Consider the following 60,948-nt stretch of genomic DNA (forward strand, 5'->3'; position numbering starts at 1 on the left):
CAGGGAAAATGTGCCACATACACAAACCAAACCACCAGCAGGCATCGCTTCTGCTAGAAAAAATCAGGGCAAATCACACCCATTTTCACCGTGCCCAGCTCTGTAGATGCCCCTATATACATGTTTTTGTAGGCAGTTGGGATGGTTTCACAGTGTGGGTCACGTACTCACAGAATTTAGGGTGGAAGGCACTTTAAGAGGTCACTTGTTCCCATGTTTCTCCCCTGTTTTAGCCAGTGATGCAGTGCTGATGATAGATGGATTTTGCCCATCTTTTGGTCTAGATACTGTTGAATTAGGAGGACAGAAGCAAGGGGATCAAGGGAAGTTATCATACCCTCTGCTCAGTCTTGGTGACGCCACAGCTGGAAACATCCAGTCTAGGATCTGTGGGTCAAGAGGGAAAAGGGGTCTGGGGCATGTCCAGAGAGAGGTGAGGTGAGGGGAGCTGAGCTTGTTTAGTCTGTCAAAGAGGACTAAGGGGGGATCTAATGCTGCTTACAGCTAACTGGAGGTGGTTAGAAAGACAACAGAGCCAAAATATTTCTCAGCAGTGCCAAACAATGTAACATGGAGCAATATCCACAAATTGTGGCTTGGGAGGTTCATGTTGGAGAGCAGGAAACAATTAAATCTCATGCAGGTGGTGCAGAACTGGGACAGGACACCAGAGGTGGGGGATCTCCATCCTTGGAGGTGTTCAAGACCTGGCTAGACACAGACATGGCCAGCCTGACCCGGCACTGGCAACAGCCCTGCCCTGGATAGAAGGTTGGGCTGGAGACCCCAGAGGTGCCCCAGCACCACCCCAGGATGGCACTAATTGTCCCCTTCTCACGGTCAGGCCTGGCGTGGCCACCTGCAGTGTGGTGCCAGATGCCCTACTGCAAACAGCTGGGGATCCTCAGCAATCCTGTGGGACCTGGGGATAGGGAGAGATGGGAAGGGGATTGTGTCGCAACTCTAAATCCTCTTTGTAATGCCTTACTGGTCAGGCACACCTATGAAATCCTTACCTAATCCATTCCCCTGGACACCAATAAGGTGCTTGAGGACCCTCTGCAGATCCCATGGTGTCTATTATATGCATGCACTCCTCCATCAGCCTACAGCTGCAAGCCCCCCCACCCTCCCAGCTAATGAACTGTTTGAGAGTGAGTGGTAAAATGAAACCTTTGTATCCCACGTGTAGTGATTGGAAAATAGCAATGGGAAAATAAAAGCCAAGGCAAAACTCTTCAGAGCAGGCAGTAGGAGAGAAATTAAAATGCTATTATTGTTCTTTCACACGAGAAGAGTGACAAAGAAAGACCCCTCTCCCCACCCTTCCAGGTGCTGCCTAGATTTTCCAGCAAGGTCGCAGTAATAAGCAATCAGCTGATTGAAATGCTGCATTCCAGCCAACCAGGAGAATAAGCGGACTTTCTATCAGGATTCTCCACAACAGAGCACTCGTGATAAATGAACTGGAGAACAAGACAAATGAATATAACCTACTACTGTGCATGGATTCATCAACTCAGAGAAAGTTTCTGACAGAGAGAGAGGGAAGGAAAAGACACTGCACAGGGAGCTTTGGTAGGAGGGGGCACACAGGAAGGTTGCACTGAGCTCCTAGGAAGCACATGGGTTGAAGAGGAGACCTCTGCTAAGTGTCCGTGCAGAGGTCACCACAAGGTTATGGGGGCAAAGTAGGAGTCTGTTGAGCTGTGGCCACTCAGAACTTGTGTTGGACAGAAGGGAACAGCACCACTTATATGACAGCTCCTTGGTGTCTAATCTTGACTCCCTGATGTGTGCAAATTGATCAGACCAGCCACGACAGGGTTGTTCTTGAAAAGGCATAAACATAGGAAAAACCCAAGCAAATTTCCTGTATGATCCTTCTGTTCTCCAAGGGGAGCTCTGGGACGACAGGACTTTCACCCATGGATATACCCTTCCTGCTTCCCACGTGCCATAGACAGGGTCACAGTCTGTGGTTCCTTCACCTGGTTTAAAGCATTTTTTAATCCAGAAGACAAAGACATAACAACATCCAGGACTGGCAGCTGAAGTCAGCAAGGTTCAAACCAGTAAGAGCATGCAAATCACTAGCAGTCAGGGTAATTAGCCATTGAAATGGGTTACTAAGAGCTGGAAGGAGTTCTCCATCACTCACCTTCTTCATCACTGACAGTCAGGAAATCAGGAGTGGAGGCTTTCTAAAAGATACAGCCAAGCTTGGCCAACAAATGCTGGGAGAGGTTCAGGAAGGAGGGGGAAACCTTTTTTATGGGGTGACCCTAGAAAATTGCAGCAGGCCTTGCTGGCTCTTTAGATGTAATGCTGGTGACTCCCATTATGCCATTCTGCAGTTTCCAGCCAACAAATGAAGCTAGCAAGGAGTCAGATTCAACAGGAGAGTATGAGAAGCCCTTGAACTCGCCTCTACTTCCAGGACTAAACTTTTGTCTGATATCTGTGTTTTACAAAGAAATTTAAATTCATATAATTGTAATTCTTAGGGTGATTTTTTTCCCCCTCCTTACAATGTAAAAATAGCCTGCAATGAGACTTTGTTTAAAGCCATGGAGTTAATTTTCTATAATAATTGTTAACAGTTGGAGTTTTTCCTTCTTCAAGCTCAAGGGAGAAGCATGGACAGATTTATTAATGGTGTCCCCCTATGTGATTGATGGGCTGTCGAACAGGGAAACTTCACACCTGAAAAAACTTGAAACAAGAACACTTATACCAAAAATAACGTCTGTGCCTGGTACCTCTGCAAGTCTCTCTGTAGTGACTTGTGGCTGAGCCTTCCCAGGGGCTTCTCTACCCCAGTAGCTCCTCTGTCGGTTCAGTGCTGTGCTCTGTTCTTCTGTTGCTACAGAGCTAGATAAGCTCATGGCGTCACAAATATAGTGATGGATGATGTGAGAGAATAGAGATCGTCTCTCCAAAAGAGTGAGCAGGCACAGATGAGATTCCCTCTTAGGATAATTGTCTTAGAGTTCCTCCAGCACAGAGCAAACGGGACTCACACACGTGTTTTCCACACATACACAGTGATGCATGAGTAAATCTTAACTCTTAGGTACATCCCTTTCACCATCATTGGTAACAGGTAGCACCTGATATCAGCCACACTGAGATTTTCCAGTCTCTAGAACAGATTACACATCTTTGCTCCAGAAAGCACCAGCAGCTCTGAGGTCAGGTTGGGCAAGTAAGAGTATGATAGCCCTTGTCTTTGTTACCTGGTGGCCACCAGCTCTCTATCCTGAAAGCATCTGCTGTTTCATTCATTTCCCAAGTCCTGTGGGTACTGGGTGTGAGCATCAGGAAGTCCAAGGCAGGCACTGGTGGCTACAAGATCACTCCAGCAAGTTCAGCTAGATCAAAACCTTCTTACAAAAGGGATCTGCAGATGTTCTGGCAGGGTGACTGTGTGGTTCTCAATTCATGTATAAATACCAGCCCTCGTGTAGTCCAGAGAAATACACCTCTGATGTGCTGTTGCGTTGATGAGTTCATGGGCCTATATCCTTCTGTGCTGGTTTTGGCTGGGATAGAGTTAATTTTCTTCATAGGAGCTAGGATGGGGCTATGTTTTGGATTTGTGCTGGAAACAGTGTTGATAATACAGGGATGTTTTGGTTACTGCTGAGCAGTGCTGACACAGAGTCAAGGCCTTTTCTGCTTCTCACACCACCCCACCGGCGAGTAGGCTGGGGGCGCACAAGAAGTTGGGAGGAGACACAGCTGGGACAGCTGACCCCAACTGACCAAAGGGATATTCCACATCATATGATGTCAAGCTCAGCATATAAAGCTCGGGGAAGAAGGAAGGAGGGGACGTTCAGAGTGATGCCGTTCGTCTTCCCAAGTAACCATTATGCGTGATGGAGCCCTGCTTTCCTGGAGATGGCTGAACACCTGCCTGCCCGTGGGAAGTAGTGAATGAATTCCTTGTTTTGCTTTGCTTGTGTACGCGGCTTTTGCTTTACCTATTAAACTGTCTTCATCTCAACCCACAAGTTTTCTCACTTTTACTCTTCCAATTCTCTCCCCCATCCCACCGGTGGGGAGTGAGCGAGCGGCTGTGTGGTGCTTAGTTGCCGGCTGGGGTTAAACCACGACACCTTCCCACTGCAAAGGAAACCAGGCAGCAGCAGGAACAGGAGGGAAACTTGTCCAACTGGAGCAGGTCAACAGAAAAAAGGGTTTGATCCCTTCCCTTATAGAGACTGCACACACATGGACAGACAAACCAGGTTATTCGCTGTGCCTCTGCCTCCTATCCAAACAGCCATACAGCAATGCGTAGAAGACAACATGACCAGAGTCCCCGAGAAACACCTTGGTCTCAATTTCTGCCATTTATTTGAGCTCTTCTTTCTGCAGACATTTGCTTCACTGGTATATTCCTTCCCTGAAATACGAGGCAAGCACTTTCTCGACACAGTTGGGATGATTTTTTCACAATGCTACTCTACTGCCTTGGTCAACAAGGTCTTATGGAACACCAGCACACCCCCAAGCACCAGGAGAGCCAGGAGTGTCTCTAGGGGCACCCAGGGTAACTACTGAAAGGCACAAGACCTTGTGAGCCCTCATAAGTGAAATGAAAAAGCACTGGGAACTATCTCAACATGTGATAGGAGTGAGGAAAAGCTCAAGCCTTACCCACTGATCACAACTTCTGCTCCAACAGCAAAAATAATCTGTTTTAATAATCTTAATAATCTTTCTCTAGTATCCTTTGTCCATATGGCTGGTAATCTGGCTGCTTAGGAATGAATTATAAAAAAATCCTCAAATAGGGATCTGATGGCTTAGCTCAGAGAATCAAAGAAATCAGAGGCAGAGAAGCCCTATCAGGCCACTTAGTCTTCCTTACTCTCCAGGCCTCCTTCCATCAGGGTCCTGCTGGGCTGGAGTGACAGTGTCAGATCAGACCCCCAAGTGGAAACCATGTCCTCTTCCCAGCTCTTCCCCAGCCTCTCATCACTGCGGGCACTTCTCTCACTGCCTCATTTCTCCTCCCACTTATTAAGACTACATTTTCTTCAGGACAGTGACTGTCCCCTACGATGAGTTTACACACTGCCCAGCAAACAGAGACCACGATCAGGGGCAGACCCTTCCCATGCTGTGCCAACAGTGACAACAAAGTACAAAATCCTCCTGCAGGCTCTTCCAGGGCTTACCAAGGTCTTAGGGGGGAGCCCACAAATGTTTCTTCTCATCTTTGCCTTTAGCATAGGATGTGGGCAAGGAGGGAGCTGACCCAGTTGCCCTCTGGTGCAAATCAGCACAGCCCACTGACTTTGCTGACATGACCCTGGTCTGACAAGAGGATCTGGCTGAGGCCAGAGGTGTTGCTGGAAGGAGGAAGCTTATATCTCATCTGTTTTTATTTGTGAAGATTCATCTTGACCAAACCAGAGTCACCCTGGCGGTATTGACACACAGAAAACAATACCAGAGTGCAAACGGGACCTTGTGCAGAAAGCAGGGGCTGCGGGACCCTGGCCTGCTGGTGGTCTGCAATGGGCTTTTAATTTATTTAACCACTGGTAAACAGATGTAATCAACATAACCTTCCTCATCTCCTTTGGCACCACATCAGAGCCACAGGCAAGCTCCGCTGGGGACCAGCCGTCACATTGGGATGAGACTGTGAAGCCTTGAGGTTATGAGACCACTGCTGTGAGTTTTGCCCAAATCTTTACATGCCCAGTTGGTCTCAGCAAGACACCATTAACTTACAGAGGAAGAAGAAAGGAGCCCCATCTGGAGCTTAGAAAGCACAAATCTGCCATTCTCTCTTCGCAGGCTGGGGCCGTCTGAACAGAAGGTAAAGGTTGCAGGGAGATGCTTTCATAGAGAACAATGCATGGGAAACACAGAGACAATACGCTTTTCTCTTTCCACCCCCCTAACTATTTCTCTGCAAGAGCAGGTACCTAAAATCGAAAGCAAAGAAAACTGCAAGTTAGGAACATCAATTCTGCTTTCAACAATTCTTCCCACGCTCTTCTCTGAGCTAATAAATATTTTGCAGTATTGCACCAGTGCAGTATTACCAAGTCCTCTGATATTGAGGAAAACAAAATCTACCCACACACTGATTTTATATTGCAGCAGCCAAAACCATAAAACACACATCGGCAACAGTCAGCGCAGGTAGTGAATTACATAGTCTTACTCTTAGGGGAGATCCAGGTGCAGGATTTTAAAGGATTTTAAAGAAGTAGACTGTCAGAAATGCTGAAATCTGAGTGTTTTCTTTCCCTTACAGAAGCTCTCCAAATTGACAATAGAGCTGTTTGTCTGCTCTGAATAAATCAGCAAATGAAGTTATTTTCCTCTTTTTTTCTTTGGCCTATTTGCAAATCTCTGCATTCTGTACTTATTTTTGAAGCATGAAAATTTGCCAGTCAGTTTGGAAAGCAAATCAGGTGCTACAAGTCCTTTTTCTCCCGCTCGGCATGTCCAAGGGATGGGTGCCCAAGATGCGTACAGCTGCTTTAATTCCAAATAGGAGAGAAAAATTTCCTGGCCAGAAGAAGATGCCCTGATTTCCTCAGTTGCTCTAAATCTGGGAGGCCCAGCCACTCCTTGGACTGGCTTAAGAAGTTTCTGCCGCTCCATCCCCCCATGCTGATCAGCCAATTGATCCGGGCTAAAATCTGTCCTCAAAACAAAATGCAAAGGAGGAGGGCATTTTTAAGCTTCATTGTTTTGGTCACTGAGATAACAGCAGTGCCGCAGCACTCAACAGGGCAGGCAGAGACAGGAGGGTAGGCAGGGAGGAAGATGACTGCTTCCCAAGCCAACATGGTGCTGGAGAAGAGGTTTCGTTAAACAATGATATGTAACTGATGGTGCTTGGGTTTCTGCAGGTCTCCTCCATTATGTGTGGTTGATTATTCCCTCCAAATATTTCCCTTTCAATTGTAGGAGTTACCATATCCTGGCTTGCATCTCTGATCCCAGCCAGGAACCAGCACCAGCAACTTTAGCAGAAGGTGCAATAACACTGCTTGACGGCAAATGGTCCATGACTACATGGAAATATCCTAGCACCTGGAGATCAGTTTAAACCCTGAAGCATGAGGTCTCATATCCCTTGCAAATCATTTGGAACCACTAGCTGTGGACACTGAAGCTAACCACGTAAATGTCTAGGTATCAGCACCAGAGACATATGAAGCTCTTCCTTTTAATAACACATTGCATAGGGGGAAAAAACCCTACTACTTATTCTTAATTTTTTCCAACTTTTGACATATCCTTCATTGTAATTATAATTAATGTTACCCAGTTAAAACCTCACCCAATGCTTTCGAGACATGTATTGCTATTCAGACTTTACAGCATGGGAAAACTGAGGTGAAAGACAACCGCTAACTTCCACACAGCCAGCAAGCACATCAGCAGAATAATGCACTGAATAGTGAGCTGTATTGCTTCTCTCTCCCATAAATAAACCCCAGGAAGTCCAACATAACAGTAAATAAAAGCTGGACTGCTGTGTGCTATAATTCACCAGAAGAACAGAGGAATTCAGTGATGATGCAGAAAAAAAATATGGAAAGTCCAGTTGCGCATCCAGGAGGGGAGAGAGACCAAAGGGGAAGGGATAATCAGATGGAAGAAAAATCTGAAAGCAAATGCTTTTTAATTATCATCATTTCATGACGACCACATGGTCCCTCATGGTTGTAGAGAAAGACCCAGGTCAGGGCAGAGGGCAAATCCAGGGTCAGATTCTTATTGAAAGTGAAAATTGTTCTTATTGTGCTTAACATCAGCTTTAGGAATATTAAAGAACAATTTGGGTTTTGTCAGTTAATACACTGTGGCCTGTGGTTAATGTGGCACTAAGATAGATTTTTTTTTTTTTTAAAGGCTATTAATCTAGCAAGATTTTAAAGAGCTCAGCAAATATAATGTGACTCTAACATACTCCATCTAGAAATTACCACCAGCCTCGTTCGCTGGTGCAAACATAATGGTTCTGATCGACAGGTCGTGTTCACTGACCGCAGAGAGGTTACAAAGACGCGAGGCAGATCAGCTACCAGTCTCCTATTTATTTAAAGGCATTCTTTTTTTTTCACTTTTACACCACTGGAAGATGCCCAAGGGATCTTTGAAAGCCTCCAGCCCTCAACCTCGCTCGTGTCTACGCTCATCATCCTGACCATTTTTCTGACAATAGCAGATGGCCTTATCAAAGGTGCTGTCTCTCCTTAGAAAGCCTGCCCCCTTGTCCAGGACAGTAATTTTCCCACTAAATATAGTCCCGTCACATGCCACTAAAAAGCGCTGTTAGATGGGTGGGTGAGGTCGTGAACAAACTCATGACCTCACAATTGCGTTTTGGTGGAAGTTCTGGTACAAGATTCCTGGACACGAACCACATTGGTTTAGTCTCCAGGAGCAGACCACACAGCTTTGCTTCCCTATGAAAAAACCCAGCAACCCAGCATAACAGTGAAGGAAATCCCTCTGAAACAGGGCCAGATCATTAAAAGGGTACATTAACAGAGGTTTCGGCTTGAAATTTTACCAAACTGTCAGTTCTCAGGAGAGAGGTACTATCAGAGGCTGATCTCAACAAGGGAATCCTCCTGGGACTTCTGTGCAACCCAGCCCAGCGTTGATTCAGTTTGTAAAAACATGAAAACCAGACCACGGGGAAGCACGAAGGGCTGCAGCGAGTCCCACCTGTGCGCAATGTGCTGGAGACTCATGTCCTGTGGTGGGAAAGGTGCCCATCCCTCAGCTGTTCCAGCGCAAATTCCCACCTCCTGCCTTAAATGCTCATGAAGGGAGAGAAGCGGAGCTGCCAGAGGGTTAAGAGGAAAGGGGATTTGTCTGCAGAGATTTAATTCCGAGATTTCCTCCAGTGGCACATTCCTGGCTTCTCCCTGACCCTATGGAGGCAACTCACACTCCCAAGATGGGAAGGTTCCCCAGGGTGCTTGAAAGCCTGGAAAAGACTTTATGCTATGAAGTGAGAAACAGAGAAAAGCCTGGAGGGATCAGCTCCAGCCCCTCTCCCCACTTACGTGGCATTTGTGCTCCGTTTTTTTTCTCTCCTAACGTTTAATTTCTCCTCTCTTTCTAGTAGCACCCAAACCCTACATATAAACTCCCCGGCCCCATCCTCAGCTGGGGGAACACACTGAAATTAGATGGTCGGCATTACTGAGAACATCGATCCCTTTTTCCTTCCCATCTGGCTATACTGCCAGATTTTTATTGCTACTGCTTTTTGCTGGGGACACACATCTCCTTATGGCACATCCGAATGGCCTTAGAAATAAAGGAATGAGACCTTTCAGCCAGAAAAAAACTGTAAATAAACAGTTTGGGCTGGCAATCAATGGGCAATCTCTCTAAGCCCTGGGATTGTTCAGTTAGATTAAGCCTTTCTAATGAATTCCTCATTGAGCCACTGAACAGAAATGAAGCCTTGTTAGCTCATTATCTTTCTAATTAACCCATTCTAAACCTGCTCCTTCCTCACCAGGAGGTAGCTGTGCTGTTTGGGTTTCACACTGAGGTTTATCAATGACCCCCTGAGAGCCTTTTGTATCAGTAACTGAGATTTATTTGAAATGACTGAGGAAGGCAGCTTCCAGTTTATTCCCTGTGCCAGATGAAGGTCCGAATACTATGTTATCCTCAGGCTACAATTTCCCAAGGACAAGCCATGTGTTGTGAGCATCTCCAAGCCCTTTTCTGCAGTGATGAATGCTCCCCCCCCTCCCCGCCCTTGTTTGCATGCAGATCGCTGGGCTCGTTAAACTGATGAAGGGGCCTGCCCTCCCTAATGGGGGCATGGGGCTGCACTGTGTCTGCCTGCAGATAGCAAGAGTATTTCACCACTGGCATTGGCTGCTCTCGGCTGTTTTTGTGTTTATAAGCAGGGTCCATTTCCAGGCAAACACAGCAACATGTCTAATAGATGGAAAGCCCTCTTCCCAAAGGAAGACTGCAGCAACCCCATTATTTGGGCCATTTTGAAGGAGACAGGCCATACAGTAACACACAGTAGAGATCAGTCCTGTGTCAGGAGAAGGATGGAGCGATCAGCCTGATCGGTTCAAGCTTGGTGGCCCCACAGCCCACATGACAGCAATCTCTGCTTCTTGGTTTCTTTCTGGAAAGCCCCAGCACGGAGCAGCTTATGGGATCGTGTGCTCAGATGCCCCGGGATCGAGCCTGTCCTTGCACTCAGACACAGAGTCGCATCCCACTGCTGTCAATGCTGTCCCAGGTGTTTGCCACCTTTTGTCACCTCTCTCCCTAAGTAGCTGGTGGGGTTTTCTCCCCTTTCTCCCTCCCATTCAACAGCACCTCTCCCTTTTGGGCTCTCCCTTGGCCTTGCTCCCACTGGGTTCAGGACCTGGCTGACAACCTTTCCTGCTGGGTACCTGAGCTGAGAGCACCCTTTTTCATCCCAGACCAAATGACTCAGCACCCAAGGCAGCCCACATCCACCATCAGCATCCCTTGAAGGAGCAAGAGAGGCAGAAGGATGCCTCCTCTCTCTGAATCCCTTTCTGTATCTCCACAACACACACAGGACCTGCTCAGAATCCTGTGTCCAGGCACATCCCACTGCATTCAGCCTTCAGCCCAGCTTGGGAGGGACAACCCAAGCCATGAGCTTCCCTGAGCATCACCAGTCTGCAGCTCAGGGACCAGCATTGCCACCCCTTCCTCCCACACCATCACTTTTTCCACCCTTGCCTGGATCGTCTGCCAAATGGCTCTGGCTGATGAGCCACAAGCACCGAAATATGGATTTTAGTCACAGATCAAAGCCTGGCACAGTTTGAAGTGCCCAATGCAGGTTTTGTCAGTAGAACAATACCAGTCTACAAACTGCCCTTAGGATGGCTTTGGAAACCTTTGCGAAGCAAATAAAAAATTAAATTCTTCGGATTTCCATTTCTTTTGTTATTTTCAATTCTGGTTTCTCCCCTTACCTTCCTCTTCCAACCCCTACCCAGCCCAGGGGGAGCCGCGACCCCAATCCACCCTGCAAGATTCATTCAGATTCTGCCTCCAAGAGCAACATTTTAATAACCCGACCAGCCAGGGATCTCTAAATCTCTCCGAGGAAAGGAGGCAGTGAGGATATAAACAAAAATATGCTTTGCCTAATTGTTTCTTACGTCGTCACGAGCAATTGAAAACGGCTCCTAGGGCGATATCCATTACATTTTATAACAAAGGACTCTAAATGAAGGAAGCCCAGGCGGAACAGCAGTCAGAGCTAGAGACAAGCCTGGCATATAAATCTGTGCCAATCTGCCCCCACCGCCACCCGAAATGCTCCCACAAGACCTGGAAACTGGCACCGCAAGAAAGAAATTCCAGCACGTGCTGTGCCGGGATCTCTGTTCCTTGGGATACCCAGCAGCTGGAGGAACCCCCTCCCCTCGGGGAAGACGGCACAGCCACCCACCCACCCGTTCAGCCTACCACTCTGCGGCATTCACATCCCACAGCTTCCTAATGGGCTTTTGCCAGGGCCCCCATCCCTCCTTAGGGCTGCGGGCTGGTTCTCAAGGCGGGAGCTGATGTAGAGGGCCACGAGTCAGCAGGGACATAACTGAGGAGGGTAATGCTAAGCTGAGATAGCAACCGCTCTGTTTGGCTATTAAAAAAAAAAGCAATTTAGACTGCACGGTATACCAGATCACTGCCTGGGTCTCTGAAATTATTTTGTTCTGTATTTAGTGTAAAATTCACTTTGTATATATTAGTCCATCCTACCATCAGCATGTCTCCATAGAGGGCTGACGCAAGACTCTGTTTATACTCCTGGTGTATTCTATTCTATTCTATATATTGGGTATAGCATCAGCTGGACTTTAAGCAATCCATTAAGATAGGTACTTTTTTTTAATATTGAAGCAGAGTGAAAACTGCAGCTATGAGCTCTTCTACTGAACAACTTTGTGGAGTAACAGGGAGAAGACAACACAGTGATGTTGGGTGGGCAGACAGAGAATATCAAGCACATTTTCTGATTGAGATAATTAATTTTTTGAAGGGAGTTTCTGAGGTTTAGACTGGTTTTTCCTTCTGTTTCACTTACAAGGAGTCCAACTTTGTGGTTTGAAGACAATATCCCTGCATTGTTGGCTGGTGGTTGGTTCCTGCATGCAGCAGTCTTTACCTTTCAGAAGCTGCTTCTAGAGGCAGCTGCCCAATTCCAGACACAAGCAGGCTATTGCAAAGCAAAGTGATTTTCATGCTTTTGTGTGCTCTCTCCACCATGGGAACTCAGCATTTTTTTCCTTGGAAGGACTCTGCTGTGATGAAAAATCTCTGCTGTGAACTCTCATGATTTGAATCCCTGGCTCTGGTGTCTTCAAACCTCAGCTCCTGCGAGAGCTCCAGGCAATTCAGCTTGCTTGGGGTCTACCCCTTCCCTGTCCCTTCTCCTTCTCCTTCCCCTTCCCTTTCCTCTTTGTTTTACCCATGGCTGTCAAAAAGCATTGCAAACATGACACGCACACAGGACAGAGCCTCAGAAGTCAGATGACAAGGCAAAAGAGACGTTACCACACATCATTTTTATAATCTCAAGATTCATTTTATGACAACTTCATGTCATCATCATCATCAGCTTTTTCACAAGGTGTTAATACTAGAAGCGAATACAAATGTTAAACTCTAAAATTGCTCTTTGTGCATGGAAAAATCCATCAAAACCTCCTAGATCTGCCTTAATATTTTCACTCCCAGACATTTTAAGTCCCATCGATGTCATGAGAGTGATTTCACGGAATTCTTTCATTCTTTACATGTGGGCTTAGAAGAACAAGGAGATGATCCTGAACCTTCAAAATCTGGAGGAGCTTAGCTCTCCATGGGCTCCTCCATCTGCTTTTCTACCATCCCCTGTGGGTACTCTAGGGTGGGTACAAACAGCATTAAGGCACATTTTTTGATGTCCATCTATTTTTTGGAGACATACTGCTCCACCCTCTTGCAAAGGAAAACGCCCAGGCCAGCTAGGCTCTTCATGTAACCAAGACAGTGTGTATTGTTATCTCTGTGCAAGGAATGGGGCAAAATTAACATAATGCAGCACCATACCCAAATGCTGAGACAGCCCAAAGAAATCAGCACCGTGCTCACTCTGATGGCACTTACCTCCCTTCTCGTCTTCCCCCACTCCCTTCTCTGCCTGCAGCTCCCCCCGTCCAGCCCCTCCAGACACGTCCAAGGGGATCTTTAAAACTCTATAAAAAACATAAGAAGCTGTTTTCGACTATTAAGAGAGACTGTTGATAACACAGTTCCAATAAAAAAAAGTCTATATATGTGCTTTCTACAGCTTCCCTTGGAAAATAATTCATTTCTCCCTGCATTATATTTCATGGTAACCTAGAGACTCAATATGTTCTGGATTACTGCATCCATTTCTGTTTCTGCTCTAATGGCCCACCGGAGTATGAACCTTCCAACCAGAGTCCCCTAAATCTGGTGACTGGGGAGCTAGTTGTACTTTCTTGTTTTCCACTTGATAACTAGCCCCTTCCAGCATTGCTTTTATGGCAGTAATCTTCCTAGGCTGGTTGCAGATTGCTTGTCCTGGGGTTTTTTTTCTTGCTTGCTTTTTTTTTTTTCTCTTGTCCTCCAGCCACTGGAGCCAATGGTCACTGCGGACTATCCATCACGTTGTTTTTTATGTCAAGCTGGAGTTCCCCAGGTCTGCTTACTCCTTTCCCCCCCACATCCCCATCCAAATGCCACTGCAGTCTGGCAATTGCTTGTGTCAATGAACTGCCCCTTCCATTTAGGGGAAAGGATCTGCGATTGCCAATGCCTGTCAGTAGGCTAGAGATATCCTGGGTTTAATTTTATGGCTTCCTGTTACAAATGATGGGGCAAACAGAGGAGGCTAAGCAAACACCTCTCTCCCCTTACTCCTTTGGAGAGTAAAGGACATTAGAAATAGCATGAAAGGTATGGAGGAAATAAATCAAGCCAAGTCCTGGCTGCCCTTCGGTACAGCCTTGCTCAGTACCGGGAGCCCAGCCCTGTTCACAAGTCCCGACTGTGTCATGGAGTCTGGGTGTTGTCCACCGGACAGCCTCCGTCCTGCCCTATTTGCATTTGCACATAAGTGGTCTGAGATCCAGGCATGTATACAATCATTTAGTTCATTTTCTTTTTCTTATTGCTCTGAAAAAGAGATCAGATGGAAAACTTCAGTGCTGTGGAGGGGAGTAAATTAGACTTCAGGAAACAAGCCTGAGTGAAAAGTAAGGGCTAAACCTTCATTTATCCCTTCAAGCTCAAACCTGAATACATACTTACATTTAAAATTTATAGGTAAAACACTTTGTCCCCAAATATGGGATAAAAGAATCTCTAAACTTTTCAGAAAATTAACCCAAAAGGATGGAGCTTAGGATCTTTTCTCAAAGCCATTTCTAGGAGAATAAGAACTATTTCTTCTACAGCTCTTTTTAACCCACAGGTCTCACAACCCTTTGTCAATCACCACACACACACACACTGTATTTGCTCCACTTTTCCTTTTCAGTAATATTCAGATCTGCATTAGTTTTACTCAGTCTTAAGATCACTTCTAGGGCTTGGCTTCTCCAGTCTCCTAGTGCTGGTGCTTTTCCTCCTCAGGACACTTGCACTGGAAGTGTTTTCTCTGCCTAGCTGCCATTTAATTATGCCTCTCAGAGAGTGGCAGAGAATCAGCTGAACTTTTCATAGCCTTGCTCATCTGTCTGCAGATTTGCCTTCAGGTCCTGCCGAGTTAAAGGTGTGACAAAGCCCATTGTGCAGCTCTTCCCAAGGCCAATTCCTAGGGTTAGGCTGATCTTAGCATATGTACCATGTTTACAACTTCCATTTTCTAGAACAGGTTGAGTTCATTGGCATTAAAAACTCTCTATAGTGCATCAGTCTTAATCCAATTTTTAAAGGCAAGGCCAGCAACTGTGTTAAAGGGATTAACTCTTATTAAATATAGTGTATTTGAGTAAGCCCTAAGGGAAGGACTCTAGTTGCTCCTGTTTGCATGGATGGAGGCAGTCATACCAAGTTACATCCTAGGGACCTGGCAGTAAGCTCAAACTATAAATTACATCATATTACAGGAAAATAATTTTTAAAGTGTGGAGGTAATTGGAAAGCAGTGTCCTCGCCAGGCTTTATAAACATTAAGGTGCAAACTCTTCATCTCCTGTAAATCCACATGGGACGAAAAATGCAGGTGAGAAGTTAACCTGTCATGGCAGAGGAAGCTGCTATCCAGGTCTCACGGCAGAATGTGGACAGCAGGTGTAACATTAGACTGTTGAAGGCAATGGAAAGGGGTGGACCTGGGTCCTCCAAACTTTGGACATAGTCAGCTAACAACTGAAAAAAAGTGTTATCCAAAGCAAATGGATTCCAACCCTGAAAGGAATACACCAAGATTTCCCTCCTACCTCCCCATAAGGGATTGTCTTTAGCTCCAGGGAAACTTGAAGCAAGAGGACCAGGAAGGCTGAGCCAAAGCCAGCTGTCCCCAGGTCTCGGTGACTCCTTCCAGTCCATTTGCCATTTACTGCAGGGGCACAAACCTCCCGATCAGGAGGTTCACCTGAGCTGCCCGACCTTGGCCCCACAAGCTGCCCCATCTGCCTGCAGGTGCCTTTAAGGATGCAGGCAGGGACCAGTCTGCACAGAGGCTGTTTTCAGTTCACAACCTGGTGCTAAGGAAGCATTAGTAGCCTGGAAAGTTTTGTTTCATTGCTCCTACAGACCAAACTGACACTCTCCTGGTATGTCCAAGTCCAGGGATGGGAAACAAATTATGTTGATTTAAAGGCAGCCTAACATTGACTAAGAAAAATTGACTTGGCAAGCTTGAATGTGTGAAAGCCCCTCTTATCCACCCCACGTGGTGCAAGCAGTACATGGGAACAATACTTAGTACCTCTAAAACAATGGTGAATTTAAGCCTAACTAACAAATCCCTGCTTATTTATTCCTAACAGGAGCAACAGAAGATATACGGATTTGTAAATATTTTAACCTAGCTAACAACTGCTGCCAGGGAGTTTCCAAAATCAAGGCCTTGGAGAATGACCTTAATTCTGATTCAAAAAAAGATTGCAGATTAAAGAGGAACTTGTCATCAGCTATTCCCTGTAATTAGTTTAATATGATCAGCTCTCCATGATAATGAGAGACAGCATCAGAGCTGTCCAGAGAGAAACTTCCAGTGGATAATAAATACTGACAGATTTCAACCAGATGGCTTTACCAGACTGCAACTTTGCAAGTGATTTTGAAGCTCAAACATTAGTGCTTATTACTTAGGATCAGCCAATAGCCGAGAGATCTGCAAACAGTTCCAGCTGGGGTTTAAAGGCAACTAAAACATATGGATAAAGACTTTGATTAAGGGGTAAAAGATCATTTTTGAAAATTACTTTCACTGAGCACCCAAAGCCTTGGGAGTACGACACTTCACTTCTACGGATGGGCTGTTAACTGAGCGTCCCGGTTGGCTGCCAAACCCAGCACGGGCGAGACAGCGCCCAGCAGCCACAGGGCTGGCATCAGGAAGCGCCAGGGTGTCACTTCTAAGCATCTTTCCCAGACTGCTTGGGGTTGTCTTCAACCCTGAGGAGGACACTAGGAAGGGGTGGGCAGAGGAGGGGATGTCTCCGAGATCCTCTTAGGGCAGAGGTGCAGGGGGGAGCCACACAGTCTCCACAGTGATGCCCTTCGCCTTTGTCCCCACAAGGCTGGACATCCATAAGGACAGTCCTGTATTGCCTTAGGGTTGCTCCAAGGACAGGGTCACCATCAGAAACAGTCTGCAGGTTTGCTGTCAGCAGCAGAAAAAAGGAGTATAAGTCCCTGACTCCAAAATCTGGGGTACGAGATCAGTCACATTTGCCAGACACAACTGCTGAGGGCTTAGTGAGGTTGATCCAAGCTGTAGGGCAGGAGACAAGTCCACCTGGACCACTGGGGAGCTGGAGACCCTGGAAGACCCACACTTAAGAGGACAACAGATCCCTCTCCCCTAGCTCAACCTCAATTTAAAACAAACCTCCAACGTTTAAGCCCATAAGGTGTCACAGCCTGCTGGGACAGGCACCGGTGACACTGGTTGCTGGCCGGGGAAGTCCAGCTGCTTTCCTTCCATAGGAACCTTTGGAAATGCATGTTGCTGGTGACCAGAGTGAGGTTTGCAGCCATGGGACACCTGCACAACCCATACAATAAAAAAGGCCGAAGGCATCCCCCACTGCATCCTACCAATGCACCTCGAGGCCAGGTGAAGGATATAGATCCCCCCACAAGAGGAGCACCAGCTAGCACCAAGCCAGCATCCTCCCTTCCTAACCTCCTCGCGGGGGACAGCCCCGAGCCACCGGGCACACGTGCCACCAGCACCCACTGTGCCCATGCGGCGAGATGAATGCGGGGAGGAGGAGGGACACTGCCACAAACTATTTTTCCCTGCCCGAGTTCAAAGATACATTTCAGCTGTCTACTTACTGCTCCAATCGGGTGAAAGCTCCCGGTGTCTGAAGGGGCTTTCTTGCTTCTCTTGGTATTATGGCCAAAATATCATTAAGACTCCTGTAGCTGGAACTGAGCTGTCAGTAAGAGAGAGAACTTGACTGAAGGCATTTTTGCAACCAAGGGATTTTAATTTTTCCCCCTTCTTCTGCCTTATCCAAGAGAAAGAAATATAACAAAAAACCAAGACAGGGATTTTTCAGCTAAATTTATTTCTTCCAGCATTTGCTGCAATGGGGACATGTTTGGGTTTGCTGCTTGCCTGCTGTTTGCAGGGGGTTTTATGAGCTATTCACTTCAAATGTTAAGATAAGCAATAGAGAGTAGTAAAGGCTGATGAAGAGAGCTGGATGCTCTGGGCTCCAGACTCAAAACTGGGGCTGAAACTCTGTTCCCAGTCGCTTCGTTAGGGTGAAAAATAGAAGTGATATCACAGTAGTAGCAATACAGTGAACTCCACAGATTTCAGCCAGGTTCATATAGACAACAAAGGAGTGGATTTTACAATCTTACAAAATATCTCAGCATGCTGAATAATTGCATTAAGCCTCAAAATGTTCCCACCAGGTTGTTCAGTGCCTTTGTCCATAGCTCAGACTTTTAAGTCAGGAGATAAGAAAGAAAAATAAAGCAGAATGTCTCACATTTTCTTTCTGGTTTTCAGACTTTTAAAATGATACATAGGTCCCTTTCTGCAGCTTGATTAAAAGTCGAAGTGGAGAGTCTGGCACCATCACATGGCTCCTGGACCTGGAGATTTAAAGGTGGAGGACAAATGGGATTGTCGGCTGGGCTGCAGGCTTTTGCAACTTATTTTTCAGTGAACAGGTTGATTACCAGCAATGAGCTCAAACCAGGTATTCCCACATCCCACCACTTCTCTCTGAACAGGAAAAAAATATAGATTCAAATCCAAATCAAGGGACAAACCCCTCCCACTCCCAGTCGCTACCCAACTTTTGAAAACAGAGGAGATGCCCTCAGTCCACCAGATGCTTTTTGGGATAAGCTTTACCCAAAGAAATGTCTTTTTTTTTTTTAAATACAGATCAAACCCCTAAGACAGAGCCCCAGTGCAAATTCCCTGATGCTTGTTTGACTTCATTAGCACAAAAGCAAATGAAGGCGCTTTCCCCATTGTCCCGCTCCAGTGGAAGAGCACGGAAAAGGCAAAGTACCAGTGACCTGTGGAAACTCTCCCAGGCTGCTCTGTCAGAGGGACAGAAAACATCCCATTACCTCCACAACTCTCAGCCGAGCTCTTTCAAGCCCCTTTTACCTGCTAACTTCCCGCGGCTGTTTTGGGAAAGGCAGAGCCCACAGCCTCAGGGCTGCATCCCCCAGGGCATGTGACAATCACAGCTTTCCCAAAGGCCAATGGGAAGGAGAAGCAGAATGGAAAAAAAATCCAGTTTTTGCCTTTCAAAAGCTTCGTCCCACCTGACACTTGATCTCCTGGACCTGATCATGGGCAGCTAGCCCTGACCCACTGGCTCATCCCTGTCCTGCAGTGTGGGGCTGGGACAGGGGAGTGTACGTTTGCTCTGGGGATGCTCTGGGGTTCAAAATGTTAAAGTTTCCTACTGATCATCCTTCTCCTCCACTGGGGTTTGCCTATTCCAAGTCTGGTGCTGAATACACAACAAAATCAGCAGGTGACACGAAATGCTGTAAAATCAATCCATTGCCAAGTGGTCCAATGTCGTCATGGCCAAACCAAAGGCTGCTTCTGAAAAATCCCAGCCCTGTGACACGACATTTCTGTAGGGTCATCGTTACCTGGTGGAAAACCACCATTGCCTGGGTCTGCAGAGAAAAAAACAGGTCCATCAAAGGCACGAGCCAGGATGGGGGCTCCACTCAGCACCTGCCATCTCTGCTGCCTCCCCTTCCCCTCCGCAGCGGCACGGCTGCTCTCAAGGGCATCATTAAAAGATCCCACCTCGCTTTGGGAGGAAGAAAAGAAAACGGCTTAGCTGTGGAGGGAAAGACAGCTACTATTTGCTATTCAAATCAGGAGTCACTTCTGGGCACAGGTCAATGAGAAAGGGAAACTTTCAAGCTGAAAGGATATGGACTTTGGAGATTTTCATCCAGAAATGGTGTTTACCAGTTTCATGTGCCCTCCGTGGGCAAACACACCCCACGACACTGGGCAGACTTCAAAAGGGCCCTTTCAGCGTGGCTGAGCAGAGGGAAGCCGGGGGTCTTGGGGGAGCTTAGCCAAAGATTATACACGTCTCTCTGGTCGAGAACAACGCTCCCGCACCCAGGCAGCTGGGGGCCACAGGGAAACATGCTCCTTCTCACCGATGCACAGTGGGTCAAGTGTGGCCGGTGGGTGCAATGCCAACACAGGGTATCACCATGTAGAGCATCTTGGAGGTCATCAGTGGGTTTCCTCAAAGGTGAAATGGGGTCCATGGCTGTTGGTGCAGGCTGGGATGAGCAGCAGCAGGGAGGGGTTTGGGGCATCCCTCATGAGCTGGGTCCATGGGGGATACTCTGAACGCTTCAGGCAGAACCGCTCCCCATCTGGCTGTGATCAGCCAACACGTGGCGAAAACATGTCTCGCTCGACAACCTTTCATAATGGGAAAACATCCAAAGAATGTGCCCAGACTCTCTCAGCGCACTGAGCATCAAAAGTGCTTCATTTCAGCAAGTTTCCACTTGGGGGGGAGTTTCCTCACTTTATTTAACTTCTAGTTTTATGTTATGTCAAGATATTCCCGCAGCTTCAGTTTTATTTAATACCCTGTTCGTGCCGTATTCGGTATTTACTCACGTCCTTTGACGTCACGACGCCAAAATTATCCACACATAATTTTGACTTCCCAGTGAGATTTGCACCAAACCACATTTCAAAGTTCTGGAATTCCTCTGGGGACAGAAACACTTTTTTGGTTTTTTGCTGCTCCCTAGCCAGCTTGAAGGAAGGATCTGTGATGAGAAAAGGTCCCATCCCTGCTCTGGGGCAGAGTCACAGCATGGGAGTGGACGGGTGGGCACCCCTGTCCATCTCTTCCTCCCTGCCCAGGTGCACTGAGGGGGCAAAGCCATGGTAATGCCCCCCTCCTCACATCCGCAAGGTGTTCAGGCTGTATCGGACGTGACGGAAAAATGTGGGTGCAGATTTCTCCTGCTCCCCCGGAGCAAAGCACGAGTAAGGATGAAACCATGATGCTGTAACAACCCCACTATTCATCCTCCTTATCCTCCAGGGAGACTGATAGCTGCCAGACTAGACACTAAAGGAAACCCGAAAAGTTCCACCCTGCCAAGTGTAGAGATATAAACCAGAAGAAGAAATCAATGGGTTTACCTGGGTTCCTGCAGCACCCAAGGAGAGATGAGATGGACACCTGCTCACTGCTGAGACCCAAACCAGCGGGGTCCCCAGGGGACCACAGTGGTTCCCCATGACTCCCCTGAGCCCAGTGTTTTCCCACATCTGAAGCCAAGCAGCGCTAAACCACACACACACTTAAAGCCCCAAGCCAAACTGTAACACTTCTACTTTCCGCAAGAAAGAAAATTTAAAAAAGGAAGAAAAAGTCAAGATTTGGTTCAGGTTTGGAGTGAAAGCTGGCCTGACTGTTTAAAAGCTCAATTACTCCTCGCTACCATACTTACACACACCCATCCTTAAATTAATAAAGAACTACCTTTAATGCAAAGTGGCTTCAGATGTGAGTCACTTCAACAGCCCATTATCAGCATCGTGTTTGTTTTTCCATATTGACTGTGTGTGTAATATAATCCTTGTTTATGATAATTGATTTTCCTTGGACTGCCTTCCTGGGAATAATATGCACACTTTTTAACTCTCTTTTTAAAGATCAAATGGCATTTAGGCCTGGTGATTTGAATCTGAGTTGGTCAGAGCATTTAATACAATAAGAGTGAGCTTAAAGGAAAGCAGTTAAACCCTGGATATTTTTCTTATTGCATAGCCTGAAAACCCTTGAATTGAGAGGGAAGTTTGCATCTATTTTCTTGTCGTCTATTTTAAAAGCTGTCAGAGTTGGTTAGTCTCTCTTAAAATTAGTCCTTTGGATCATCTTCTTACTAAAAACAAAATCTGAGCTTTTTTTTTTTTAAAGCGATAGCGGATTAGGGCAAGAAGCTTTGTTTAGCTAAAGCGAGGGATTAGAGGAGATTTGCCCCCATAAAGTTGTGGTTTGATGGTGCTTTTATCCCTGGATGTTGCTAAAGCTGTGTTGCTTCAGGATTAGGAGCATACAAAGAGTCTCCTTGTGCTGTTTCACAGCCAAGAGAAAGACGGGGGGGAGAGGGAGAGACAGGGGAACACATGCAACAGAATTGGGAATTCCTTGGTCACACAAATCTAAAGTTTAAACCCCCTGACACAAACTTTGCTGGACACGTTGTGAATGCGAGATGGCCAGACCTCTAGTGGGAACGGTGGATGGTGGAGTGGAGGGGGTGAGACCGCCTGAACCACCACCTCCCAGCCTCCCACTGGTGACTTTCCTCCAAAATGAGCGAAATTCGGCTGGGGTGGCCAAAAGAAAGGCGAAGGGAAGGCAAGACCTCGGCATAGCTTGGGCAACATTTCTCCCGGGTGAAACTTGGGCCGTCAGCAGCAAACCCTGATGAAATGAAGCCACAGCGTTGTTCCAGACATGCTGGTGTTCAGCATCGGGAGATGAGGGCATCTAATTTATTCAAACACCAGCCAGCCGTGCAAGGGGCTGGCGGTCCTCAGCCTTCCCACCTTTGGGAAATGCTTAAATCTTCGCATGTGCCGATGAGATGTCCCCATGGGCCAGAGCCAGGTCCTGGGCCAGCTCTGCCATGAGTCTGAGATGATACAGAAAAAGTGGAAAAGCCCCACGTAACGATATCCTTGCAAAACAGCTTTAAATAGAAAGAAATCAAGACCAGGCACCAAGTGGTGCTGGCACGTCATTTCCCCTGCCCACAGACCTTTCAAGCATTAGTGGACAGCCTGGTTTATTTGGCAGGAGGTGGAGAACCTCCAAAAACCTGAGGTTTTATACATATAGGAGATTTACCCCTACCCAAATCAAAACACAAAGGGGCTTTGCACTTGCCAAGCCCTCCCGCATGACAAGATCGTTTCAAAAGCAGGAACAAGTGGCAGGGAAAAAAAAAAAACTCCTCAAATCCAACAAAACTCCTGACAGGCAACTTATTTCCATCCTGTGGCAATTTATGTACATCCCCCTGCTTTTTATTTATTCTGGGGGACACAGGGTCGTGCCTTGATACCCACAGCCCTTGTAGCAAAGCTGTGAGAATACACGTGAGGCACCACATTGGGCTGTGGGGTCTGGGGGCTCCTCGCCCTGTGAACCCCCATGTGTATGAGCCTGCGTAGCTGTGCCAGAAAGAAGCAGCATCCTTGCTTATAGGGAGTGAGGGAAACAGGCTCTTCTCTTCAAAACAGGGAATTAGATTTAATTAAGAGGTAATACCTATTAAAAAGAAACCTAAAAATCCCTCTTGTCAGTAGCAGACTATTATATCAGATTTTTCTGGAAAATCAATTGAGTCTGTGACTTTATCAAAAGACATTCCAAATGATAAATAATATAATCTGGAGAGTGTAGGTTATACACATGCACTTGTGCATGTATTTGAACATCTACTCGCTCTGGTGAGACCCCACCTGGAGTACTGCGTCCAGCTCTGGAGTCCTCAGCACAGAAGAGACACGGACCTGTTGGAGCAGGTATAGAAGAGGGCCACGAAAATGATCAGGGGGCTGGAACACCTCTCCTATGAAGAAAGGCTGAGAGAGCTGGAGTTGTTTAACCTGGAGAAGAGAAAGCTCCAGGGAGACCTTATTGTGGCCTTTCAATACTTAAAGGGGGCTTATAAGAAAGATGAGGGACAGACTTTTCGGTAGGGCCTGTAGCGATAGGACAAGGGGTAATGGTTTTAAACTTAAAGGGGGTAGATTTAGACTAGATTTTTTACAAAATATTCTATGATTCTATGAAATATGTGCATATGTATGTCTTTAAGCAAACACCTTTGCTCTCTTGACTTGATACCTAATAGATGGTTGAGAAGTTTTGTTAAAACCAAAGGGATACTGAGCCCATGCAGGAAAAATAACCATGATAGCATATTAGCCAAATGACCTTTGTTTAAACCATTACGACTAACGGATACAGTCAACATTTGAGAAAAAAAACCCGAAGAACAATATGAAAGTGGTGTTATATGAATAAAGCAAGATTTCTCCAAGCCAGGGGAGATGCACCATGGGCTCTCACTAGCCAGGCTCCATCCGACTGGACACCGATGCTGAGCCAAGGTCTGTCAACCGCCGGTCTGCTCCAGCCACGCTCAGCCCTGCTGTGAGCCTGCCCCCTTACACAGCCGCGTTTTCATCTTCCTAACTCCTCAGATGGCCCCCTCACCATTTCATCTCTCAGGCTTGAAATCAGAAATAACAACAGCAGTTTGAGCCAAGTGAGATTCATAACACCTCTCCGAGGGAAATCCAGCTGTTTTGACACTTTTTCAGTCCAAAATAGAGATAAGGAAACCGGAGATTTCATGTTTCTTGTGGAATAACAAGAAGTGGAAGAAGTACACTTGGAAACATCAAAGCATTTAATTTTTTAGGGGAAAAGAATAACATTTCAGTGTTCTGAAAATCTGTTCTGTTTTGGTTTTTCCTTTGCTTTGTCATAAGAAAATCAAACATGAAGTTCCATGTCTCTCTGATTCACTTAGGGCTTTACAGCCCAGTTTACCTCTTCTGCAGCTCCTGCTTTCTAGCCAAGCTGCATTTCCAGTGCTGGACCGCAGGTCAGGCAGGTTCCCTTGATGCACCAAAAAAGTCAACTAGACGTAGGTACAATGCCTTCTGGGAGGTGTAGTCTCCCAGAAACACCAAACCAGTGTGGGCCCACATGGCAGAAATACAGCTCTCTGACAACGATGTTCTGTTGGGAAATACAATTTAATTTTCTTTTTCTTGACTTGTAAGTACATGTTTTGCAACCATTAAAAAAAATCCCAAATATTCAAATTCAAAGTGGACCAACCCAAAAACTGGACCCACCTCTGTTTCTGTTTTTTTTTTTCCAGTGGTGATATTTTAGTGTACATTTTCCCCCTGGAAGGCGGTGCATTCAGGGGGCAGACACGAAAATTATTCATCAGTTCTCATAGCAAGCCCTCCTGCTCCTTTTCTCTCCCTTCAGATGTGCAAACTGGCAAGATGCCCAAGGCTTTTCCATCCTTTTGGGGTGAAACACAGGTACAAGGTCTCAGCAGCAGCTCACAAACCAGGAGATGCAGATAATACCCTACGGACTTGGAAGCTCCTTAAAGCTGGCATCCCGCTCCTGCTGCTGGAAGAGAGCATGAGGTGAGGACGGGACCCTGGGTGGGCTGGCTGACCCCAAAGCGACCATGTTACGGGGTGTCGTTGGACCAGCAGTTTGCAGAGTGGCTAGAGGTGGTGGGATGGGTGGGAAGTGCATCCCAGGGTGGGCAAAAGATGCTTGAAGAGCTGTTCCTCTGGAGGAAGGTTTTTCCTCCTCGTGCTTGCCGGTGCCCGGCCGCTCTTCTCCACCTCTGCATGGGGGAATGCCCGTCTCCTCAGGTCACATGAGGGTGAGTAAAACCTCAGGCTGATGTGGGATACAGATGTCATCTGTTTCTGCCCACTTGTGCATCTGAAGGCTGAATTTTCCTTTCCTTGCGGGGCACTCGCCAGCAGCAGAGCGCTGTGACTTAAGGACAAACCTCCCCAAACAACAAGCATTTTCTCTCCGACATCTTTGCATCATATGACCTTCAAAACAAATCAGAAAGTAAAATAAACACATAAAAGCAGCCAGGGTATTTGGCCTGACTGAACTCCATCAGGGCTGCGGAGCTGGAGGAATGCATTATCTGTTCCCAGCAATTTTTGATTTTTCCCCAGTGTGGGACTGCAGAAGTGGCCTTATTGAAAGGCCAGAATCTGCTTCTATTTCAACCACTGACAGGTACATTTATATTACGTTGATTCCCCCTTGAAATTACCCAAGTTTAAAGAATTATCTGTCTGCAAGGGAAAAAAAAAAAAAAAGAAAACCCTGCACCAGCAGTGGCTGTTCAGGATGATGTTCCGGGTTTGGAAATTACCTATTTAAGTCAATAAATGGGTTAGGAGGGGGAGAAGGAATAGAAGGTAGAGTTTGTGATTCTTAATCATAGTTTCGCAGGGTTTAGCTGCTCTCCTGCTGTTGAAAAATGTTTCAAAAAGCAAAATAAATGATCTTCTAGTTACTAAAGTATTGATTTTGCCTACATCCAGTAATAAAGAGCAAGTCACCTGTAGGTAAAACTCTTGTAAAATATATTTGATACTATAATAGTCTGGAGATAGAGTTACATGCAGCTGAGAGAGGCAGAGGGATGACAAATCATTTCTAATAAGGTGTTTACCTAACATATTTCATGTCATGTGTTACCCAAAACTAAGCGGGGCTCGTTTTCCTTTCCCCTCCTTTGTCCCCACCTTGGAGAAACCCACCGCAGCGGTGGGGTGGCACAGGAGATGGCATTGTGGTGGGTCAGCTTGGCTGGTGCCTGCAGCCAACGCATCCCCACAATGGGGACCAGTGCAGGGAAATTGGGTTGAAACGCTTCCTCTGGGTGCTCAAAATGCAACGCGAGGGCTGGAGCCACTATTGCACAAGTGTCAGTGGAGGTGGCCACTGGGCCACACTCCTGATCTGGGAGGAAGAGTTGGTTTTCCCCAGCCCTCTTGTGTCCTTGAAATTTCTCCTGCGGAAAACACAGCTAGCCCGGCTTTGTGCCTGGGAGATGGATTTTATCCCCCAGGAAACATATCTATCATTTTGCTCAGAGGTAGGTACAAAATAAATGCAGTCATGCATTTGAGCATCCGTTACTGAAGGACCAAACTTAGTGCTAAATGATGTAAATCTAGATAAATATCATCGCTTTTGAATAAATTACTTTGGATTTACACTAGCGAAACAGAGCTGAACTGTGTCCAGCCTCTCTGCCAGGACAGGCAGAGCTTGCGCTGATGTCTACGAGACCAATATCTGGACTTCTTTCTGAAAAGATGGTTGGGGAGATCCAGTTCTGGGTCTGATGTGTTAGGTAAGGGCCAAATCTTTAGTCCTGATGGCAAAGCTCCTCAGTGATGGGATGTTGACATAATCCAACTCTCAATATACATTGGGCCTGGGTCCACACTTAGATGCAACCAAGCTGCAAGAGTAATCTCTCTCCCAAGGATAAGCAGAATCAGTGCTCTAAAGGATAAACCACAGCTAGACGGCGATGTTGGATTCAGAGCATCCCACGGTGCAGAGTTAGACCTCAGCTAAGGAAATGGAGGGCTATTACAGCGGCTTAAGGGTTCAGGAAAATCAGGGTCAGAAACTCTTTCGTTTCCTCAAACTTCTTACATTACCTGTACCCACACAGGAAGGTTCATCGTGTCATTCCCAGAGAAAGCAAATCCTCTTATGGACTTACCTTGTGCTCTTAAAAACAAACAAAAAATCCCCAAAGCTAATGGCAGCTGCCTCAATCACAGGGCGCTGCAAAGGCAAGCAAAGCAGAGACTGAGTTTCCTCTGCTACTCGCGTGGGATGGGGCTCTCTCTAGAAGAAACAGAGTCTCTCCATGCCAAGCCCATAGGCAGGACCTGAATTTAAGCAACTTTCTGGAGTTTCTGTTCTGCTTGGATAACATTTCCAGCACTCCAGGAGCTGGAGAACCGGCTCCAGGAGCTGTAACATCCCTGTCACAGCCTCCCTCCACACCCACACCCCACTTTCCACGAGTCCCATCAGGGTGTAAATAACAAACCAGAGCACAGCGGCCACGTGGAGAGCTCCCCACCTCTCAAAGAAGCAAGGAAAGGCATTTTCTGGCGAGGAAATGCCTGTCAGAGGAGAGGCAGCTTCCTACCATGCGTCCGACAAGCATGGAGAATATTAAAATCACAGGCAGACCTGGGCCATAAAGGATGTCTGTGAAGATGGGTGGGTGGATTTGTTCACACCGGGTTTTGGTATGACCATTGTAAAGCCCCAAAAGATTATTTCCCCCTAAATTAATCCATGGGAGAGACGGCCACAAAAAACCCCCAAACACTACATTGCCTACCCTTCACAAAGGGACTGGGCAGATCAAGCTTCCCGGGTTCCTCCTCTGGCAGCAGGAGATGGGCTGAACCTTCAGCCTGTGTTCAAGCCTTCCTGACTGTGGGCCTGACTGAACAGTGGGGCATTTTCAGGTGTTTCATCGTATTTTTTCTGTAAAAAAGATTCTCAGCAAAATACAACAGCAAAGGGTTTGGAATGACATTAAATTGTCATTACTCGAGCCTTATGGGGGAAGAAGAACATTTTTCTCAGAAGATCTCAAAACCAAGGAGCTACCAGAGGTCTTTTTGGCCATGTGGTGGTTGACGGTCCAACCTCCCATTCACGCTATCTCCCCCACATGACCTGCGAGATGTCGTCTGCCACAGCGCTCCATCCTCAGAGGAGAAAGGAGATGTCTCGTACCCAAGCTACAACTGCAACGCATGGCAGCAGCAGAGTTGAATCAGAACCGCCCTCATTTCTACCCTGGTTGGCTTTTTTTTCCAGGCTATTTAGTTATTTTGAGGGTGGCTTCAAATTCCTGATCAAAATCCAAATCTTCTGTAAGGGGGATGTTTTTTTAAACCAACGTCACTCATTTAGATAACCTTTTTTTAAGCAAATGATAACATTTCCCCTGGCTTTAGACTGATGGATAAAAATTGGATGAGGACAAGGAGTAGCTTGGGCACTGGATGGTCCCAGACCAGAGGAAAGCCACGGATAAAGGGCTCTGAATCCCAGGTGTTAACACACAGGGAATTTTTGGTGCATCAAGTCAGAAAAGAAAATTAATAACATTTTAAATCAAATAGGAACATTTCTGGTATATTATTGCAAAATTTCTGTTTTGCTGATTCTTTCTAGGCAGCCTGTGAAAAGAAAGGAAGAAAACCACCTGTGCCTTTGCGACAGAGCAGTCCAGGCATGGAGGGTCCCCATGGGAAGCCAGACCCCGAAGGCCATCGCTCCCAGGAGGGCAGGGACACGGCCGAGCGAGGCCTCTCTTCCCAGCTCTGCCCCTGGCGCTGGAGGTGGTGCTGGGCACTTCATCCCTCTACTTATTTGCCTTTTCTTCTCACCTTTCCCGCTGAATCTCTTTTTGCCCTGGATGCCCTCCTGTTTCTCGCTTCATCTGCAGCTCCTGAGCTAGAAAAGGCCCCCAGTTTGGCAGGAGTCTCTGAACACAGCTGGGATTCACTGAATAAATAAATAAGTAGATCTGCCCGTCATAACTATACTTTAAATTCCCTGCACGGGAGAGACTTCCCCTTTACATTCTCTCAGCTAACACTTTTACCAGGAACCAGAGGCTGAAAAAATTGATCTCTTTGGCTGTTTTCACCTAATACTCTTGGTAGATTTGATTCCTTACAGGTATTTTTTTAAAAATAGGCTAAACTAAAGAATAGCTTATTACAGTTACAAACTGCAGTTAATAGCAAAAAAAAAAAGAAATTCCCTTGGCTGCTTTTGAGAGAAGGATGAGGCCAATGAGGGAATATGAAACATTTTTACTCAAACACATAGAACTAGTTATTATCACAATTAAGGAAGAGTGGAAATGGGAGGAGGAGCTGAGCTTGCTCTGTATTTTGTGATATTCAGCTCACTTTCTCCTCGAGGGGCAAAATTATAACCCCACATGCCTCTGCAATCAAGGTTTAAACTTTAGGTCTAAGATGGACGAGATCTCTAACTCTTGTCAGAGGAATGAAAGGCTAGATGAAGAATTGGAGGAAGGGTAAGAAAGCAAGCGGGAGAGAGAAGGTGTTGGGTTCCCTTTAAAGCAGGTACCTAAATCTGAGGATTTTTTTTAAACCCTCTTTAAGATGAAGGCTCTGCTAATAACATGTCCAGAAGATGGCTCCTGGCAAATTGCTTTGTTATTCTTGTCAAAAAAAAAAGTCCCTTGGAAGCAGTCAATTTTAAACCATATATCAAAATGATTAATTGCCCTTAAATGAGCAGATGTTGAAGTACCCTTGAATGGGGCTAACGCCTTTTTGGATTGCAAACATAATGTATTCATGGACTTGGAAAAATATCATTAGGGCTATTAATTAGCTATAAGCACCAAAAGCTTTGGTGACTCCAAGGTGTTCACTTTCTTTTTTTTCTTCTTCTTTTTAAGACTTAAGGGGGAACAACTGGTTTTGCTGGAATAAGGTTAGCAGGTATTTTTTTAATGCTGTGCAGAAAACCTTGCCAAGTAGCTCAAATTGGAAAAGCTGTAAGAAATACTGGCTGACCTCTAAATATGGGTAGGAACTAGCCACAACAGCCAGGACTTAAGGAGAGCGCACAAGTGTAGTGGGGCAAAGAAAGAGTAGGGAGGGAATAAAAGAAAGAAACCTGACATTGCAGGAGGCTGCTTAGGATATAATTCTGCTCTCAGCCAAGGGAAAATGTGCTAAACCGCAAACGTTGCATGGAGGTTTGAGTCGATTTTGGGGGGAAAAGGTGCTTTGTGTCCTCCTAACTTGGGGAGAAAGGAACTTTTATTGCATAGTTGACCCCGGAGGAAAAAAATATAAATTCCTCTTCCCACTAAGCTCGCTTTCCTCCAAACCTCCAAGAGCAAAAGGAGAAATGTAGCAAGCTGTGACTTGAGACTTTTTAGTAACAGAAAATCCTTAAAAGTGAGCCTGTTTTGGTCTCTTTTCAAATACTGCATCAAATATATTTTCAATGAATTCGTGGAAAAAAAGGAGGCAGGGAAGAGGGAAAAAAAAACTTTTAAATCTGTTTAAGTTTATAAACAAGATTAAAGAAACAATGTCAAGGGTCTTATGGAAATGGTGATAGTGCCCCTTTAAATAAGAGCAAGTGGAGATTTTCTATATCACTGTGCAGTTTAAATCTTTCTTGATGGACCGGACACTAGTCCTCCTTAAATCCTTCAGAAAGCTGCTTTAAGGAAAAAGGCTGCGAGGAATTTCTTCTCGCTTTAATTGCTTAAGAAACGGTTCCCACAATGAGCTGTGGCCTAGATTTGCCTCTCATTTAAGTTCTGATTTTTAAAAGTTCACAAGTTAATCCCCTTTCGGTCTCACACGAATGCGGTTGGCGTCGGGGACAAAGTACTGGACAATGTCTGGGACATTTCAAACCCGCAAAAGATGCCCCATACCAAAAAAAAAAAAAAACAACCCAACCCAAAACAAAACCAAGCAAAGTGGCCTTGATTTAGTTAAGTAGCTGTTTTAAGACCTTGTTGCCATTATAATTTGAGGCAAGTAGAAATGGTCTTGCACTGTATCTGCCGTAGATCCAGGGTAAGGAGGTTTGCCAGTGTTTGCATTTTCTTCCTTGTCCATCTTCCAAGGATGGAGCTTTATTTCTCTTTATTCAACATAAAATTAAACGTCCGCATCTCTAGCACAGTTTACTGTCCTGGCAAGAGGTGTGATAAAATTCACAAAAAACAAAGAGGGAGAGAAGGAGGGAGTTAATGCATTAGCTGTTTAAAACATAACCAGCTTGGCTTTGATTTTAGTTGTTCTGAAGGAAACAGCCACGATTTCTGTGCAAATGCAGACACACAATTCTGTGTGTACGGGGATGGGGTGTGGGTGTGGGGTGGGGTGTGGGTGCGTGTGTGTGTGTGGATGTGTGTGTAAAATACCCGAGATAGGGAAATTACATGTGTTTCTAAATAAAATGAGGAAAGCACAATTTTCTTCCAACATTATGCCCTGATCGTCCCACTGATTTTTTTTTTTTTCCAAAAAGCAGTTTTCAAATGAAAAGTAGCAGCTGTCCTTCCCGTCATGCAGGTGAGGGTGCTTAGAGCCTTCACGGAAACCTGGAATTCCCGGTTCACTTAGGAAAGACATAAAAAATGGTCTTTGAAGTGGATTTTCTGGTACATGTATAGACCCACCCAGTTAGCCAAAATATTATCGTTAATATCACGGAAACTTAAAATGTGCTTTCTACTTGGTGAACAAACAAATTCCCCCCACCCCGTCTTGTCGTGCAGGATGAAGTCGGGGTGGCAGATTCATGTATTTTCATATTTCATTTTGTTCCGCCATGCAAAACTTACACACAAAAAATTGCCCGATTGCTGCCTCCTTCTCCCCGTTTTTTTTTTTAAACTATTGTTATTGTTATTGTTGTTGTTATTTTATTGGCAGGGGTGGAAATCGCCATTTCTCGCCCAGCCAAGCCGAGGTTTGGTGTCGGACCCGGTGCCGGCCGCAAGTTTGCGGAGCCCCGGGGAGGGCGGGGCGGCTCGGGAGGGAGCGGGACCGGGGCCGGGGGTCGTGGGGGACACCCCCCCCCCCGCTGCAAACCGCCCCTCGACGGGGCCGCCTTCCCTCCTGCTCAGCCCGCATCCCTCCCTCGGTTCCCCGCGTTTGGGAGAAGAAACCCCTGTAATCCCGACACAACTGGTGCCGATTTCCTGACGCTTTGCCCACATCGATACCTCGGGGCGGGGGGTAAATGTGATAAATCAGTTGTGCGGACAAACTGGGGTTAGTTTTCCGAGCTGCGCTAAATGCACTATTTACTCGTTTCTGCGAAGAAGCGCTGAATTAAACGCAATTACTTATTTATAGGGGCTGGTTAAACAGCAGAAATCCCGTTGCTGGAGAGCGCGGAAAGATTTTCTGAAGACGGAGGGAAACTCTTATTAATTCTTCGGGGGGAAAGGGGGGAATTAAAACTAAGGGGTTTTCATCGAAGCAATCACAAAATCTCCCGTGCTTAATAGCTCGGCGAGCAGAAAGGCAAGACAATGGTGAAATAGCGGTCGGAGGGGCTGGGATTTTGTGCCTGGGCTGCAAGCGACAATTCAGAAACCAGAGAGGAGACGCGCTGCCCCCACCCCGACGGGCACGGCCCCCCGCCCCCGGCACACGGGGAGACCCTTCCCCGCTGCATTAAACGGAGGAGCCCTGCAAAGTTTGCCGGTCACTTGAGCGGATTTTTGCACCCCGCGGTTGCAGTTTGTGCCCCAGATCCTGCGAGCTACAGGTCCGCGGGGCTGCTCCCAGCCAGGCTTTGGGGGGCGAGGGGGGGCTTCCAGGGGCGTCGCTGAATTTTGGGAAGCATCGCCTGGCTGCCCCCCGCCGTCCCCCGTTTCAACTCGTTGTGATTAGCGGAGTAGGGAAGGTGCAGGTTGCAAACTCGGGGTGTGGGGGGATGCCTTTGCAGAGTCACCCCAAAAAAGCAAAGACGGCGATTCCCCGTGGGCTTTGCGGGGTGGCGCCCAGGCCAGCCAGGGCACGGCGCCCCGAAAAACGCCCCCGAAAAGCGATAACGGCAATCAAAGCGCCGAGTTTCGCCCAATCGGTTTCCTGACCAAAAGCCGGTGGTTATTAATTAGAGGTGCAGGGGAAGGGCAGCGCGAGGGGCTCCCCTCGTTCCTGGGGAGCAAGCGGGACTTCGGCGGAGCGAGGGCTGGAATAGATCGAAATAGATAAATAGATTCACCCCCTCCTTCTCTTTCCCGGGACATTCACCTGGTACCCCATAACCTCTGGGAAAAAACAAAACAAAACAAAAAAAAAAAAAAACAAACACAACCAAGAAAGTGACACTTGGAGCCTTCTGGTGTCCTGAGCCAGACCGACCCTGGGGTTTTTTTTTTTTTGGTCAGAATTTGTACAAAATATCAAGCTCAAATTAAAAGGTCCTCTCCCCCCCTCTTATTCTTTCTTGTTCCCTTAATTCCTGTCTAAACGGTTTTGCTCTGGGAGAAGAAATCTTTTCTATAGGAGGGAGAGAGGGAAAAAAAAACCTTCAAGAAGAGAAGGGTATTATTGTTTTAATCCTCTTACCCGCAGTCATTTTAAAACAGGGTGTTTTGGAGCCTGAAATGGCGTCTCGTCTCCCAATCCCATCCTAAATCCTCCTGGGCTGGGAGAGAATCTAAAGGCAAGAAGCTGGCATCTATTAGCAATCTCTCTAAAGGCTTTAAACTGCTCTTTCTCCTGCGAAGGCATGGCAAAGCTGAAAAGCAAACACAACCACCGCTCCAGTTAGTGAGCTCTGCCAAATAACCAGCCCGACCGCTGGACGGGAAGGTACCTGCGAAAATCCCGCAGAGAAAGAGAAAGAAAGAAAGAAAAGGAAAAGCTGGTTTTCCTCTTTTTACATCCCGAAAAAAAATATTTCGGGGGAGCGTATAAAAAAGAAAATTAAAGAGCGGGAGGATGCGTTAACTGGTCGTTCCCTCTCCGCTGAAGCCCCGTGGCCTCCCCTCCTTGCCCGCTTTCCCTCCCTTTGCCTTCCCTGTGTCCCCCCCCCGGCACTGGCAGAGCCGTCCGTGTGCTCCCGGCTGCCGGAGCGGAGCTTTCCCGACGGGGCGGGCTGCGGACCCACCGCCCCCAGCCCTCTGGGCTCCTTCCATTACTCCTCATTTTATCGCCGTATGCCGTGTCCCTGTCCGTCGTCGTCCCGTCCCCCCCGCCCCGTTTTAAAGAGCAGCCGAGGGGTACAGCAGGCTAAGCTGGGACGGCGAGGGGGCCAGGAGGAGGGTGGGGGGCCGCGGCGGCTCTGTGATTAACGCTGGGAGATTATCCCCCTCCAGCACCACCACACAGGGGCCATCGGGGGAGAGGGAAACTTCAGGGTCTGCTCCAGCGTGGTGCTAAGCAGGGGGCGGGGGGGGAAGTCATGGCTTCCCTTCCCTATGCCTTACGGACCCCATCACACCCACACACACCCCCCCCCCCCGGCCCTGGGTCTAGCCCTCCTCCCTCCACCGGCATCCCATCCGCTCCCAGGGATTTAATTAGGCGTTTACACCTCGGCTTGGAGTAAATGACTGGTAAGAAGCGTTGGGGGGGGGGGGGGGGAGTCGGGGGGGGGGGTGTATCAGCAGCTCCGTTTTGATTGACAGGGTGGAGGACCATTGAAAATCTTGCTGGGTCGCTCCCGGGTCGCTATGAAGCTCCTTTTAAAAATCCTTCTTCAATGCAGCCTCCCGGTAGATGGCAGCTCCGCCGGGCGCGGAGGCAGCGCGCAGGCAGCGCGGGCGGATGGAGTAGGGCGGGCCGGGGCGCAGCGCCGCGCCCGTTCCCCGCGCGGGCCGCGCTCCCACGCGTGTCACCGCTCCCACGGCGGGCAGAGAGGCTGCGCCGCCGCCTCAGGTAAGAACCCCACGCACCCCCGGGCGGCGCGGCTCCGGGTGGGTTGGGGATGCGGGGGGAAATAAGGGGAGTTTGGGGCTTGTTTGCGAGGAGGGGGAATCTCTCCGTGGGGGGCTCCGCGCCCGGCGGAGGAGCCGCTGGCAGGGATGCGTGCACCGCGGAGGAGGGGAAGCCCAGCCCGGGCTCCAGCGCAAATCCCATCCGCTCCTGTCCCTCGGTTTTGCTTTATTTGGAGTATACCACGCTTTCTCAAAAAAAAAAAAAAAAGGAAAGAAAAAAAAAGGCAAAACCCCAACTACCAGTTCAGGGCCTCGCTCGCACGAAACGCGGCGTGGGCTGGGGCCGTGGGCCCGCTCTGGTGTGGGTTTAGGCAGCTGGCGGGGAAGAGCGGGGTGCAACCCGGCTCAGGGGAAAGTGAGGGACGGGCATCCCTCCGTCTGCCGGGCTCCGCGGGGGGGGGGGGGGACGACGACACAGCGCAACTTTCCCCCCCATTTACATGATGATGTTTTAATAAGCCGCGCAGCCCGGTGAGAGCTCGCCGGGGGCAGAAACCACCCCGAGCGGGGCCGGGAGAGGGGGAGGCCGGGCGACGGCCCCGCTTGGGGGGCGGCTCTGGGGTTGTGTTTTTTGTTTGTTTTTTTTTTTTCTGATACGGCTGGAAGTTGAGTGCGGAAGGGATGGCAAGGGAGGGCAAGACTCCGGCAGCGCTAGGAAACCTTTCTAGGGAAAAATCACACTCCACACCACCTCTTTAAGAGGTTAGACGGCAAAACGGACGGGGACCCGCCTGCAAGGAGCTGGGGGACCGGTCTTTGCCGGCCCCCCCTCCCTGCTCTCACTCTAAGAGGTATATAAATCCCGGACCTGCGCTGTCAGGCTCGCTTGACAAATTAAGGGCTTCGCAGTCGAAACCTATTTACACCTCTATTATAGGGCTAACCAAATGGGGATCAGCATGCATATTTTTACCGCAAGAGATCTCATACATCTCCGCCAGAGTCGCCCCTCAGGCCATGGGATAACAGATAGGGAAGCGGGGGGAGGCTCCGCCGCAGCCAGCACTTGAGCGGAAAAAAGTCCATGTCCCCGCTCGGTGCCGGCTGCCCGGGGCACCGTGGGACCCGTCCTCCTTGCAGGGGGCAAGGAGAGGGCGAGGGTGACCTCCCCGGGAGGGGGGTCCCGCCTTGGTGGAGGGGACGGGCTCCTCTAGCTCAAAGCAAGGCCCTCGGGGAAGTTCCTTCTCCGAGGGAGATGGGGTTTGTCTGCGAGACCTGCCGTGGTCTCTAAACAAACCTCCCTTTTGTTTAGGGAGAAGGGGCAAGAAACGCCCCGCACGGAGCCCTCCGGTTCCCGGCTGCTCTTTTCCTTTTTTTCTAGGCGGGGACCTCGGCCGGCTGGGTGTGTGGGGGGGGGGGGGGGCAGGGGTCAGGGCATCCTGGGCCGAGTCCTCGGTGTCCCCGAGGGTCTCCTCGGCGAGCCCGGCAGCAGAAAGGAGGGAGGGGGCAACATCCCCCGTTTCCCGGTGGGACGCGCGCACCGAGCGCTGCCCGATCCCTTTCGAAACGAAACGTCGGCGGAGCGAAGCGGCACCAAAGCCTGGGACCCGGGGAGGGCTCGGCCCAAAACCCCCGTCCCCGGGCGGGGGGGCTTTGCGGGATTCCCCCCGCGCCCGCTGCTCCAGCCGGCCGGGCTCCGGCTGTGTCCCGCGCTCCGGCTCGGCTTCCAGCGCCGGGGAAAAAGAAATCTCCCCTCTCCGCCCCATCCCGTCCCCTCCGGCGGCCCCCTCCAGTTCCACTTGGTTAGCTCAAGTTTTCCATGTAAATGACAGTAATAAATATCTAATCATGTCCCGCAGCTATCGGCGGCTCGCCGAGCAGCCGGCATTAATGAGACGTCCAGGGGAAGTGGGGGAAAGGAGAGGAAAAAAAAAATTAAAAAGAAAGAAAGTTTTTCCGCTCTCCCCAAAGCGGGGCCCGGCCGCGGTGGCGAGGGGCTGCGGGGCGCGGAGCCCCCCGCTTCCTCCGGAGCGATCGCACCTGTGGGTCGCCCTCGGGTTCAAACCCGTCCGCTCTCATTTAACCCCCTCCCCAAAACCATAGCAATTCCCCCTCGGCGGGGGGGGGTGGGGGCGGGGGCGCGGGCAAGCGGCGGGCCCGGTCGCATCCCCGGCCCGGGGGCTGCCCTCCCGAAAGCCCCGCGGAGCTGCGTGTGCCCATCCCCGCCGCGATTCCCAAACAATTAATGGGCTGCAAAGAGCTTTTAATGCTGATGGGGGGTCGGGGGGGCTAAGGCTGAAATTAAACCATGAGAGTTGGATTTGTTCGCCTAACGCTAAACAAATGGAGTGATTACCTTCTTTCCAAACGCATCAGTCATACTACATTAAGTAGCAGAGAGCTAATTATCCCAATTAGGAGGCTGATTTATAATTAATGGCTTGGACCAAGTGATAATTGGATGTTAATGGATAACAGTTTTGTCTGAAGTAGCCTCCCGCTTCCCTAAAGGCAGCGCTGGAGGGTTTTTTTTCTCTCTCCCTCCTCTCTCACCTCTGCACGGAGCACAAAGCAAATGAGGAGCGAAATCTGCTCTTAGCTGGCTCGGTGGGGACCGTCCTCCGGCTGGAGCGGGGGCCGGGAGGTCCCGGGGACGGAGGGAGCCGCCGGCCGCTTCCCAACCTGGCCGGGGTTCAGGGAGGTGGGCTGCGGGGGTAACCTCCAGCACCCCCTTCCCCAGCTTTTCAAGCAATCCCTGCTGCTTTTTCCCTCCGCTCTCTGAATTTCCAAGCCGTGGACACCTGACCCGAAGCAGCCGGGTTGTCCCACGTTCCCAGTGGGTGCTGGGTTCCTCACCCACCCATGGGGCATGAGCTGTGTCCTCGATGGGGGGCAAAGGCTGAGCCCCAAGGGGTGCCCCAGCGCAGACGAGGCTGTACCCCTGCCCTGCCTGTCCTAGGGAGAGCAGGATGGGGCGCACCTTGAGGAGGAGAGGTTTTACACCTTCCCCGGTCCACGTTCCCTGGGCTGCTCAGGGCGGTGGGGGGCACGGGGTGAATCTGCAGTTTCTCACTGCTCCATGTTTCTCTTAACCGCATCTCAGAACTGGCAATTTGACTGTTGAGCTTTTCCTTGCCGTGCTCACTTTTCACCCATGAGTAAGTCGATACAAGCCAATCCCGGTTCCCCATTTGCCCCAGCCGGAGAGACTTGGACCTACAACCCTTTGGCTTTCAGATCACGTTTCTAAGTTCAGTTTTTCCGTTCTAACTAAGAAGCATAAGGGCAGAAAATTCCTAAAAGGGTAAGAGTGACTTCAACTCTGAGTTACCCCATGGCTGATGAGAGGTTCTATTAAATTACACTAATGTACTCAATGCAAAAATATGTCCGAAATCGTACCATCAGTACACAGAAAGCCAATTTAGATTGGCTTTCTAGCTTTCCCTGCTAATTTAAAGAGATGTTGGTGTCTCAATGGGACATTCTCCTCGTGCTCACACATATCAGCAGGCTCCTGCAGTGATCTTACTGCTGTCTTAGAAGACGCAGGTCTGTTTCACAGAGCTAGTGCAGATGTTGCTTCCCCTTAGTGCCGGGGTCGTTACCTGCATCAAAGAAACAGAAACATCGAAGGGCAGGCTGGCCAGGCAAGTTTTGCACAATATAGTCATAGGGGGAGTGACTGCAGTGGGTTTTGTTCCCAGTGTCTTTATCCTTTAAAAGAACGCTTTGCTGAGAAACAGGGGAATCGATGAAAAGAAGCCAGAGTGAACAGAGTTTCTCTCCCCGCCTGTCATCACAACCAGCCCTGCCAAAACAAAGGTGCTGCAGAGAAGGTCCAGGACCAAGCTCTTCTGATGTGGCTACCTACTGGTTTTGCTGGTGAAGCTATGGGTAAACCCTTTAGCTAGAAGTAGCCCATGTTTTCTAAGACACCAGTTATTCTTTCAGTGATTTTTCAGGGGCATCCCAAAATTCAGCTCATCAAGTTGGAAATGCTTCTGCTGAGGCACTGAGGAATGTCAGTCAGGACTGAACCCTTTCAAAAGGTTCGGTGCTGATTTCCACTGCTCATGTCCGAACAGAAATGTTTATAGCTACCTCGCTTCATTTGGCAAAAACACAGAAGTAGGGAAAATGCTGAAGAACATGAATTCAATAAAGCCCAAATTTTCCAATGCTATGCAGCTACTGATAAACTAACCTACTTCGGGGCAACATCCATCAAAATATGCTTGTTGCAAAGAGGGTGGAGAATTCTGAAATGCAGCTAAATATCCAGGAATTAATTCACGGTGCACGGGGGTTAGCTAAACCCTGGGTCTTTTTCTGCCAGTCCAAAAGCTGCTGAAATCGAATTTTATTTTTTTTCCTTTTGACTTCATCAGGTTTTGGATCAGGCCCTTTATGATTTCTAAAGCACGTCTGGTACAGATATAGCTCCTGGGAAGGAGAGAGGCTCTGAGGGAGGGCTGGGAGCAGGGCTGGGACCGGGAGGGACCAGCAGGGACCAGCAGGTCTCCAAATGGTGGCAAACAGGTGTTTACAGCCAGGAGTTGTGGGTGGACCACAATACAAATGTGATTTCTTCCTGGTAGCTGCTGGCATAACTCTTTTAGGACCAACTACAGCCTCTGTGTGGCCAGAGCAAACATTGATTTGAGAAATGCTGCTTTAAACTGTCCAGATGCTAGAACTTGGGCTAGAAGTATGGGCGGTGTGTGGGGGGTGATGCTTGGGAACTCCACTAGGATCCTCCAAAAAAGAGAAACAGTTGGGCTGGGGGAGGCGAGCTGATGAATCTCAGGGGGTAGAAAATGCTCCTGCCAAGGGAGCTGCAGAAACCTCATGTCTTCGGCCGTTTGACACCAACTGTACTGAGCGCCGGGGGGAGCGAGCAGGCAGCAGCTCTGCCTGCTCTTGGTGTGTGTCAGCCCAAGCTGGGTAAAAGCGCTTCTGCTGGAGGACTGCACATCTCCCCGCAAAACCCAGTGGACATTTAGCTGCTCTGCCTCTTTTACAGCACACAGCTCTTTAAAGCTCAGATCACCTGCTGGTGGCCAAAATATATTGCTTACCTTGGCAACTGCACTTGATTCGGTGTACGGATCCAAATGCTTACGGGAAAGGAAGCATTACGTGCACCCGCGGTGCTCCCCAGCCCCTGGCGCCTCTGCTGCTAACTCCGGTTCGTGGCCCTGTTTTAAGGTGGCACAAGTCTTCCCCCCACCTCAGCCCCTCCTTGTAAAAGCCATTGAACTCAAATAGCTTTTTTAGTGGTAGGAAGAAAATTAGTGTTATCACTTGTAAAGAAGGAAAAATTAAAACTTCTAGTTTATTCTTTTAAGGTATTAAAAGTGCACCACAATTGCATGGCTTGCTGGAGCTGCCTTCCAGGATTTAGGTTTTTTTTCTTTTTGACTAAGGTAGGACTTGTCTGTCGTTTTGCCTTATAGCTGATCTTAGTCTGAGCAGAAGCAATTACCACCATGTGTTTTGTGACTGTAGTTTTGAGTGCTATAAGCACCATCTGCAGGGCCAGACCCAGGGTCCAGCTGTACTTGCAGAAACATCCTGGGTTCAGGCTCTCAGCTTCTGTCTTCTTCAAAATTTGCTTGTTCTTTAGATCTCTCCAAAATCAGCTTCAAGGAAAATTGCACTTGGTTTCACAGCCTTGCAGCTTTTCAGCTAACCAGCTTGAAAGAGCACCTAGGAAAGTAATTTTGTGCCAACTGGGTTAAATTCCAATGATGCGGCACAAACCACTGCATTTCACAAAGACGCGTTGCTCTCTCCTCCTCTTGTACGTATCTAACTGCTCTCAGTTTAACACCCAGCTTACATTTATTTCATGAATAGTCATGTTGGATGGAGAAATTGCCCTCCCTCCGTGCCTCATCCCAGTTGCTGCCCCTGGAGCCCAGCATCTCGGCTGAGGCATCGCACTGGGAACGCCCGGAGCAAGCACGCGTTCCAGCTGGCAGCACCTGAGAGCAGCAGGAGAGGAACTGGGAATGTCTTTAACTGCCTCAGCAAATCTTTACAAAGCTTATCTGTCAGGGCCGTCTTCTGCCAGCGCTTCTTGCAGCGACTGATCTCCCTTGTTAGGGCTCAGGGCTAGACTGTAAGATCAGTGTCGTGGTTGTGGTGCTCAGGACAGACAGAGGTCCCGGTCACTAAATGTCGCAGGCTTAAAAACATACTTCGACACAGAACTGTAGATCCTTGTCTTGTTAACGAGACCATGTCATGGGCAAAATCCTCCAGGACACTGCTCCATCTTCCAGGGACAGTGGAGATTCCTGAACCCCCACCAGCAGCCCCAAGGAGCTGCCTTCAAGACAGTCAGTTTGCTCATGCAAGTGACCTGCAGTCAAATACACCACAGGCAAAACTGTTTTTGGGGCAGAGAGCAAGCAGTGAGCTGCCCCTCGTGCTGCCAGCAGCCCTGAAGAAGGGCAGAATTTGGGAAGTCTGGACCTCTCCCATTGTCCGGTTTGGAAAATTCCTTTTGCCAGCCTTAAGGCAAACGAAATGATGCTTCTCAAGCAAAGCCATTTTCACAAAAGTGAGAGGAAAGGCTGAGCCAGACAAACTGCGTGCAAGTACAACTAAGCCAGAAACACACTTGTTGTGGAACAGGTGAAAGTACTGGGTTTTTTGGTTTTGGGTTGGGGGTTTTTTGCATATAAACACCCAAGTTAAACACTTTAAGCTGCCTGTGAACTCAGTAGCTTGATTGCACAGCGTTTTAAGGTTACTCCAAGTCCTGAAGTCAGGGCCAGTCCGGAGGCAGAGATGCCGTCAGGTCTCGAGACGTGAGAACAGACGGGCAGCGCAGGTCTGTTCAGCAGGAGCCTGGCTGCAGCGGGATGCTGCTGTGTTTCACATCCACGAACGTGGAGTGGGCAGCAGCAACGCTGGCAGAGCCGGGGCTGTAGGTACTCAAACTCCTTGGGTCGGCCTGGGCTGAAGAGTTCAGTTTCTGTTGCGATATTAATCATGTGAAATCTAAAATGCATTTTTTTTTTTTTGCTGTTGGCTGAGCTGGAAGCAGAATGAGATCCTGAAACTAGAGCCAAAGTGATGTTCATATTAAGAGCTTTTCTTATTTACCTCGGAAAATGCTTCTGCTTCAGTATAGATTACAAGAGCTTTTACTGAGGGTTGAGCGCTGCTCCGAAGGGGAGAAGGGAGGTGCATTTATACTGATTTGATCTGTAAGCACTGATTGTCATATGTAAATTATGGCAAGCAAGAGATTTAGCACCACAGTGATGTTTAGTGATCCCAATCCTGGCTCTACACTGCAAATTGCTGGGCTCCAAGCCTTAAAACTTATGCCCGGCTCAAAAGCAGAGACTTTGAGGGTGTCTTTATTTCATTTCAGACCTTGCAAGCCTGCCCTTTGAAGCATGCCTCTGCAAACAGAGGCACTGGAAAGTCTTTTGCTGGGAACTGTCTAATCAATCACTCGGTTCTGTTATCTGGGGCTTTGAGGGGAGGAAAAAAAATGATTTCACAAAAGCCTTAAATAAAAATCACAGCAACTGATGAGAGTTACCTCTGTCAGCCTAGGCCTGTTATCTCAGCCGCTTGCAACCTGGTGTCTGAGTTTGTAGAGCCCTGCAATAAAACGTCCCCATCTCAGCAGGATGCTCTGAGGTTTGTTTTATAAAACTCATGAACCCTCTCACATCCTATTATGCTTCTGCTACAAATAAATGAGCATTACGAATACAGTTGCTGTGCTCTTCAGCAACACAGCCCCAACAGAGGCAATTACTTGACAAGGTCTACCCAAAAACTGTGACACTGTCCCTAACTGGAAGTATTTCCAAATTTCAGCTGCCAGCAAACCTTCTGGCTTTCAGAAAAAGATCTTTTTCATTTACACTAAGGTCAGTAGTAATAGCTGAACGTGAACTGCAAGAATTGATGTAATCGGTCAGATTTTGCTTTCAGTGGGTTGCAACTTGCTCAACTAGACGAGGTCTAATTAAGATCTCACTCTGCACTAAGAACTTAACTGCATTTAAATCCAGGGATTTACACAGGTGTAAAAATATTGCAGGAAGATTAGAAATGGGAAATCTTGATTTTTTTGAGAGCTGTTCTCAACACATTTATTTCGGTTATAAGAAAAGTCCTTTGGAAGCCTGTTTTTATGGTGCATGTTGCTCTCGCATTTTGACGTTTGAATGAGAAAATATGATGTGTTGCAGTATTTCAAATTATTTATATTTTATCCACTACAAAGGTGAGATTATTTCCTTAGACATTCAGCAATCTCACGTGAGGAACAAAACTGATTTATAACATGCTGGTTATTATCTTACGTGATTTTGGACCTTTATATATCCTAAAGATTTAGGGATATAAAAAAAAAATTGAAGAAAACCTCTTGCAAGGATCATTTATTCAGAACCCCCCAGGTATGTAATTCATTTAGTACCAAATACATATAAACCCGATGTCTGTATATAGAGTGAGCCTATTTTCCTAGGCTGTCAGATAAATAATGAATCTCTGTCTCTGCTTACCTTGCTGATTTAAAGTGTTTCTGAATAAGGACTCAAAGCATAAAATCATAAAGCAGAACAGCTCCAGGAGGGGGGAATATTTTGTTGCGATTTTATTTTCAATGATGTTTATTGCCAGCGGTAATAAGGGGGACGTTGTTAGCACAAACCGTTTGCTGTTATTCCCCGTTAGTAATGAACAACGGGTTCCTGTGCTTTGCATAAACAGGAGTAGCGATTTGTACTGCCCGAGCAGGCACTCGGGCTGGAGGACCGCAACTGTTCTTTTTACCTGACAGGGCAGCTCCTATTTTTTTCTGTCACCTACAGGACCCCGAACACCAGACAAGAGCATCAGACTTTTTTTTTGCGAGGTTTTTTTTTTTCCTGATGCTTTTCGCATGTTCGAGCTGTGTCTTGCATCCGAGCGCAGTGCCGAGCTTTTCCAAACTTCAGATGCATCTCTGGCAAATCTCTCTTCATCAGTAATGAATTATGGTGTTGAAATTCACTTCTACCAATGAGTTGCCAAAGTCCAGATGTAACTGTTTTAGTACAGCTTATTTCCCACATAAAGAAGGCCTCGTACACCCCCTCACCATCACAACCCTCCCAATTTCTGGACAGATTTAATGAAATGATAACATAATACCCAATGGTGCCCACCAGTCAAAAGCAGGCTCTGGTATCCTCTTCTTGACTTCTCTAGGAAAAATTTAGTCTTTTTAACTCATAGGTTTTATTACCCCATTCTTCATGATGGCACCTGAGCATCTTGTGTAGGTCAATGAATTTAGTCTCAGTACTTTTTTCAGTTTGGGATGGCTCAGTATTTGGAGGGACCAACTGAAGGGTAAAGAGAAAATGGTCCAAAGCCCCTGCAAAGCTTTGAGTCCTACATCCAGCCTCAAACTCACCTCGCTCAACGGTGTTTGCTTGAGAAGGTCAGATGTCTTGTCCTAGGCATTTTTTTACTTCTACCTGGGAAAACTGGCCAGAATAAGCTATTGAAGAAAATTCCTCCATCTTGACTCAGTTTAGATTTGGGGGGGTGTTACTCCAGAATAATGGACTTGAGCAAAACCACTGTCTTGGTTTAAAATTCTTTCCTCCAAAGCAGTGTTGGCACAGGGAGCTGCCGTGGATGTGCTTATTCAGGACAACTCGGCACGGGGACAAGTTCTCCAGTGTTGACAGGAGCTCTGTGGCCAGCACAAGTAACATTTGAGTTTCCAGGCTGCAGGGATCGATACTTTTCTCCCCTAATGAGTTTTGTCGGTTCTGTGTTTTTCTTAAAGGCCTTGTGTGTGGCTGGCAGGTGAAGCCAGGTACAGACTGAAGACGTTTTGGTGGGGAGAGTAAGGGGCTGAAATGAGGAGAGGAGCGAGCAGAATATGTCCCTGATCTCAAATTCTTGGGTGCAGTTAATATAGTTCAAGGGTAGGGTTTGTGGGTTTGGTTTTTTTGTTTGTTGGTTTTTTTTTCCCCCGATAGAAGGGAAAATGTGGGTGTTTTGTTCCAAGCTACTTTTCAGAAAACTTCAATATCTCGTTTTTAAAAGATGTTTTATTGTCCCCAGATCTGTTCACACAATTCCACACATACACAAACACTGGCTGCTAGGAACAGAAGTTTTCACCTGGCGAGGAAATGCATGGTTCTCTCCTCTTCACACCTTGTCTCAGGACAGAGTTATGTGCCTGGATACAGAATTAGTTACAGTTAAATAGGGAAACTTAAAGCCTTTTACAAAAGTTTAGAAGGCAGAGCTGATAATATTAAAGCCCCGGGCCAAATTTCCCCTATATGCTACACTATTAAGTGGTGTACAATAAATTGTACCACTCTTGTGCTAGATGACTTTATAGGAACCTGAGGTTTTCGAGGCCAGTGTTGGGAAGGGGCGGATGGGAGCCACGTTGAGGCTGGAGCAATGCAGCTCCGTTCCAGGATAACGGGGTTCCCATTCCTGGCTGGTAAATGTGCAAATTGTTCTGCATCAGATTGAACAGCAGCAGCTGAATAAAGAGTGGTCTGCTCTCTGGATTAGGCTGGGATGGGCAGAGACCTACATCCCCCAGCCTCTAAGCAATACAGACGATGGAGAAATCTGGGTTTCTCATAGCCAGCAGCAGTTAAAGCTAAGGGGAACCCTTCACCTTCTCTGTGAGGCCGGATCCTGGCAGGACACAGCCCCCGCAGCCTGAGGGGTCTGCAGGCTTGGGAAGAAAAATGGGCATAGCATCCATGAGACTTCCATGGTGAAAACTTAAGTGAGAGGTAAAAGCCACAGGAGAGTTTTTGGGACTGAGGTGGTAATGCCAGGATTGCGAAGGCGGAAGGAGCGGGAACCCTGGCAGGGTCCAGCACAGGGCATGGCGTGGAGACCTCACAGCCTGGTGCTGCGAAACGTGGGTAGCTGGGAGAGAGCAAGTCTTTTGATGCCGGGGATGGGAGAGTCACAGATGTGGTCCTGAGGGGCCATGCAGAAGGGAATCGCCAGCCCCAGGCACTGCACGGAGGCATCCATCCCCCTGTGCTGAGCAAATGTTGCAGCATCAGCTGGCAGGCTCTCGGCAGGGGCAAACTTAGGCTAGCCTCACCCTATAGAGAGATTTTTCCTCTCACCTATTGTTTTCCTGCACCTTTCCTCAGCTCCCACCTCCTTTCTCCACCACTCCCAACTCTTCAACTATCTGATGCACAAAATCAGGGTGAGGCATCCCCTTTCTTTCAGGACAGATCCTATGTTACCTGTATTGACATCCGCTCAAGCCCATATCCTTCCACAAAGCAGGAGCTCAAACTTTGCTCTCATCCTCCTCCTGGCTGCGGCTGTTCCTAAGGCCCTCCAGCCACCCAGAGACATAAAAGATGCATTTGCAGATTTTGAAAATTAAAACCATCTATACAGCCAGTGGGGAGGGATCAGCTTATTTGGTTGCTTAATGAAATATAAAGATTATTTTAACCAGTGTAAGCACTATTCGACAGCTTGTGAAACACAGTGGTGGCTTGATAAATGGCTTTCTCCATTAAAAAAAATTGCTGCATGATGTCTTTTAAATATTTAATTTATTGGGGTTGGAGTGTGCTTGGAGCTGACAGTTAAACAGGAGCTGTTTGCGGTCTCAGTTCACTTTGCTTATTAGGCTGAACAGTCTCACTCAGTAAATGCAAGGTATCTCCTTTTCCCTCATTTTTTATACTGAATCTGGGATGATACATTTGCTGCACAAGTGAGTAGGAGGTTCTGCCTGTCATCTGCACTGCAGCGCACCAGGCAGTTATCACTAAAGCTGTGATGGGTATTGACTCCGGTCCAGAGTCCATCGTTATTAAGTCCTCTCCTTTTTATTTTCTTTATTTTTTATTTGATGCACTTTCTTCTAGGCCACCCAGAAGAGTTTGTTCAGACGCATGTACACACAAAAGCATCTTTTAACAATCAAATAAACTGAAATCTTCCTGGAGCAAGTGTTTCAGTGGAAACACTGGGCTCCAGACACAACATCATTGGCAGTGTCCTCGGAAGACTGTATAGTATGGGAAAATTCCCCTCCTCTCCCTCTTCATTTTTCCCATAATGTGCCAGCTTGGTACACAACCAACGGCATGCAAGGGGGATTAGAAAAGAAACAGGCTTTTCTGTGAGTTGGGAGTCAAAGACACTTGGCCTCCCACGTATCTCCTGGCAAGACTGAGCCCCGGTGAGGATTCTCCAGCGTCTATTAAGGATGGAGGTCTGGCAGCAGCCCAGGGCAGTTAATAGGTTCTGTGTCCTCAAATGGTTTTCACGAAACACGCAGGAACTTAATAAGCTTTGAGACGTCCACCCTGCTGGCCAAAGCTGGTGAAACCGGCCAGCCAGTTCACAAGTTAGTGGGCGGGAAGGGAGGAGGCAAAATGAAGATGCAAACCTCTGTTTCCCTGCCTGTCTTGGCCAGAAACACCAGTCCTGCTCTTGGACTGTGAAAGCAACGCAGCAAACGTATCTCCAGCTGGCTCCGGTGATCTCGCTGCCAATGGGGACCACCTGAGCACTGCCGCCTGCTGAGCCGGCTTGGTGCACGCTGAGCACTGCTCTGCCTCAGGCTGGGGTGGGATGATGCTCTTTGGAAACGAACCACGCTGAGGATGGGGTGAGACTGCACCGCAGATGCTGCCACAACCATACAGGGTAGGGTCGGGGACCTGCAGGTCCTCCCCAGGTAAAGGGAGGACCGTCAGCGGCACGTGTCACTGGGACACGCTCCTGTCCCTTAGCATGTGCCACCAGCAGCAAAGCTGTGCAGTCCAGCAAAGCAACATCCCCACTGTAATTTTGCTGTGTACCCACCATGGGGAAAATACAAACGCCAAAAATCTGTTGGCATGTGAAGTCCGTCACTTTAATCAGAGAACCAGCAAACAATGTTGGCATTGCTTAGGTCTTCCTTAAGCTCGATTAGAGCAGAGCTATGGCATTCTTGTGTTTAGGTCAGCATCTGAACCAAAAATATCAATTTTCACAGTGGTTCAGCTTAGAATAGCATTGGCTTTCTCTCCTGTTAGAGTGAATAAAACCTTGATAGGGTATAGATGAAGGTTATTATTTTATTTTGGGGATGTCTTTGCTTTTCTAAAAATTAAGCTTGGGTAAATTTGGAAATGAAACATTTTGAAAATGAATTAAAAATTAATTGCCTGGATACCATAAAACAAAGCAGATCTGATTTTCCCCTGCTTTCCAGAACTAGCTACAAAATATATCTCAGGCACCCTTAAACGCATTTTTCAATAAAACAGCTATTCACATAAAATCTGCCTGTCTGTACTTTGAAGTAGGAGGTGTGGGGGAGGTTCTTCTACTTTTATATAGGATGCAGTAGGAAAGGACATGACTAGTAACATTCTCCATGGGCCATAAGGATGTGGCTGGCATTTCGCAGAGCGAGGTGGGATGTGGGTCCCTTCCAGCTTGAGATATTCTATGATTCTATGATTCTATGTTGGTGCTGGATAGCCACCGAGATTTTTTTTGAGTCTAAAACTACAGAATAATTGGGGAGTGAATCCAGAGTGGGCGAACAGGGAGACACAAAGCAGATGAAGGTGGCATCAGGGTGTGTATCAGATCTTCGTGGTGTAACCACACCTGGATCTGTTGCCCTCCACCAGCACTCTTGGCACTGAAATGATGTGGTGGCAGAGCAGAAGGGACTCAGGGAAACAGAAATGAGGCTGAGTGCTAGATTCCCCAATTACTGGTTTATAATTACTGCAGCCTCTTTGAGAAGACAATCATAAAGGCAGCACACACACTCATGACACAAAATCCCTCAGTCAAAAAAAACCATCCCAGAGCAATGAGGACCATCCCTGAGCTGGCAGGGTGTTTGACCAATCTCCAGCTGCGTGGCTTCCCTCCTCTGTTCCTGGGCACCGTGACGGAGAGATGCTTGCGAGGATGAAGCCAGAAGATGCCCCAGGTCATTGCTAGACCCTACAACACAGAATTCAGCTGCTTTTCCCATAAACTACAGCTTGGTTTCTGGATGTTAAACAAGGTCACTCCATGTTTGTGCTTCCTACATCAAGGTGGTTTGGGAGAGAATGGGAATTCAGAGCGGGGGGGGGTAGTGGGACCAACTCATTTCCTTTCCTCCCTCTTCACTGAGAGTCTGTCCTCCGTGGTATAAATCTTCCACAGGCAAAAATTAAGGTCTTTCCTCAGTACAGAAAAAACAACAGATAATTTTTCACCCAAATTTTTGCTGTTCAATGCATCAGGTTTCTCCTAAAATCATGGGAGTTGAACCACGTCCCTCCAGTGATCAAAACTGTTTTCTAAGAGGTTTCCTAGATAAACTGTCTGCTTTCCTTAAGTTAGTCCAGCTGGACCTCTTTCTCTGAACGGTCTGACTTCTCTGACTTTCCAGACGATGACTTGCTTATGTAAATGGTGTTTTTAACATTTTCTTTTATGGCAAATATTTCACAACTTCCTTTCCGATGTCTTACAAACTACAGAAACGGCATCCTGGAGGCCCTCAGTCATTTATAATGTGGATGAATGAAGCATCACTCAGCTTTTGAGATCAATATTAGCTCAGTTTTACAGATGGTCTGTAAGGAAAACCAGCTTGAAGTTTCATGCAGAGCCCACAGTAGAAAAAAAGCCATTAGTTTTTTGAAATAATTTCCTTGTTATTGAGCTATGAAATGTCAGTATTTATTGCAAACCTTAATTCCCTCTTTAGCCATAACATTTTTGGTCCTATTACACTACAGATTTATTTTCTTTTACACCACATGTGGTTTTTTTTTCCTTTTTTCTGTGTCATTTGTGTTTTGTTAAGAAGAACCTTAAGAAAAATGAATGGAAATAAATTACACGTAAGTGGGTTCAGATAAAAAAGATTATTTGACATTATAACAATGGGATTATGGAACAGCCCACTGTAGGCAATGACAGGGACAAAATCCCAGCTAGTTCTGGGACAGAGCTAGGTTGGTTCATTAGAAGTAACAATAATATGATATATTTTATTATGGTATGTAAAAAAAATCCTTTCCCGTCTTGTGTTCAGCATATCATGAGTGGGATATAGTCAGATGCTGATCTTTAAGCTTGGAAGCCAGACTGGTGTCACTAGTGTTTTAGGTCTACAGGAGGTATTTTGACTCCTGTCCCAGAACCTGTTGGAGTTGGGAGGTTGGAAGTGAGCCTTGCATGTGGCAGCTTAAGTTTGAGCTCAGCATTTCCAAAGCTCTGCTGAGACACCAGGATGCTGGAATAGTGTGTTCCTAAGCACCTCTCTCCTCCGGCTGCTGTTTTTCAGATTTATGTCGCCATGCAGCACTATGGAGTGAACGGCTACTCCCTCCATGCCATGAATTCACTGAGCGCCATGTACAACCTCCACCAGCAGGCAGCTCAGCAAGCCCAGCACACCCCCGACTACAGGCCCTCGGTGCATGCTCTCACCTTGGCAGAGAGACTGGCTGGTAAGAACAACTCATGGCTTTTGCTGTTCCCTGGGAAAAAAAAAAAACTTGTTGCTTGCACTGAGTGAAACTCTTCTTCGGGAGTTGGAGTGTGACATAGCCAACTGGCATGGTGTGCTCCTGAATACCGGCCATGTGGTCAAGCTCTGCAGGTGGCACATGCCCTCCAGTGTTCGCTGCCAGCGGACCGCTGCACCTTGCTGCAGACTGGCCTCCGATGGCTGGAGAGCCCAGGGGTGAGAAGGGACGCAGCCCCACTATATGGGACTGAAAAGAGAGAATTAAAAAGGCACTGAAATATGTTTTAACAAGTGAATAAAAAATAGCAGAAAATTTTACTTTCTTGTCAGTAAATAACAACACAATGAATATGAGCACACAGTGAATTGGATGCCCCCACCGAGGGGCCCAGGACTTGCATCCCCTAACAGCCATCTCCTGCCATCCCAGGCCATAGCTTGTTCCTCCATGTTACCTCTTCTTGCCACTATTTTCCATTTCTTGTCCTACTGAACACTCTTTCACTCTGGAAAATGATCTTCATTTGGATCTTCTTTGGGTCTCACCTTGACCTATTTCTTCCTGGGTCTCCTAGACCTTGGCTTGGGTGACGCTTTCTTGCAGGTCCTGCTGGCTCCCTCTCTGTTGTTGTTGTATTTTGCCCTCCATAAAAGAGCTTTTTTAGGCTCAAAGAAAGTCACATATGACTTTACCTAGAGAGTGTTATTTACACAGCATTGTTGATGGTGGGACAGTGGGCAGAGCGTCTGATCTGTTTTTCTGTGTTCAGCCATGAGTGTAACACCACTACATCAATACTGTCATTAGAAGGAATTGCAAAGTCCAGATAGTATTTTATGATTTGGTAGGGGGAATTGTTCAAAAATAATTGATGGAGACCTGAGAATATTTGGTATGGTAGGGCAAATACATCTGCTCTACCTTTCAGCCTACCACAAAACACCCAGATCTGGCTGAGATCATCAAAGGCTACTGCAATGCAAATGGTCAACAGCTGCAACATCACCGTTTTGGTCAGGGCTTGGATGCAGTGTGGTAGAGCAGCCCTGACAACCAGTGTAGTGAAGCTAAAGCAAAAAGTTACTGGAGATGTGATTCTAGAGACCTTCCCAGAATGGAACGATCTTCCCTGACTGCTTTAAGATAGCTTTCTAGTTGTCTGGTATTAAAGGAAAAAAAATGTGGAGTGACTCCTTCCAGCCTAGAGTAGGTGGAAAAAATTATCTACTCAGACAACTTTAGTGGGCTAAACGTAAGAGACATGGGCTTAAGCCAAAATAAGGATGCAGAAGTTTCAGGACAGTCCTCCTAGGTGGGTGGTCCACAAAGGCATGGTAGTAAAGGTCTCGGACTCTTTGCATCAGTGAACCGCAGCTGACGCTGAAATCTTCATGCCAGCAATGTTCCCTTATCCAGCTGCTAGCAGTGACCTCCTTAACATGGTTCCTCAGACCACTCACTGTGGCCTGTGGGATCTCTTGGGGGCCATAGGGCAGAGCTGGGAGTCGCTGTCCTCATTGAAAAAGAACCAAAGTGGGATCAAGGAGACCTGGACTCTAACCCTGGCTCTACTGCTGGGCTGCAGAGTGATGACAGGTGGGCACTTCGCTTGTCCTGGTCATCCGTCCCCTCTTTCTCTCACCTTTTCAGCATGTAGGTCGTCAGACGGGGGCAGATGGTCCTAAACTCTGCAACGTGCCTTGCAGACCTTGTGTCTCAAGGTGCCCCTTTCCTAGATACAAGGATCTCTTGAATGATTTTTGTGATCACCTGTATCTTTTACAGTAGAGCATGGAGGACTTAATGTCTTTGACCATAACTAGGGTAAAAGCAGAGGGAGATTAAAAAAAAAAAAAAGAATAAAAAAGCTATTCTCATATTCTTGACCGGGAGATTCAATTGGTTTTCTGACCTCTTATCTTTAAAATTAATAACCCACCTGGAAGACTTTACAAATTAAATCCCATGGTCCCCTTGTCTGCTTATCATTGGCAGGGTAGGCATTATATACCTAAAAGCTGGTTCCTTTGCAGTTGCTTCACATTCTGTTACTTCTGAATATCTTTCAGTGCAGGTTATAGATCTCATTTGCCTTCCAGGGACAATCAGAATAAAGCAGCACAAAAGCAAATGACCTTAAGTCAGAAAACAGAGGTTTCTGATTGTAACTGCAAAGCCTCACCTGCAATTTATATTCTCCTTCTTGCACAAAGCCTGAAAACATAATTAAAACATTAAAATAATTGCTGGTTGGCTCTTGTTGGAGTGGCCAAACTTAATGCATGAGCTGCTGCCTCTGGGGAGCTGGTAGGTGTAACCTCTACTCTAGAAATTCAGGAATATTCCAGCCTGCAGGTAGGGTGTTTAACCAGTGTCCTTGCTCCTGATTTCTTGTACTTGAAACACAAATGTTAGCTTTGTAAAACGTTTCGGGGTAGCTTCAATTTCTGGTGCTGGAACATCCCTTCTCCTCGCCTGGCTGCACCGTGAGCTGTGTCTGAATGCATCGAGGACAGTCTCTTTGCCTCCAAAGTGGCAGCTATTACCAACGTTTTAACTCCCCGAGGAGCTCCAATACCTCGAACGCAAAAGTCTCTTGTATGCAACCAACACTATATTGTATTTGGCCGAAGACCTTTAGCCTGATCACGTCTTTTCCAGGTTCCCAAAACCACATGGCTTTGGCAATCGCCCAGAAAGGCGCTGCAAATGCTGACCTAGAATGAAACAGCTGGAAGTTTGGAAGAGGAATGCTTGAGTAGTGCAAAGCTAATTTGCTATGCTCGTTAGCCAACATATTTGGAACCTGGCTGTGTGATTCTGGGGCTGGCTTGACAGCAGGTTTTGTTTTATTGTTTACATTCACGCCACGACGCTCGTGACAAAAGCACAAATAAACAGCAGCAAGAGCCTTCATCTGGCTCCGCGCACTGATAATGCCGACTTTTCTCCCTGTTAGGTTGTTTTCTAGTGTGTTCATTCCTCCCTTCTACTGGAAGTCACATTCTTAACTGAATTAAAAATGATACCAGACACGCCTCTTTCTGCATTTCCTCTTTGAGAGCCAGACTATTTCATTCCAATGCTGTAGCACAGCATGTCCCAACTTGCATAATAAAGGGATTTTTTTTAATTTTAAAGTAACTTATTTTCATTGATTTAAGATTTTTCTACTCCCACTAGCTGTTGTGCAATAATAACGCCTCTGGTAAAATAATAAGCCCTTTACTGTTGGCCTCAGATTTTCCCCAGTCTGAATTTCTTCTCTGCCGTCAAATTTGCAAGCACAGTTTGCAAAGTCAGATCTTCTGAGTAGCTCGTCTACTGAGAAGAACTCAGCACATGAGCTATGGGCTTGCAATCAGTGGGGCTGGGCTTGGTTCCTGGCTGGCGTTTCCACCCCAGATGCTGGAGAGTGTCCGTGCTCAGTAAAGCATGTGCTTTCAAGCTAAACACACATAAGCACACGAGCTTAAGTGCTTTCCTGAACTGGAGCCCAGAACAGCTCTCCAATATCATGCCTTGAAGACTACAGTGAGCTACATGCGAGACACTAAAGAAGAGCCAGCTCAGCCTGGTTTCTGGCAAGATGCATGTCTTCTAATGCAGCTGCAGCCAACAAAATGAGCTAGAGGCAGCTGCGTTCGAGCTGCATGGACTCTTCCCACTGATCAGTGCAGCGCATCATGGCAGTGTTGAAGCCTACTGAAGCTCTGCCTTTGGCTTCAAGGAGAACATGACACATAATGTTGGGCTCCTCTCCTGATTACGACAGTGAAACTCCCCACCTTGTTTTTAATTGTGTTTCTTAATGAGAGAGGCTTATGCCACGGTGGGGTGGCATAAGCGTGTCCTGCCCCACTGATGTTGGAGCAGATGGGCTTATTTCAACCAAATTTAGCACTGGAGTCTCAACAGTTTCCACAGCTGTCATAGAAAGAGGTTCCCTCTCCAGAACAGGCTTTCTAGTCAGAGGTTTTATCTCCTCAGACACCTCAATTAACCAGCAAAATGCATGTATATGTTTTATTAGATCTAAAGCCATGAAAAAAACATTTTGTAGGTTCGTCTGGTGTTAGCAAGTGCTTTATTCAACTGTCAGCATACAAATTCCAATAATTAAATTGGCCACTTTTCTTGTCTTCCAACGGCTGTACATTTCAAGACATCATTTTGGAGGCACGTTATGGATCCCAGCACCGCAAACAAAGGCGAAGTCGCACGGCCTTCACCGCCCAACAGCTGGAGGCGCTGGAGAAGACCTTCCAGAAGACTCACTACCCAGATGTGGTGATGAGAGAGCGGCTGGCTATGTGCACAAACCTACCTGAAGCCAGAGTCCAGGTACTGATATTTTGTGGGTTTGTGAGTGGGGATGTTTAAAAGAATATAGTGGGGTTCCCAGAGGGTTGACAGTTCCCTGGACCTTTCAAGATTCTTCCAGTGTAACCAAAGATTTTGGGGCAGTAAAGTTGTCAAAGGTGGGGGCGGGGGTGGTGGTGGATAAAATCATCCAAAGTCAAACATCTGCTAAAGAAATTCTTAATCCACACACACATTTTTTAAATTTAGGATTGTCTGAAGTGTACACTGGTTTTCATTTGTTCTTTCACATTTCTTTGGGGGAAATTTTAGAAACATCAACAGAAGTCTACTTATTTATTTATTTGCAAGGCTTTTCTGGCTTTCTCAGAAGAGCAGAAACCCAAGTAATTCCAGCTGCTCTTTTCCACTAGTGTCAATATTTGTAACATCTCAGGCCAAGGTTTGGTTTTGTTTTTTGTTTTTTTTTTTAGTTTCAACTAGCGCAACGTGCTTCATAACCTGCTGGTGGGAAGGTTCTTGCATTGCTGGGCTTTAAAAGCTAAATAGCAAGTTCTCCAGTGTGAAGCGGATAAGCAGTAGAAAAAAATAGTTCTCATATAAATATCAAGACATTTTGATCTTCAAAATTTTTGTTTCCTCATCTAACTAACCAAGCAACACTAACAAGATTTGCAAATATATTTCTTCCAATCCATGTCTACTGATTTAGGTTAAAAAATATGAATTCTCTCCTCCTTCCCTAAATTCAGTTCCCAGATAACAGCTTATTATTTCGAATGTTGCCAGCATAGTTTTGGTACACTTATGACTGAATGGTTTTAGAAACTAACAAACAGAGCACTGTACTGTAAGCCAATGTAATGTCATCAGAATCAGCTATAGGATTGGTTGGATGGAGCTGGTTGGATGGAGCTGGTTGGATGCAACTGCCTGACCAATTTAGAAAAAAAACAACACCAGTGGAGTGGCTTAAAGAATCAACATAAAGGCTGGGCATTTTTAAAAATATATTTGTTGTGCTATTTGTAGAAGCACTGAAAACAGGTAGAGCTCTAAGATCCAACAAAGTGGAATGACATTTGGGCACAGTGGGTTTGCAGTACTTCATTACTTGGGGTTCTCCTGAAGCTCCCAGGCTGAATGTTGCCAAGTTTGGCACTAAGCAGGATTCTCACCAGTTTTCCCCCCTGCTGTTTGTGGCATTGAAGGTTTGGTTCAAGAACCGGAGAGCCAAATTCCGGAAGAAGCAGCGTAGCCTGCAGAAGGAGCAGCTGCAGAAGCAGAAGGACTGTGAAGGGAGCCACAGTGAGGGAAAGACGGAGCCGCCCATGCTGGAGACCCAGGTCACCACCCCAGACACCGAGAAGGTCCAGAGCCTCCCAAGTGAGGTAGGCGCAGACCTCAACCTAACCCTGTCAGAGCAGTCGGCCAGTGAGTCAGCGCCCGAGGATCAGACTGACAGAGAGGAGGAGTTTAAGAGCACCTTGGACGAGGCTAAAGTGGACAAGAGCCCTGGTGTGGACAGCAAGGCTTTGAACTGCAAGAGAGCGAGCCCAAAAGCAGGTGAGGGGCAGCATCTTGATGGGGGTTGGTGTCAGGACCTGGCATTTCCAAGGGGGATACTGGTGGTTGGGTATAATCTCTTATTCCCTATGACGTGGGTGCTTGCAGGTAGGTTGCACAGACTTGTCTTCTTGTCCCCAGCACTAAATGGGACCCACAGAGGGCATGATGTCTATTGTAGCAGGAGCACAGAAAGAGCAAAGACCTTCTGCTCAGGTTAGAGCTTGAGGAGAACAGTGCCCAGCAGCAGCAGGAAAGCCATAGCAAAGAGGTCAGCCCCATTTCCATGCTGTAAGATGCTAAGTATGGAACTGACATGTTTAGCTCTCCTGAGCTAACACAACCCCTCTCGTTTGCCCTCCTGATGCAAGAGAGAAGCCCATGCTGCAGTCCAAACCCTACTGGGGTGCGGATCAGCACCTGCATCCAACCTGTAGAAATAACCCCCATCCTCTCTGTCTCCTGTTACAGAGTCCCCTATCAGCGCGACTGTGACGCCTTCATCCAGCAGTGGTCTGGCTCAGACTCACTCCTACTCCTCCTCGCCCCTGAGCCTCTTCCGCCTCCAGGAGCAATTCCGCCAGCACATGGCAGCCACCAACAACTTGGTCCATTACTCCTCCTTCGAAATGGGGACACCATCTGCCATGCCCTACTTGGGCATGAACGTCAACATGGCACCACTGAGCTCCCTGCACTGTCAGTCGTACTACCAGTCGCTCTCCCACGCTCAGCAGGTCTGGTCCTCACCCATCCTGCAGGCCTCCAGCTCCCTTCCAAGCCTGAACAGTAAAACAACGAGTATTGAGAACCTAAGGCTCCGGGCAAAGCAGCACGCGGCATCCCTCGGGCTTGACACCCTACCCAACTGACTGCCAGATGAGCTACCATTGCCTGCCAGAAGATGCACCAGAGGTTGGCACTAGGCATGTCACTCCTTGAACCCCCACCCACCCTCATCTCTTCCTGGAGTAAGGTGCTCCCTTTCAGGGAAAACTTTGCATTTATTAACATCTTATTAGCACCACAGTTGCATCAGACATTGCTACTGGCCTGGTCTTCACTAAATATTTAAGGAGGAAGGGGGAGAGGATGTATGTTTAGAAAGATGAACTGTCCTCTGGACTGCTATGAGTTAAGCCTGCAACGTTCAGGAGAAGCCCCCTTTACTCATCCCCACAATAATGTGCCAACTGTGTTATATACACCTTTTTCTGTTGTTGTTGCATTCTTTGGGAAAAGAAAGAGTCCTGCTTTGTCTTGTATATAGTTTATAATGTTGACAGCACCCATCACCTGTGTGTTACTGTCAGTGTTACAGAACTGTGACCTCTTTTGCTTTTATTCCCCCTTCCTTCTCAATTTTAGTAGCTAGTATCGAAGTTACAAATCAGCCATCCTCCTGACCTCAGCTCGTAGCTAGTTGCTCTTCTTGGGTCAGCATCCTAAAGGTGTTTATGACAAAGAGAAATAATTGTGCACTTCACCGCTCCACTTCTCCCTTCTCTGCTAAAGCTAATTTTATAACAGCTGGGAAATGATATGAAGGTGAATTTCCTGTTTAAGCACTTCCTATAATGCAAGCATTTTTCGTTTACTTTTTAATAGCACTTGTTCAAAGACAGAGGACAAAATATGGGCCAAATGCTGCTGGCTGGGGAGAAAAATGAAAGCCAAATTCACAGGATTATTTTTGATCTAGATTGTTTCCTCTTTGATCTTCAGTGAAGTGTAAACTCCTCTATTTACAAATTGCAGGGTTTTCTTTTTGGAGAGCATTTTGGTCTAACTTTGACAATAGAGAATAATAAAAACTTTGTATGAACTCCTGGTGTGTTCATACACCATGAATTATATGGTTCTTTGACAAAAACTTGATTAATGCAAGCTGTGTCTAGAAAAAAACTCTGATCACCAAATTCTACCCTCAAGCCCTGCAGCTTCAGAAACTGGTTAGCAAGTGGAAATGTAACAAGTGAAAAATGCTGGAGGCAAAGCAGGTGATAAGCAGGGGCTTTATATTCTCTTTATATTCTCTGGAGCTGAGAGGGAGTAGATAAACTTGCCAAAAACACAGGGTTTGCAAGTAACCAAAATTCACCAGCTTCAAAATAATTTCAGTGAACAGTTTCAGCCTCGTTTCATTGGAATGAGCCATCATTCAACCTGGGGTGGTTTTCCTTGTTGAGAAGCAATGTTTCTGCCAACTCAAATCACGTTATTTTTTGCCAAACCAAACAAATCCTTTGAACCCACTGCTGTTACCCTGAGCATTAGGGAGGGACGATATCCAGACCTAATCTCCAATAATGCCTAGGACCAAAAAATCCAGCCTGGCTCTGTGGCAGGTGCTAGGTTTGAATCCCAAGTGTGTCAGCCAGGTCTGCCACTAACACACCGGGCAGAGCTGTGCTAATTCACTGCAGATGATCAGCAGGTCCATATTTGATTTAAGCATGAACTGTAGACCCATAGCCTATGGCCTGTCTCGCTCACACCTTGCTTCACACCAGGGCAGAAGCCAGGGGTCAAATTACCTCTTCAAACACAGGGGGAAAGAGTGTTTTCAACTCCACTAAAGCCTCTTGAAAAAGCCTCTAACTCCTGCAAATAGAGATGTAAGAATAGCCAAGTTTGGTGGGAAATGATGTTTTATCCCTCATAAAGTTGTAGCAAGAGCAGACCTCTGGAGAGGGCAGTTCATCGACTGCACCAGCTTCCAAGGAAAATGGAGCATCTTCCTTAAAAATTTCTGTTGTGCCAAACACTTCAGTCTTGGGGTTTTCTCTCCTGCTTTCGTTTCCCTGACTTTGTCAAATCAGCCCCAGTGACCGGCAGAATTCTCCACTTTTTCAAAACCAAATGTATTCATAGGAAGTGGATTTTTGGCTGCTGCTTTCAAAGGAGCCTGATTAAATTAAAACCACCAAAGTGCATTTACTGTCTCCAAAAACATCCTTTGAAAGTCCCAGCTTTCATTTCTTGTAGCCTGTCACCCAAACCAGGGACACCAAAACAAAGCTCTAATTTTTCTCCTCCCCCTTCCTCATAAAGCTATATTCATCTTTTTTTTTTTTTTTTCCTGCCTCCTGCTAACCTCAGCACATTTGTAGGCTATGGAGTTGCTGTGCCAGAGCAGAGCAACTGCAAATTTAATTAACGCCCCTTCTGATGTTGTTCCCTGGTGCCAGTCTAGACTGAGCTGATGAAGTGAACAAGGGTGGTAATTGGCAGTGAGACCAGATCTGGACTTCAGCTGTTCTTTAAGTAATAAAAGATGTCCGTGAAACTGCAACTCATGTCAGTGGGTGTTTCAGGCAGAGAACAGAGGGTCGTAGTCACTCTTGTGCCATCCCTGGTAAGATGGGCATCTGTCCTCTGCCTGGGTACCATGGGGCTGGAAAGGGTGACATCAGCTCGGATCCGGGCAGATACAGCCTTACCGTAGGTCTCGATGGATACCACAGCATCTGCCACAGGAAGGTCAAAACACGTGGATTTATGCCCTGCTTCTGCAAGGTGGGGACAGGGAGCACAGGAGATAAGCTCGCTTGATCCAGTGCTAGATTTGCCATGATCCTCCGGAGGGAGACGAGACCTTCCCCACCGAGCCACAGAGGGAAACTTTTCCCTGTGCCTCGGTGCAAAAATTCATTTTAACATTCACCGCCTTCAAACGTCTCAACCGACCCTCGTGCCTGATGCCCTTCATCCCCTGTGGTATCGCTGACATCCTCACAGCAGGCTTGGAGCAGCTACCAGGAGCTTCCCAGATGGAGCATCTGGCACGCTGTTAAAACCACGGACATCGGGATGAGGCCAGCAAAGCCCAGAAAGCAAACTGGGAGAGGAGTCATCCGGATCTCCATCAGTCCCTATGGATGTCTGTTCAGTGTCATCCTCGTCTGCCTCTGCGTGGTGCAGCAGCTGATCAAGGTGCAGCTGGTCCTGGACCAGGGCATGAGAATATTTCTTCCATGGAGATTATTTCTCCCCCTCTGAATCAGAATGAAAATACCTAAAATTTAAAAATAAACAAAAGAAAAAAATATATTGCCTTAAATACATGAGCCCTTGAAGTATTTTATGCCAAGTTTGGGGTTTATCTTCTTATGTTCAAAATTAACTAAAACATCCACGATGGGAGTAAGCTGACAGGTAAAGCCAAAATTGATTTGGAAATGCAAAAAAGCAAGAATTTAGGCTCCTGGCTTGCAAAAGTTTAATAATGAGTTATCCATCAAAACTGACTCTTTCCTGGAAATTGTTTTAATGCCTCTGGGCTTTTGGGCTTTTTCTGACAAAAAGAAAATAAGTAAAAAAATCAAAAAAACCATAGGGAGAAACTCCTGATCCAATTCGAGCCTGTGTATGTAGTGGGAAGACCGAAGGGAGCAATTCTGCATCATTCCTCTTTGAATTTTACAAACCTGAACATTTTTTCAGGTGGGAAGAACTCCTGCAAATCTCCCCTGATTTGTGATGGAGAAGGTGAGGTCCGCTTGTTCCGACCTATTTAGGAAACTGAAGTTGTTGATGGAGTCTCAGAAACAAAAGGGAATGAGGTTTCCCTCCTCTCACTGTCCAGGCAGAGATCTGATCCATTTTAACAAACGTTGCACTTGGATATAACACAGTTTCTTCCATCACAGGCATAAAATGCCTCAAGTGTTACCCAGAGATCCTACCCCATCACATAGCTTTTTTTTCCCCC

The 60,948-nt window shown here is 47.2% G+C and overlaps 1 protein-coding gene across 1 annotated transcript; it reads left to right on the forward strand.

Moving 5' to 3' along the window:
* Positions 1 to 34,634: 34,634 nt before the first annotated feature.
* DMBX1 (diencephalon/mesencephalon homeobox 1) lies at positions 34,635 to 57,106 on the forward strand. The gene is given in 6 exon segments (XM_076338233.1): positions 34,635 to 34,739; positions 34,742 to 34,810; positions 50,159 to 50,324; positions 54,511 to 54,689; positions 55,880 to 56,234; positions 56,706 to 57,106. Coding segments are annotated over 6 exon segments (1,275 nt in total).
* Positions 57,107 to 60,948: the final 3,842 nt, after the last annotated feature.

The sequence above is a fragment of the Aptenodytes patagonicus genome, chromosome 5, assembly GCF_965638725.1.
Source record: "Aptenodytes patagonicus chromosome 5, bAptPat1.pri.cur, whole genome shotgun sequence".
Taxonomy (NCBI): Eukaryota; Metazoa; Chordata; class Aves; order Sphenisciformes; family Spheniscidae; genus Aptenodytes; species Aptenodytes patagonicus.